Raw genomic sequence first — 72089 nt, 5'->3', positions numbered from 1 at the left:
TGCGATATGGCCGAGAAATGTAATTTTGATGTTAACTCCCAAACCGCTGCGCAGAAGTCAACCATACTTCACCCAATAGTGTATTGTATCACAATCTAGTAGTTACATTTGAAAATTTTGTTCTAGGACATTTTGTTTGAACGCAATCATCAAACTTAATTAAAAAAGTCATTTAAGCCTTTTCACAGTGAGATCTATGCGATATGGCCGAGAAATGTAATTTTGATGTTAACTCCCAAACCGCTGCGCAGAAGTCAACCAAACTTCACCCATTAGTGTATTGTATCACAATCTAGTAGTTACATGTGAAAATTTGGTTATAGGACATTTGATTTGAGCGCAATCCTCAAACTTAGGTCAAAAAAGCCATTTAAGCCTTTTCACAGTGAGATCTATGCGATATGGCCGAGAAATGTAATTTTGATGTTAACTCCCAAACCGCTGCGCAGAAGTCAACCAAACTTCACCCAATAGTGTATTTTATCACAATCTAGTAGTTACATATGGAAATTTAGTTCTAGGACATTTGATTTGAGCGCAATCTTCAAACTTAATTAAAAAAAGTCATTTAAGCCTTTTCACAGTGAGATCTATGCGATATGGCCGAGAAATGTAATTTTGATGTTAACTCCCAAACCGCTGCGCAGAAGTCAACCAAACTTCAACCATTAGTGTATTGTATCACAATCTAGTAGTTACATGTGGAAATTTGGTTCTAGGACATTTGATTTGAGCGCAATCCTCAAACTTAGGTCAAAAAAGCCATTTAAGCCTTTTCACAGATAGATCTATGCGATATGGCCGAGAAATGTAATTTTGATGTTAACTCCCAAACCGCTGCGCAGAAGTCAACCAAACTTCACCCAATAGTGTATTGTATCACAATCTAGTAGTTACATTTGAAAATTTTGTTCTAGGACATTTTGTTTGAGCGCAATCATCAAACTTAATTAAAAAAGTCATTTAAGCCTTTTCACAGTGAGATCTATGCGATATGGCCGAGAAATGTAATTTTGATGTTAACTCCCAAACCGCTGCGCAGAAGTCAACCAAACTTCACCCATTAGTGTATTGTATCACAATCTAGTAGTTACATGTGGAAATTTGGTTCTAGGACATTTGATTTGAGCGCAATCCTTAAACTTACTTAAAAAAGTCATTTAAGCCTTTTCACAGTGAGATCTATGCGATATGGCCGAGAAATGTAATTTTGATGTTAACTCCCAAACCGCTGCGCAGAAGTCAACCAAACTTCACCCAATAGTGTATTGTATCACAATCTAGTAGTTACATTTGAAAATTTTGTTCTAGGACATTTTGTTTGAACGCAATCATCAAACTTACTTAAAAAAGTCATTTAAGCCTTTTCACAGTGAGATCTATGCGATATGGCCGAGAAATGTAATTTTGATGTTAACTCCCAAACCGCTGCGCAGAAGTCAACCAAACTTCACCCAATAGTGTATTGTATTACAATCTAGTAGTTACATTTAAAAATTTTGTTCTAGGACATTTTGTTTGAGCGCAATCCTCAAACTTAGGTCAAAAAAGCCATTTAAGCCTTTTCACAGTGAGATCTATGCGATATGGCCGAGAAATGTAATTTTGATGTTAACTCCCAAACCGCTGCGCAGAAGTCAACCACACTTCACCCAATAGTGTATTTTATCACAATCTAGTAGTTACATTTGGAAATTTAGTTCTAGGACATTTGATTTGAGCGCAATCTTCAAACTTAATTAAAAAAAGTCATTTAAGCCTTTTCACAGTGAGATCTATGCGATATGGCCGAGAAATGTAATTTTGATGTTCACTCCCAAACCGCTGCGCAGAAGTCAACCAAACTTCACCCATTAGTTTATTGTATCACAATCTAGTAGTTACATGTGAAAATTTGGTTCTAGGACATTTGATTTGAGCGCAATCCTCAAACTTAGGTCAAAAAAGCCATTTAAGCCTTTTCACAGTGAGATCTATGCGATATGGCCGAGAAATGTAATTTTGATGTTAACTCCCAAACCGCTGCGCAGAAGTCAAACAAACTTCACCCAATAGTGTATTGTATCACAATCTAGTAGTTACATTTGAAAATTTTGTTCTAGGACATTTTGTTTGAGCGCAATCATCAAACTTAATTAAAAAAGTCATTTAAGCCTTTTCACAGTGAGATCTATGCGATATGGCCGAGAAATGTAATTTTGATGTTAACTCCCAAACCGCTGCGCAGAAGTCAACCAAACTTCACCCATTAGTGTATTGTATCACAATCTAGTAGTTACATGTGAAAATTTGGTTATAGGACATTTGATTTGAGCGCAATCCTCAAACTTAGGTCAAAAAAGCCATTTAAGCCTTTTCACAGTGAGATCTATGCGATATGGCCGAGAAATGTAATTTTGATGTTAACTCCCAAACCGCTGCGCAGAAGTCAACCAAACTTCACGCAATAGTGTATTTTATCACAATCTAGTAGTTACATATGGAAATTTAGTTCTAGGACATTTGATTTGAGCGCAATCTTCAAACTTAATTAAAAAAAGTCATTTAAGCCTTTTCACAGTGAGATCTATGCGATATGGCCGAGAAATGTAATTTTGATGTTAACTCCCAAACCGCTGCGCAGAAGTCAACCAAACTTCAACCATTAGTGTATTGTATCACAATCTAGTAGTTACATGTGGAAATTTGGTTCTAGGACATTTGATTTGAGCGCAATCCTCAAACTTAGGTCAAAAAAGCCATTTAAGCCTTTTCACAGATAGATCTATGCGATATGGCCGAGAAATGTAATTTTGATGTTAACTCCCAAACCGCTGCGCAGAAGTCAACCAAACTTCACCCAATAGTGTATTGTATCACAATCTAGTAGTTACATTTGAAAATTTTGTTCTAGGACATTTTGTTTGAGCGCAATCATCAAACTTAATTAAAAAAGTCATTTAAGCCTTTTCACAGTGAGATCTATGCGATATGGCCGAGAAATGTAATTTTGATGTTAACTCCCAAACCGCTGCGCAGAAGTCAACCAAACTTCACCCATTAGTGTATTGTATCACAATCTAGTAGTTACATGTGGAAATTTGGTTCTAGGACATTTGATTTGAGCGCAATCCTCAAACTTAGGTCAAAAAAGCCATTTAAGCCTTTTCACAGTGAGATCTATGCGATATGGCCGAGAAATGTAATTTTGATGTTAACTCCCAAACCGCTGCGCAGAAGTCAACCAAACTTCACCCAATAGTGTATTGTATCACATTCTAGTAGTTACATTTGAAAATTTCGTTCTAGGACATTTGGTTTGAGCGCAATCATTAAACTTAGGTCAAAAAAGCCATTTAAGCCTTTTCACAGTGAGATCTATGCGATATGGCCGAGAAATGTAATTTTGATGTTAACTCCCAAACCGCTGCGCAGAAGTCAACTAAACTTCACCCAATAGTGTATTGTATCACATTCTAGTAGTTACATTTGAAAATTTCGTTCTAGGACATTTGGTTTGAGCGTAATCATTAAACTTAATTAAAAAAGTCATTTAAGCCTTTTCACAGTGAGATCTATGCGATATGGCCGAGAAATGTAATTTTGATGTTAACTCCCAAACCGCTGCGCAGAAGTCAACCAAACTTCACCCATTAGTGTATTGTATCACAATCTAGTAATTACATGTGGAAATTTGCTTCTAGGACATTTGATTTGAGCGCAATCCTCAAACTTAGGTCAAAAAAGCCATTTAAGCCTTTTCACAGTGAGATCTATGCGATATGGCCGAGAAATGTAATTTTGATGTTAACTCCCAAACCGCTGCGCAGAAGTAAACCAAACTTCACCCATTAGTGTATTGTATCACAATCTAGTAGTTACATGTGGAAATTTGGTTCTAGGACATTTGATTTGAGCGCAATCCTCAAACTTAGGTCAAAAAAGTCATTTAAGCCTTTTCACAGTGAGATCTATGCGATATATCCGAGAAATGTAATTTTGATGTTAACTCCCAAACCGCTGCGCAGAAGTCAACCAAACTTCACCCAATAGTGTATTGTATCACAATCTAGTAGTTACATTTGAAAATTTTGTTCTAGGACATTTTGTTTGAGCGCAATCCTCAAACTTAGGTCAAAAAAGCCATTTAAGCCTTTTCACAGTGAGATCTATGCGATATGGCCGAGAAATGTAATTTTGATGTTAACTCCCAAACCGCTGCGCAGAAGTCAACCAAACTTCACCCAATAGTGTATTGTATCACATTCTAGTAGTTACATTTGAAAATTTCGTTCTAGGACATTTGGTTTGAGCGCAATCCTCAAACTTAGGTCAAAAAAGCCATTTAAGCCTTTTCACAGTGAGATCTATGCGATATGGCCGAGAAATGTAATTTTGATGTTAACTCCCAAACCGCTGCGCAGAAGTCAACCAAACTTCACCCAATAGTGTATTGTATCACAATCTAGTAGTTACATTTGAAAATTTTGTTCTAGGACATTTTGTTTGAACGCAATCATCAAACTTAATTAAAAAAGTCATTTAAGCCTTTTCACAGTGAGATCTATGCGATATGGCCGAGAAATGTAATTTTGATGTTAACTCCCAAACCGCTGCGCAGAAGTCAACCAAACTTCACCCAATAGTGTATTGTATTACAATCTAGTAGTTACATTTAAAAATTTTGTTCTAGGACATTTTGTTTGAGCGCAATCCTCAAACTTAGGTCAAAAAAGCCATTTAAGCCTTTTCACAGTGAGATCTATGCGATATGGCCGAGAAATGTAATTTTGATGTTCACTCCCAAACCGCTGCGCAGAAGTCAACCAAACTTCACCCATTAGTTTATTGTATCACAATCTAGTAGTTACATGTGAAAATTTGGTTCTAGGACATTTGATTTGAGCGCAATCCTCAAACTTAGGTCAAAAAAGCCATTTAAGCCTTTTCACAGTGAGATCTATGCGATATGGCCGAGAAATGTAATTTTGATGTTAACTCCCAAACCGCTGCGCAGAAGTCAACCAAACTTCACCCAATAGTGTATTGTATCACAATCTAGTAGTTACATTTGAAAATTTTGTTCTAGGACATTTTGTTTGAGCGCAATCATCAAACTTAATTAAAAAAGTCATTTAAGCCTTTTCACAGTGAGATCTATGCGATATGGCCGAGAAATGTAATTTTGATGTTAACTCCCAAACCGCTGCGCAGAAGTCAACCAAACTTCACCCATTAGTGTATTGTATCACAATCTAGTAGTTACATGTGGAAATCTGGTTCTAGGACATTTGATTTGAGCGCAATCCTCAAACTTAGGTCAAAAAAGCCATTTAAGCCTTTTCACAGTGAGATCTATGCGATATGGCCGAGAAATGTAATTTTGATGTTAACTCCCAAACCGCTGCGCAGAAGTCAACCAAACTTCACCCAATAGTGTATTGTATCACAATCTAGTAGTTACATTTGAAAATTTTGTTCTAGGACATTTTGTTTGAGCGCAATCATCAAACTTAATTAAAAAAGTCATTTAAGCCTTTTCACAGTGAGATCTATGCGATATGGCCGAGAAATGTAATTTTGATGTTAACTCCCAAACCGCTGCGCAGAAGTCAACCAAACTTCACCCATTAGTGTATTGTATCACAATCTAGTAGTTACATGTGGAAATTTGGTTCTAGGACATTTGATTTGAGTGCAATCCTCAAACTTACTTAAAAAAGTCATTTAAGCCTTTTCACAGTGAGATCTATGCGATATGGCCGAGAAATGTAATTTTGATGTTAACTCCCAAACCGCTGCGCAGAAGTCAACCAAACTTCACCCATTAGTGTATTGTATCACAATCTAGTAGTTACATGTGGAAATTTGGTTCTAGGACATTTGATTTGAGCGCAATCCTCAAACTTAGGTCAAAAAAGCCATTTAAGCCTTTTCACAGTGAGATCTATGCGATATGGCCGAGAAATGTAATTTTGATGTTAACTCCCAAACCGCTGCGCAGAAGTCAACCATACTTCACCCAATAGTGTATTGTATCACAATCTAGTAGTTACATTTGAAAATTTTGTTCTAGGACATTTTGTTTGAACGCAATCATCAAACTTAATTAAAAAAGTCATTTAAGCCTTTTCACAGTGAGATCTATGCGATATGGCCGAGAAATGTAATTTTGATGTTAACTCCCAAACCGCTGCGCAGAAGTCAACCAAACTTCACCCATTAGTGTATTGTATCACAATCTAGTAGTTACATGTGAAAATTTGGTTATAGGACATTTGATTTGAGCGCAATCCTCAAACTTAGGTCAAAAAAGCCATTTAAGCCTTTTCACAGTGAGATCTATGCGATATGGCCGAGAAATGTAATTTTGATGTTAACTCCCAAACCGCTGCGCAGAAGTCAACCAAACTTCACGCAATAGTGTATTTTATCACAATCTAGTAGTTACATATGGAAATTTAGTTCTAGGACATTTGATTTGAGCGCAATCTTCAAACTTAATTAAAAAAAGTCATTTAAGCCTTTTCACAGTGAGATCTATGCGATATGGCCGAGAAATGTAATTTTGATGTTAACTCCCAAACCGCTGCGCAGAAGTCAACCAAACTTCAACCATTAGTGTATTGTATCACAATCTAGTAGTTACATGTGGAAATTTGGTTCTAGGACATTTGATTTGAGCGCAATCCTCAAACTTAGGTCAAAAAAGCCATTTAAGCCTTTTCACAGATAGATCTATGCGATATGGCCGAGAAATGTAATTTTGATGTTAACTCCCAAACCGCTGCGCAGAAGTCAACCAAACTTCACCCAATAGTGTATTGTATCACAATCTAGTAGTTACATTTGAAAATTTTGTTCTAGGACATTTTGTTTGAGCGCAATCATCAAACTTAATTAAAAAAGTCATTTAAGCCTTTTCACAGTGAGATCTATGCGATATGGCCGAGAAATGTAATTTTGATGTTAACTCCCAAACCGCTGCGCAGAAGTCAACCAAACTTCACCCATTAGTGTATTGTATCACAATCTAGTAGTTACATGTGGAAATTTGGTTCTAGGACATTTGATTTGAGCGCAATCCTCAAACTTAGGTCAAAAAAGCCATTTAAGCCTTTTCACAGTGAGATCTATGCGATATGGCCGAGAAATGTAATTTTGATGTTAACTCCCAAACCGCTGCGCAGAAGTCAACCAAACTTCACCCAATAGTGTATTGTATCACATTCTAGTAGTTACATTTGAAAATTTCGTTCTAGGACATTTGGTTTGAGCGCAATCATTAAACTTAGGTCAAAAAAGCCATTTAAGCCTTTTCACAGTGAGATCTATGCGATATGGCCGAGAAATGTAATTTTGATGTTAACTCCCAAACCGCTGCGCAGAAGTCAACTAAACTTCACCCAATAGTGTATTGTATCACATTCTAGTAGTTACATTTGAAAATTTCGTTCTAGGACATTTGGTTTGAGCGTAATCATTAAACTTAATTAAAAAAGTCATTTAAGCCTTTTCACAGTGAGATCTATGCGATATGGCCGAGAAATGTAATTTTGATGTTAACTCCCAAACCGCTGCGCAGAAGTCAACCAAACTTCACCCATTAGTGTATTGTATCACAATCTAGTAATTACATGTGGAAATTTGCTTCTAGGACATTTGATTTGAGCGCAATCCTCAAACTTAGGTCAAAAAAGCCATTTAAGCCTTTTCACAGTGAGATCTATGCGATATGGCCGAGAAATGTAATTTTGATGTTAACTCCCAAACCGCTGCGCAGAAGTAAACCAAACTTCACCCATTAGTGTATTGTATCACAATCTAGTAGTTACATGTGGAAATTTGGTTCTAGGACATTTGATTTGAGCGCAATCCTCAAACTTAGGTCAAAAAAGTCATTTAAGCCTTTTCACAGTGAGATCTATGCGATATATCCGAGAAATGTAATTTTGATGTTAACTCCCAAACCGCTGCGCAGAAGTCAACCAAACTTCACCCAATAGTGTATTGTATCACAATCTAGTAGTTACATTTGAAAATTTTGTTCTAGGACATTTTGTTTGAGCGCAATCCTCAAACTTAGGTCAAAAAAGCCATTTAAGCCTTTTCACAGTGAGATCTATGCGATATGGCCGAGAAATGTAATTTTGATGTTAACTCCCAAACCGCTGCGCAGAAGTCAACCAAACTTCACCCAATAGTGTATTGTATCACATTCTAGTAGTTACATTTGAAAATTTCGTTCTAGGACATTTGGTTTGAGCGCAATCCTCAAACTTAGGTCAAAAAAGCCATTTAAGCCTTTTCACAGTGAGATCTATGCGATATGGCCGAGAAATGTAATTTTGATGTTAACTCCCAAACCGCTGCGCAGAAGTCAACCAAACTTCACCCAATAGTGTATTGTATCACAATCTAGTAGTTACATTTGAAAATTTTGTTCTAGGACATTTTGTTTGAACGCAATCATCAAACTTAATTAAAAAAGTCATTTAAGCCTTTTCACAGTGAGATCTATGCGATATGGCCGAGAAATGTAATTTTGATGTTAACTCCCAAACCGCTGCGCAGAAGTCAACCAAACTTCACCCAATAGTGTATTGTATTACAATCTAGTAGTTACATTTAAAAATTTTGTTCTAGGACATTTTGTTTGAGCGCAATCCTCAAACTTAGGTCAAAAAAGCCATTTAAGCCTTTTCACAGTGAGATCTATGCGATATGGCCGAGAAATGTAATTTTGATGTTCACTCCCAAACCGCTGCGCAGAAGTCAACCAAACTTCACCCATTAGTTTATTGTATCACAATCTAGTAGTTACATGTGAAAATTTGGTTCTAGGACATTTGATTTGAGCGCAATCCTCAAACTTAGGTCAAAAAAGCCATTTAAGCCTTTTCACAGTGAGATCTATGCGATATGGCCGAGAAATGTAATTTTGATGTTAACTCCCAAACCGCTGCGCAGAAGTCAACCAAACTTCACCCAATAGTGTATTGTATCACAATCTAGTAGTTACATTTGAAAATTTTGTTCTAGGACATTTTGTTTGAGCGCAATCATCAAACTTAATTAAAAAAGTCATTTAAGCCTTTTCACAGTGAGATCTATGCGATATGGCCGAGAAATGTAATTTTGATGTTAACTCCCAAACCGCTGCGCAGAAGTCAACCAAACTTCACCCATTAGTGTATTGTATCACAATCTAGTAGTTACATGTGGAAATCTGGTTCTAGGACATTTGATTTGAGCGCAATCCTCAAACTTAGGTCAAAAAAGCCATTTAAGCCTTTTCACAGTGAGATCTATGCGATATGGCCGAGAAATGTAATTTTGATGTTAACTCCCAAACCGCTGCGCAGAAGTCAACCAAACTTCACCCAATAGTGTATTGTATCACAATCTAGTAGTTACATTTGAAAATTTTGTTCTAGGACATTTTGTTTGAGCGCAATCATCAAACTTAATTAAAAAAGTCATTTAAGCCTTTTCACAGTGAGATCTATGCGATATGGCCGAGAAATGTAATTTTGATGTTAACTCCCAAACCGCTGCGCAGAAGTCAACCAAACTTCACCCATTAGTGTATTGTATCACAATCTAGTAGTTACATGTGGAAATTTGGTTCTAGGACATTTGATTTGAGTGCAATCCTCAAACTTACTTAAAAAAGTCATTTAAGCCTTTTCACAGTGAGATCTATGCGATATGGCCGAGAAATGTAATTTTGATGTTAACTCCCAAACCGCTGCGCAGAAGTCAACCAAACTTCACCCAATAGTGTATTGTATCACAATCTAGTAGTTACATTTGAAAATTTTGTTCTAGGACATTTTGTTTGAACGCAATCATCAAACTTACTTAAAAAAGTCATTTAAGCCTTTTCACAGTGAGATCTATGCGATATGGCCGAGAAATGTAATTTTGATGTTAACTCCCAAACCGCTGCGCAGAAGTCAACCAAACTTCACCCAATAGTGTATTGTATTACAATCTAGTAGTTACATTTAAAAATTTTGTTCTAGGACATTTTGTTTGAGCGCAATCCTCAAACTTAGGTCAAAAAAGCCATTTAAGCCTTTTCACAGTGAGATCTATGCGATATGGCCGAGAAATGTAATTTTGATGTTAACTCCCAAACCGCTGCGCAGAAGTCAACCAAACTTCACCCATTAGTGTATTGTATCACAATCTAGTAATTACATGTGGAAATTTGCTTCTAGGACATTTGATTTGAGCGCAATCCTCAAACTTAGGTCAAAAAAGCCATTTAAGCCTTTTCACAGTGAGATCTATGCGATATGGCCGAGAAATGTAATTTTGATGTTAACTCCCAAACCGCTGCGCAGAAGTCAACCAAACTTCACCCAATAGTGTATTGTATCACAATCTAGTAGTTACATTTGAAAATTTTGTTCTAGGACATTTTGTTTGAACGCAATCATCAAACTTAATTAAAAAAGTCATTTAAGCCTTTTCACAGTGAGATCTATGCGATATGGCCGAGAAATGTAATTTTGATGTTAACTCCCAAACCGCTGCGCAGAAGTCAACCAAACTTAACCCAATAGTGTATTGTATTACAATCTAGTAGTTACATTTAAAAATTTTGTTCTAGGACATTTTGTTTGAGCGCAATCCTCAAACTTAGGTCAAAAAAGCCATTTAAGCCTTTTCACAGTGAGATCTATGCGATATGGCCGAGAAATGTAATTTTGATGTTAACTCCCAAACCGCTGCGCAGAAGTCAACCAAACTTCACCCAATAGTGTATTTTATCACAATCTAGTAGTTACATTTGGAAATTTAGTTCTAGGACATTTGATTTGAGCGCAATCTTCAAACTTAATTAAAAAAAGTCATTTAAGCCTTTTCACAGTGAGATCTATGCGATATGGCCGAGAAATGTAATTTTGATGTTCACTCCCAAACCGCTGCGCAGAAGTCAACCAAACTTCACCCATTAGTTTATTGTATCACAATCTAGTAGTTACATGTGAAAATTTGGTTCTAGGACATTTGATTTGAGCGCAATCCTCAAACTTAGGTCAAAAAAGCCATTTAAGCCTTTTCACAGTGAGATCTATGCGATATGGCCGAGAAATGTAATTTTGATGTTAACTCCCAAACCGCTGCGCAGAAGTCAACCAAACTTCACCCAATAGTGTATTGTATCACAATCTAGTAGTTACATTTGAAAATTTTGTTCTAGGACATTTTGTTTGAGCGCAATCATCAAACTTAATTAAAAAAGTCATTTAAGCCTTTTCACAGTGAGATCTATGCGATATGGCCGAGAAATGTAATTTTGATGTTAACTCCCAAACCGCTGCGCAGAAGTCAACCAAACTTCACCCATTAGTGTATTGTATCACAATCTAGTAGTTACATGTGGAAATTTGGTTCTAAGACATTTGATTTGAGCGCAATCCTCAAACTTAGGTCAAAAAAGCCATTTAAGCCTTTTCACAGTGAGATCTATGCGATATGGCCGAGAAATGTAATTTTGATGTTAACTCCCAAACCGCTGCGCAGAAGTCAACCATACTTCACCCAATAGTGTATTGTATCACAATCTAGTAGTTACATTTGAAAATTTTGTTCTAGGACATTTTGTTTGAACGCAATCATCAAACTTAATTAAAAAAGTCATTTAAGCCTTTTCACAGTGAGATCTATGCGATATGGCCGAGAAATGTAATTTTGATGTTAACTCCCAAACCGCTGCGCAGAAGTCAACCAAACTTCACCCATTAGTGTATTGTATCACAATCTAGTAGTTACATGTGAAAATTTGGTTATAGGACATTTGATTTGAGCGCAATCCTCAAACTTAGGTCAAAAAAGCCATTTAAGCCTTTTCACAGTGAGATCTATGCGATATGGCCGAGAAATGTAATTTTGATGTTAACTCCCAAACCGCTGCGCAGAAGTCAACCAAACTTCACCCAATAGTGTATTTTATCACAATCTAGTAGTTACATATGGAAATTTAGTTCTAGGACATTTGATTTGAGCGCAATCTTCAAACTTAATTAAAAAAAGTCATTTAAGCCTTTTCACAGTGAGATCTATGCGATATGGCCGAGAAATGTAATTTTGATGTTAACTCCCAAACCGCTGCGCAGAAGTCAACCAAACTTCAACCATTAGTGTATTGTATCACAATCTAGTAGTTACATGTGGAAATTTGGTTCTAGGACATTTGATTTGAGCGCAATCCTCAAACTTAGGTCAAAAAAGCCATTTAAGCCTTTTCACAGATAGATCTATGCGATATGGCCGAGAAATGTAATTTTGATGTTAACTCCCAAACCGCTGCGCAGAAGTCAACCAAACTTCACCCAATAGTGTATTGTATCACAATCTAGTAGTTACATTTGAAAATTTTGTTCTAGGACATTTTGTTTGAGCGCAATCATCAAACTTAATTAAAAAAGACATTTAAGCCTTTTCACAGTGAGATCTATGCGATATGGCCGAGAAATGTAATTTTGATGTTAACTCCCAAACCGCTGCGCAGACGTCAACCAAACTTCACCCATTAGTGTATTGTATCACAATCTAGTAGTTACATGTGGAAATTTGGTTCTAGGACATTTGATTTGAGCGCAATCCTCAAACTTAGGTCAAAAAAGCCATTTAAGCCTTTTCACAGTGAGATCTATGCGATATGGCCGAGAAATGTAATTTTGATGTTAACTCCCAAACCGCTGCGCAGAAGTCAACCAAACTTCACCCAATAGTGTATTGTATCACATTCTAGTAGTTACATTTGAAAATTTCGTTCTAGGACATTTGGTTTGAGCGCAATCATTAAACTTAGGTCAAAAAAGCCATTTAAGCCTTTTCACAGTGAGATCTATGCGATATGGCCGAGAAATGTAATTTTGATGTTAACTCCCAAACCGCTGCGCAGAAGTCAACTAAACTTAACCCAATAGTGTATTGTATCACATTCTAGTAGTTACATTTGAAAATTTCGTTCTAGGACATTTGGTTTGAGCGCAATCATTAAACTTAATTAAAAAAGTCATTTAAGCCTTTTCACAGTGAGATCTATGCGATATGGCCGAGAAATGTAATTTTGATGTTAACTCCCAAACCGCTGCGCAGAAGTCAACCAAACTTCACCCATTAGTGTATTGTATCACAATCTAGTAATTACATGTGGAAATTTGCTTCTAGGACATTTGATTTGAGCGCAATCCTCAAACTTAGGTCAAAAAAGCCATTTAAGCCTTTTCACAGTGAGATCTATGCGATATGGCCGAGAAATGTAATTTTGATGTTAACTCCCAAACCGCTGCGCAGAAGTAAACCAAACTTCACCCATTAGTGTATTGTATCACAATCTAGTAGTTACATGTGGAAATTTGGTTCTAGGACATTTGATTTGAGCGCAATCCTCAAACTTAGGTCAAAAAAGTCATTTAAGCCTTTTCACAGTGAGATCTATGCGATATATCCGAGAAATGTAATTTTGATGTTAACTCCCAAACCGCTGCGCAGAAGTCAACCAAACTTCACCCAATAGTGTATTGTATCACAATCTAGTAGTTACATTTGAAAATTTTGTTCTAGGACATTTTGTTTGAGCGCAATCCTCAAACTTAGGTCAAAAAAGCCATTTAAGCCTTTTCACAGTGAGATCTATGCGATATGGCCGAGAAATGTAATTTTGATGTTAACTCCCAAACCGCTGCGCAGAAGTCAACCAAACTTCACCCAATAGTGTATTGTATCACATTCTAGTAGTTACATTTGAAAATTTCGTTCTAGGACATTTGGTTTGAGCGCAATCCTCAAACTTAATTAAAAAAGTCATTTAAGCCTTTTCACAGTGAGATCTATGCGATATGGCCGAGAAATGTAATTTTGATGTTAACTCCCAAACCGCTGCGCAGACGTCAACCAAACTTCACCCATTAGTGTATTGTATCACAATCTAGTAGTTACATGTGGAAATTTGGTTCTAGGACATTTGATTTGAGCGCAATCCTCAAACTTAGGTCAAAAAAGCCATTTAAGCCTTTTCACAGTGAGATCTATGCGATATGGCCGAGAAATGTAATTTTGATGTTAACTCCCAAACCGCTGCGCAGAAGTCAACCAAACTTCACCCAATAGTGTATTGTATCACATTCTAGTAGTTACATTTGAAAATTTCGTTCTAGGACATTTGGTTTGAGCGCAATCATTAAACTTAGGTCAAAAAAGCCATTTAAGCCTTTTCACAGTGAGATCTATGCGATATGGCCGAGAAATGTAATTTTGATGTTAACTCCCAAACCGCTGCGCAGAAGTCAACTAAACTTCACCCAATAGTGTATTGTATCACATTCTAGTAGTTACATTTGAAAATTTCGTTCTAGGACATTTGGTTTGAGCGCAATCATTAAACTTAATTAAAAAAGTCATTTAAGCCTTTTCACAGTGAGATCTATGCGATATGGCCGAGAAATGTAATTTTGATGTTAACTCCCAAACCGCTGCGCAGAAGTCAACCAAACTTCACCCATTAGTGTATTGTATCACAATCTAGTAATTACATGTGGAAATTTGCTTCTAGGACATTTGATTTGAGCGCAATCCTCAAACTTAGGTCAAAAAAGCCATTTAAGCCTTTTCACAGTGAGATCTATGCGATATGGCCGAGAAATGTAATTTTGATGTTAACTCCCAAACCGCTGCGCAGAAGTAAACCAAACTTCACCCATTAGTGTATTGTATCACAATCTAGTAGTTACATGTGGAAATTTGGTTCTAGGACATTTGATTTGAGCGCAATCCTCAAACTTAGGTCAAAAAAGTCATTTAAGCCTTTTCACAGTGAGATCTATGCGATATATCCGAGAAATGTAATTTTGATGTTAACTCCCAAACCGCTGCGCAGAAGTCAACCAAACTTCACCCAATAGTGTATTGTATCACAATCTAGTAGTTACATTTGAAAATTTTGTTCTAGGACATTTTGTTTGAGCGCAATCCTCAAACTTAGGTCAAAAAAGCCATTTAAGCCTTTTCACAGTGAGATCTATGCGATATGGCCGAGAAATGTAATTTTGATGTTAACTCCCAAACCGCTGCGCAGAAGTCAACCAAACTTCACCCAATAGTGTATTGTATCACATTCTAGTAGTTACATTTGAAAATTTCGTTCTAGGACATTTGGTTTGAGCGCAATCCTCAAACTTAGGTCAAAAAAGCCATTTAAGCCTTTTCACAGTGAGATCTATGCGATATGGCCGAGAAATGTAATTTTGATGTTAACTCCCAAACCGCTGCGCAGAAGTCAACCAAACTTCACCCAATAGTGTATTGTATCACAATCTAGTAGTTACATTTGAAAATTTTGTTCTAGGACATTTTGTTTGAACGCAATCATCAAACTTAATTAAAAAAGTCATTTAAGCCTTTTCACAGTGAGATCTATGCGATATGGCCGAGAAATGTAATTTTGATGTTAACTCCCAAACCGCTGCGCAGAAGTCAACCAAACTTCACCCAATAGTGTATTGTATTACAATCTAGTAGTTACATTTAAAAATTTTGTTCTAGGACATTTTGTTTGAGCGCAATCCTCAAACTTAGGTCAAAAAAGCCATTTAAGCCTTTTCACAGTGAGATCTATGCGATATGGCCGAGAAATGTAATTTTGATGTTCACTCCCAAACCGCTGCGCAGAAGTCAACCAAACTTCACCCATTAGTTTATTGTATCACAATCTAGTAGTTACATGTGAAAATTTGGTTCTAGGACATTTGATTTGAGCGCAATCCTCAAACTTAGGTCAAAAAAGCCATTTAAGCCTTTTCACAGTGAGATCTATGCGATATGGCCGAGAAATGTAATTTTGATGTTAACTCCCAAACCGCTGCGCAGAAGTCAACCAAACTTCACCCAATAGTGTATTGTATCACAATCTAGTAGTTACATTTGAAAATTTTGTTCTAGGACATTTTGTTTGAGCGCAATCATCAAACTTAATTAAAAAAGTCATTTAAGCCTTTTCACAGTGAGATCTATGCGATATGGCCGAGAAATGTAATTTTGATGTTAACTCCCAAACCGCTGCGCAGAAGTCAACCAAACTTCACCCATTAGTGTATTGTATCACAATCTAGTAGTTACATGTGGAAATCTGGTTCTAGGACATTTGATTTGAGCGCAATCCTCAAACTTAGGTCAAAAAAGCCATTTAAGCCTTTTCACAGTGAGATCTATGCGATATGGCCGAGAAATGTAATTTTGATGTTAACTCCCAAACCGCTGCGCAGAAGTCAACCAAACTTCACCCAATAGTGTATTGTATCACAATCTAGTAGTTACATTTGAAAATTTTGTTCTAGGACATTTTGTTTGAACGCCATCATCAAACTTAATTAAAAAAGTCATTTAAGCCTTTTCACAGTGAGATCTATGCGATATGGCCGAGAAATGTAATTTTGATGTTAACTCCCAAACCGCTGCGCAGAAGTCAACCAAACTTCACCCATTAGTGTATTGTATCACAATCTAGTAGTTACATGTGAAAATTTGGTTATAGGACATTTGATTTGAGCGCAATCCTCAAACTTAGGTCAAAAAAGCCATTTAAGCCTTTTCACAGTGAGATCTATGCGATATGGCCGAGAAATGTAATTTTGATGTTAACTCCCAAACCGCTGCGCAGAAGTCAACCAAACTTCACCCAATAGTGTATTTTATCACAATCTAGTAGTTACATATGGAAATTTAGTTCTAGGACATTTGATTTGAGCGCAATCTTCAAACTTAATTAAAAAAAGTCATTTAAGCCTTTTCACAGTGAGATCTATGCGATATGGCCGAGAAATGTAATTTTGATGTTAACTCCCAAACCGCTGCGCAGAAGTCAACCAAACTTCAACCATTAGTGTATTGTATCACAATCTAGTAGTTACATGTGGAAATTTGGTTCTAGGACATTTGATTTGAGCGCAATCCTCAAACTTAGGTCAAAAAAGCCATTTAAGCCTTTTCACAGTGAGATCTATGCGAAATGGCCGAGAAATGTAATTTTGATGTTAACTCCCAAACCGCTGCGCAGAAGTCAACCAAACTTCACCCAATAGTGTATTGTATCACAATCTAGTAGTTACATTTGAAAATTTTGTTCTAGGACATTTTGTTTGAGCGCAATCATCAAACTTAATTAAAAAAGTCATTTAAGCCTTTTCACAGTGAGATCTATGCGATATGGCCGAGAAATGTAATTTTGATGTTAACTCCCAAACCGCTGCGCAGAAGTCAACCAAACTTCACCCATTAGTGTATTGTATCACAATCTAGTAGTTACATGTGGAAATTTGGTTCTAGGACATTTGATTTGAGCGCAATCCTCAAACTTAGGTCAAAAAAGCCATTTAAGCCTTTTCACAGTGAGATCTATGCGATATGGCCGAGAAATGTAATTTTGATGTTAACTCCCAAACCGCTGCGCAGAAGTCAACCAAACTTCACCCAATAGTGTATTGTATCACATTCTAGTAGTTACATTTGAAAATTTCGTTCTAGGACATTTGGTTTGAGCGCAATCATTAAACTTAGGTCAAAAAAGCCATTTAAGCCTTTTCACAGTGAGATCTATGCGATATGGCCGAGAAATGTAATTTTGATGTTAACTCCCAAACCGCTGCGCAGAAGTCAACCAAACTTCACCCAATAGTGTATTGTATCACATTCTAGTAGTTACATTTGAAAATTTCGTTCTAGGACATTTGGTTTGAGCGCAATCATTAAACTTAGGTCAAAAAAGCCATTTAAGCCTTTTCACAGTGAGATCTATGCGATATGGCCGAGAAATGTAATTTTGATTTTAACTCCCAAACCGCTGCGCAGAAGTCAACTAAACTTCACCCAATAGTGTATTGTATCACATTCTAGTAGTTACATTTGAAAATTTCGTTCTAGGACATTTGGTTTGAGCGCAATCATTAAACTTAATTAAAAAAGTCATTTAAGCCTTTTCACAGTGAGATCTATGCGATATGGCCGAGAAATGTAATTTTGATGTTAACTCCCAAACCGCTGCGCAGAAGTCAACCAAACTTCACCCATTAGTGTATTGTATCACAATCTAGTAATTACATGTGGAAATTTGCTTCTAGGACATTTGATTTGAGCGCAATCCTCAAACTTAGGTCAAAAAAGCCATTTAAGCCTTTTCACAGTGAGATCTATGCGATATGGCCGAGAAATGTAATTTTGATGTTAACTCCCAAACCGCTGCGCAGAAGTCAACCAAACTTCACCCAATAGTGTATTTTATCATAATCTAGTAGTTACATTTGGAAATTTTGTTCTAGGACATTTTGTTTGAGCGCAATCATCAAACTTAATTAAAAAAGTCATTTAAGCCTTTTCACAGTGAGATCTATGCGATATGGCCGAGAAATGTAATTTTGATGTTAACTCCCAAACCGCTGCGCAGAAGTCAACCAAACTTCACCCATTAGTGTATTGTATTACAATCTAGTAGTTACATGTGGAAATTTGGTTCTAGGACATTTGATTTGAGCGCAATCCTCAAACTTAGGTCAAAAAAGCCATTTAAGCCTTTTCACAGTGAGATCTATGCGATATGGCCGAGAAATGTAATTTTGATGTTAACTCCCAAACCGCTGCGCAGAAGTCAACCAAACTTCACCCAATAGTGTATTGTATCACATTCTAGTAGTTACATTTGAAAATTTCGTTCTAGGACATTTGGTTTGAGCGCAATCCTCAAACTTAGGTCAAAAAAGCCATTTAAGCCTTTTCACAGTGAGATCTATGCGATATGGCCGAGAAATGTAATTTTGATGTTAACTCCCAAACCGCTGCGCAGAAGTCAATGAAACTTCACCCAATAGTGTATTGTATCACAATCTAGTAGTTACATTTGAAAATTTTGTTCTAGGACATTTTGTTTGAACGCAATCATCAAACTTAATTAAAAAAGTCATTTAAGCCTTTTCACAGTGAGATCTATGCGATATGGACGAGAAATGTAATTTTGATGTTAACTCCCAAACCGCTGCGCAGAAGTCAACCAAACTTCACCCAATAGTGTATTGTATCACAATCTAGTAGTTACATTTGAAAATTTTGTTCTAGGACATTTTGTTTAAGCGCAATCCTCAAACTTAGGTCAAAAAAGCCATTTAAGCCTTTTCACAGTGAGATCTATGCGATATGGCCGAGAAATGTAATTTTGATGTTAACTCCCAAACCGCTGCGCAGAAGTCAACCAAACTTCACCCAATAGTGTATTGTATCACATTCTAATATTTACATTTGAAAATTTCGTTCTAGGACATTTGGTTTGAGCGCAATCCTCAAACTTAGGTCAAAAAAGCCATTTAAGCCTTTTCACAGTGAGATCTATGCAATATGGCCGAGAAATGTAATTTTGATGTTAACTCCCAAACCGCTGCGCAGAAGTAAACCAAACTTCACCCATTAGTGTATTGTATCACAATCTAGTAGTTACATGTGGAAATTTGGTTCTAGGACATTTGATTTGAGCGCAATCCTCAAACTTAGGTCAAAAAAGCCATTTAAGCCTTTTCACAGTGAGATCTATGCGATATGGCCGAGAAATGTAATTTTGATGTTAACTCCCAAACCGCTGCGCAGAAGTCAACCAAACTTCACCCAATAGTGTATTGTATCACAATCTAGTAGTTACATTTGAAAATTTTGTTCTAGGACATTTTGTTTGAACGCAATCATCAAACTTAATTAAAAAAGTCATTTAAGCCTTTTCACAGTGAGATCTATGCGATATGGCCGAGAAATGTAATTTTGATGTTAACTCCCAAACCGCTGCGCAGAAGTCAACCAAACTTCACCCAATAGTGTATTGTATCACAATCTAGTAGTTACATTTGAAAATTTTGTTCTAGGACATTTTGTTTGAGCGCAATCATCAAACTTAATTAAAAAAGTCATTTAAGCCTTTTCACAGTGAGATCTATGCGATATGGCCGAGAAATGTAATTTTGATGTTAACTCCCAAACCGCTGCGCAGAAGTCAACCAAACTTCACCCATTAGTGTATTGTATCACAATCTAGTAGTTACATGTGGAAATTTGGTTCTAGGACATTTGATTTGAGCGCAATCCTCAAACTTAGGTCAAAAAAGCCATTTAAGCCTTTTCACAGTGAGATCTATGCGATATGGCCGAGAAATGTAATTTTGATGTTAACTCCCAAACCGCTGCGCAGAAGTCAACCAAACTTCACCCAATAGTGTATTGTATCACATTCTAGTAGTTACATTTGAAAATTTCGTTCTAGGACATTTGGTTTGAGCGCAATCATTAAACTTAGGTCAAAAAAGCCATTTAAGCCTTTTCACAGTGAGATCTATGCGATATGGCCGAGAAATGTAATTTTGATGTTAACTCCCAAACCGCTGCGCAGAAGTCAACCAAACTTCACCCAATAGTGTATTGTATCACATTCTAGTAGTTACATTTGAAAATTTCGTTCTAGGACATTTGGTTTGAGCGCAATCATTAAACTTAGGTCAAAAAAGCCATTTAAGCCTTTTCACAGTGAGATCTATGCGATATGGCCGAGAAATGTAATTTTGATTTTAACTCCCAAACCGCTGCGCAGAAGTCAACTAAACTTCACCCAATAGTGTATTGTATCACATTCTAGTAGTTACATTTGAAAATTTCGTTCTAGGACATTTGGTTTGAGCGCAATCATTAAACTTAATTAAAAAAGTCATTTAAGCCTTTTCACAGTGAGATCTATGCGATATGGCCGAGAAATGTAATTTTGATGTTAACTCCCAAACCGCTGCGCAGAAGTCAACCAAACTTCACCCATTAGTGTATTGTATCACAATCTAGTAATTACATGTGGAAATTTGCTTCTAGGACATTTGATTTGAGCGCAATCCTCAAACTTAGGTCAAAAAAGCCATTTAAGCCTTTTCACAGTGAGATCTATGCGATATGGCCGAGAAATGTAATTTTGATGTTAACTCCCAAACCGCTGCGCAGAAGTCAACCAAACTTCACCCAATAGTGTATTTTATCATAATCTAGTAGTTACATTTGGAAATTTTGTTCTAGGACATTTTGTTTGAGCGCAATCATCAAACTTAATTAAAAAAGTCATTTAAGCCTTTTCACAGTGAGATCTATGCGATATGGCCGAGAAATGTAATTTTGATGTTAACTCCCAAACCGCTGCGCAGAAGTCAACCAAACTTCACCCATTAGTGTATTGTATTACAATCTAGTAGTTACATGTGGAAATTTGGTTCTAGGACATTTGATTTGAGCGCAATCCTCAAACTTAGGTCAAAAAAGCCATTTAAGCCTTTTCACAGTGAGATCTATGCGATATGGCCGAGAAATGTAATTTTGATGTTAACTCCCAAACCGCTGCGCAGAAGTCAACCAAACTTCACCCAATAGTGTATTTTATCATAATCTAGTAGTTACATTTGGAAATTTTGTTCTAGGACATTTTGTTTGAGCGCAATCATCAAACTTAATTAAAAAAGTCATTTAAGCCTTTTCACAGTGAGATCTATGCGATATGGCCGAGAAATGTAATTTTGATGTTAACTCCCAAACCGCTGCGCAGAAGTCAACCAAACTTCACCCATTAGTGTATTGTATTACAATCTAGTAGTTACATGTGGAAATTTGGTTCTAGGACATTTGATTTGAGCGCAATCCTCAAACTTAGGTCAAAAAAGCCATTTAAGCCTTTTCACAGTGAGATCTATGCGATATGGCCGAGAAATGTAATTTTGATGTTAACTCCCAAACCGCTGCGCAGAAGTCAACCAAACTTCACCCAATAGTGTATTGTATCACATTCTAGTAGTTACATTTGAAAATTTCGTTCTAGGACATTTGGTTTGAGCGCAATCCTCAAACTTAGGTCAAAAAAGCCATTTAAGCCTTTTCACAGTGAGATCTATGCGATATGGCCGAGAAATGTAATTTTGATGTTAACTCCCAAACCGCTGCGCAGAAGTCAATGAAACTTCACCCAATAGTGTATTGTATCACAATCTAGTAGTTACATTTGAAAATTTTGTTCTAGGACATTTTGTTTGAACGCAATCATCAAACTTAATTAAAAAAGTCATTTAAGCCTTTTCACAGTGAGATCTATGCGATATGGACGAGAAATGTAATTTTGATGTTAACTCCCAAACCGCTGCGCAGAAGTCAACCAAACTTCACCCAATAGTGTATTGTATCACAATCTAGTAGTTACATTTGAAAATTTTGTTCTAGGACATTTTGTTTAAGCGCAATCCTCAAACTTAGGTCAAAAAAGCCATTTAAGCCTTTTCACAGTGAGATCTATGCGATATGGCCGAGAAATGTAATTTTGATGTTAACTCCCAAACCGCTGCGCAGAAGTCAACCAAACTTCACCCAATAGTGTATTGTATCACATTCTAATAGTTACATTTGAAAATTTCGTTCTAGGACATTTGGTTTGAGCGCAATCCTCAAACTTAGGTCAAAAAAGCCATTTAAGCCTTTTCACAGTGAGATCTATGCAATATGGCCGAGAAATGTAATTTTGATGTTAACTCCCAAACCGCTGCGCAGAAGTAAACCAAACTTCACCCATTAGTGTATTGTATCACAATCTAGTAGTTACATGTGGAAATTTGGTTCTAGGACATTTGATTTGAGCGCAATCCTCAAACTTAGGTCAAAAAAGCCATTTAAGCCTTTTCACAGTGAGATCTATGCGATATGGCCGAGAAATGTAATTTTGATGTTAACTCCCAAACCGCTGCGCAGAAGTCAACCAAACTTCACCCAATAGTGTATTGTATCACAATCTAGTAGTTACATTTGAAAATTTTGTTCTAGGACATTTTGTTTGAACGCAATCATCAAACTTAATTAAAAAAGTCATTTAAGCCTTTTCACAGTGAGATCTATGCGATATGGCCGAGAAATGTAATTTTGATGTTAACTCCCAAACCGCTGCGCAGAAGTCAACCAAACTTCACCCAATAGTGTATTGTATTACAATCTAGTAGTTACATTTAAAAATTTTGTTCTAGGACATTTTGTTTGAGCGCAATCCTCAAACTTAGGTCAAAAAAGCCATTTAAGCCTTTTCACAGTGAGATCTATGCGATATGGCCGAGAAATGTAATTTTGATGTTAACTCCCAAACCGCTGCGCAGAAGTCAACCAAACTTCACCCAATAGTGTATTGTATCACATTCTAGTAGTTACATTTGAAAATTTCGTTCTATGACTTTTGGTTTGAGCGCAATCCTCAAACTTAGGTCAAAAAAGCCATTTAAGCCTTTTCACAGTGAGATCTATGCGATATGGCCGAGAAATGTAATTTTGATCTTAACTCCCAAACCGCTGCGCAGAAGTAAACCAAACTTCACCCATTAGTGTATTGTATCACAATCTAGTAGTTACATGTGGAAATTTGGTTCTAGGACATTTGATTTGAGCGCAATCCTCAAACTTAGGTCAAAAAAGCCATTTAAGCCTTTTCACAGTGAGATCTATGCGATATGGCCGAGAAATGTAATTTTGATGTTAACTCCCAAACCGCTGCGCAGAAGTCAACCAAACTTCACCCAATAGTGTATTGTATCACATTCTAGTAGTTACATTTGAAAATTTCGTTCTAGGACATTTGGTTTGAGCGCAATCATTAAACTTAGGTCAAAAAAGCCATTTAAGCCTTTTCACAGTGAGATCTATGCGATATGGCCGAGAAATGTAATTTTGATGTTAACTCCCAAACCGCTGCGCAGAAGTCAACCAAACTTCACCCAATAGTGTATTTTATCATAATCTAGTAGTTACATTTGGAAATTTTGTTCTAGGACATTTTGTTTGAGCGCAATCATCAAACTTAATTAAAAAAGTCATTTAAGCCTTTTCACAGTGAGATCTATGCGATATGGCCGAGAAATGTAATTTTGATGTTAACTCCCAAACCGCTGCGCAGAAGTCAACCAAACTTCACCCATTAGTGTATTGTATTACAATCTAGTAGTTACATGTGGAAATTTGGTTCTAGGACATTTGATTTGAGCGCAATCCTCAAACTTAGGTCAAAAAAGCCATTTAAGCCTTTTCACAGTGAGATCTATGCGATATGGCCGAGAAATGTAATTTTGATGTTAACTCCCAAACCGCTGCGCAGAAGTCAACCAAACTTCACCCAATAGTGTATTGTATCACATTCTAGTAGTTACATTTGAAAATTTCGTTCTAGGACATTTGGTTTGAGCGCAATCCTCAAACTTAGGTCAAAAAAGCCATTTAAGCCTTTTCACAGTGAGATCTATGCGATATGGCCGAGAAATGTAATTTTGATGTTAACTCCCAAACCGCTGCGCAGAAGTCAATGAAACTTCACCCAATAGTGTATTGTATCACAATCTAGTAGTTACATTTGAAAATTTTGTTCTAGGACATTTTGTTTGAACGCAATCATCAAACTTAATTAAAAAAGTCATTTAAGCCTTTTCACAGTGAGATCTATGCGATATGGCCGAGAAATGTAATTTTGATGTTAACTCCCAAACCGCTGCGCAGAAGTCAACCAAACTTCACCCAATAGTGTATTGTATCACAATCTAGTAGTTACATTTGAAAATTTTGTTCTAGGACATTTTGTTTAAGCGCAATCCTCAAACTTAGGTCAAAAAAGCCATTTAAGCCTTTTCACAGTGAGATCTATGCGATATGGCCGAGAAATGTAATTTTGATGTTAACTCCCAAACCGCTGCGCAGAAGTCAACCAAACTTCACCCAATAGTGTATTGTATCACATTCTAATAGTTACATTTGAAAATTTCGTTCTAGGACATTTGGTTTGAGCGCAATCCTCAAACTTAGGTCAAAAAAGCCATTTAAGCCTTTTCACAGTGAGATCTATGCAATATGGCCGAGAAATGTAATTTTGATGTTAACTCCCAAACCGCTGCGCAGAAGTAAACCAAACTTCACCCATTAGTGTATTGTATCACAATCTAGTAGTTACATGTGGAAATTTGGTTCTAGGACATTTGATTTGAGCGCAATCCTCAAACTTAGGTCAAAAAAGCCATTTAAGCCTTTTCACAGTGAGATCTATGCGATATGGCCGAGAAATGTAATTTTGATGTTAACTCCCAAACCGCTGCGCAGAAGTCAACCAAACTTCACCCAATAGTGTATTGTATCACATTCTAGTAGTTACATTTGAAAATTTCGTTCTAGGACATTTGGTTTGAGCGCAATCATTAAACTTAGGTCAAAAAAGCCATTTAAGCCTTTTCACAGTGAGATCTATGCGATATGGCCGAGAAATGTAATTTTGATGTTAACTCCCAAACCGCTGCGCAGAAGTCAACCAAACTTCACCCAATAGTGTATTGTATCACATTCTAGTAGTTACATTTGAAAATTTCGTTCTAGGACATTTGGTTTGAGCGCAATCATTAAACTTAGGTCAAAAAAGCCATTTAAGCCTTTTCACAGTGAGATCTATGCGATATGGCCGAGAAATGTAATTTTGATTTTAACTCCCAAACCGCTGCGCAGAAGTCAACTAAACTTCACCCAATAGTGTATTGTATCACATTCTAGTAGTTACATTTGAAAATTTCGTTCTAGGACATTTGGTTTGAGCGCAATCATTAAACTTAATTAAAAAAGTCATTTAAGCCTTTTCACAGTGAGATCTATGCGATATGGCCGAGAAATGTAATTTTGATGTTAACTCCCAAACCGCTGCGCAGAAGTCAACCAAACTTCACCCATTAGTGTATTGTATCACAATCTAGTAATTACATGTGGAAATTTGCTTCTAGGACATTTGATTTGAGCGCAATCCTCAAACTTAGGTCAAAAAAGCCATTTAAGCCTTTTCACAGTGAGATCTATGCGATATGGCCGAGAAATGTAATTTTGATGTTAACTCCCAAACCGCTGCGCAGAAGTCAACCAAACTTCACCCAATAGTGTATTTTATCATAATCTAGTAGTTACATTTGGAAATTTTGTTCTAGGACATTTTGTTTGAGCGCAATCATCAAACTTAATTAAAAAAGTCATTTAAGCCTTTTCACAGTGAGATCTATGCGATATGGCCGAGAAATGTAATTTTGATGTTAACTCCCAAACCGCTGCGCAGAAGTCAACCAAACTTCACCCATTAGTGTATTGTATTACAATCTAGTAGTTACATGTGGAAAGTTGGTTCTAGGACATTTGATTTGAGCGCAATCCTCAAACTTAGGTCAAAAAAGCCATTTAAGCCTTTTCACAGTGAGATCTATGCGATATGGCCGAGAAATGTAATTTTGATGTTAACTCCCAAACCGCTGCGCAGAAGTCAACCAAACTTCACCCAATAGTGTATTGTATCACATTCTAGTAGTTACATTTGAAAATTTCGTTCTAGGACATTTGGTTTGAGCGCAATCCTCAAACTTAGGTCAAAAAAGCCATTTAAGCCTTTTCACAGTGAGATCTATGCGATATGGCCGAGAAATGTAATTTTGATGTTAACTCCCAAACCGCTGCGCAGAAGTCAATGAAACTTCACCCAATAGTGTATTGTATCACAATCTAGTAGTTACATTTGAAAATTTTGTTCTAGGACATTTTGTTTGAACGCAATCATCAAACTTAATTAAAAAAGTCATTTAAGCCTTTTCACAGTGAGATCTATGCGATATGGACGAGAAATGTAATTTTGATGTTAACTCCCAAACCGCTGCGCAGAAGTCAACCAAACTTCACCCAATAGTGTATTGTATCACAATCTAGTAGTTACATTTGAAAATTTTGTTCTAGGACATTTTGTTTAAGCGCAATCCTCAAACTTAGGTCAAAAAAGCCATTTAAGCCTTTTCACAGTGAGATCTATGCGATATGGCCGAGAAATGTAATTTTGATGTTAACTCCCAAACCGCTGCGCAGAAGTCAACCAAACTTCACCCAATAGTGTATTGTATCACATTCTAATATTTACATTTGAAAATTTCGTTCTAGGACATTTGGTTTGAGCGCAATCCTCAAACTTAGGTCAAAAAAGCCATTTAAGCCTTTTCACAGTGAGATCTATGCAATATGGCCGAGAAATGTAATTTTGATGTTAACTCCCAAACCGCTGCGCAGAAGTAAACCAAACTTCACCCATTAGTGTATTGTATCACAATCTAGTAGTTACATGTGGAAATTTGGTTCTAGGACATTTGATTTGAGCGCAATCCTCAAACTTAGGTCAAAAAAGCCATTTAAGCCTTTTCACAGTGAGATCTATGCGATATGGCCGAGAAATGTAATTTTGATGTTAACTCCCAAACCGCTGCGCAGAAGTCAACCAAACTTCACCCAATAGTGTATTGTATCACAATCTAGTAGTTACATTTGAAAATTTTGTTCTAGGACATTTTGTTTGAACGCAATCATCAAACTTAATTAAAAAAGTCATTTAAGCCTTTTCACAGTGAGATCTATGCGATATGGCCGAGAAATGTAATTTTGATGTTAACTCCCAAACCGCTGCGCAGAAGTCAACCAAACTTCACCCAATAGTGTATTGTATCACAATCTAGTAGTTACATTTGAAAATTTTGTTCTAGGACATTTTGTTTGAGCGCAATCATCAAACTTAATTAAAAAAGTCATTTAAGCCTTTTCACAGTGAGATCTATGCGATATGGCCGAGAAATGTAATTTTGATGTTAACTCCCAAACCGCTGCGCAGAAGTCAACCAAACTTCACCCATTAGTGTATTGTATCACAATCTAGTAGTTACATGTGGAAATTTGGTTCTAGGACATTTGATTTGAGCGCAATCCTCAAACTTAGGTCAAAAAAGCCATTTAAGCCTTTTCACAGTGAGATCTATGCGATATGGCCGAGAAATGTAATTTTGATGTTAACTCCCAAACCGCTGCGCAGAAGTCAACCAAACTTCACCCAATAGTGTATTGTATCACATTCTAGTAGTTACATTTGAAAATTTCGTTCTAGGACATTTGGTTTGAGCGCAATCATTAAACTTAGGTCAAAAAAGCCATTTAAGCCTTTTCACAGTGAGATCTATGCGATATGGCCGAGAAATGTAATTTTGATGTTAACTCCCAAACCGCTGCGCAGAAGTCAACCAAACTTCACCCAATAGTGTATTGTATCACATTCTAGTAGTTACATTTGAAAATTTCGTTCTAGGACATTTGGTTTGAGCGCAATCATTAAACTTAGGTCAAAAAAGCCATTTAAGCCTTTTCACAGTGAGATCTATGCGATATGGCCGAGAAATGTAATTTTGATTTTAACTCCCAAACCGCTGCGCAGAAGTCAACTAAACTTCACCCAATAGTGTATTGTATCACATTCTAGTAGTTACATTTGAAAATTTCGTTCTAGGACATTTGGTTTGAGCGCAATCATTAAACTTAATTAAAAAAGTCATTTAAGCCTTTTCACAGTGAGATCTATGCGATATGGCCGAGAAATGTAATTTTGATGTTAACTCCCAAACCGCTGCGCAGAAGTCAACCAAACTTCACCCATTAGTGTATTGTATCACAATCTAGTAATTACATGTGGAAATTTGCTTCTAGGACATTTGATTTGAGCGCAATCCTCAAACTTAGGTCAAAAAAGCCATTTAAGCCTTTTCACAGTGAGATCTATGCGATATGGCCGAGAAATGTAATTTTGATGTTAACTCCCAAACCGCTGCGCAGAACTCAACCAAACTTCACCCAATAGTGTATTTTATCATAATCTAGTAGTTACATTTGGAAATTTTGTTCTAGGACATTTTGTTTGAGCGCAATCATCAAACTTAATTAAAAAAGTCATTTAAGCCTTTTCACAGTGAGATCTATGCGATATGGCCGAGAAATGTAATTTTGATGTTAACTCCCAAACCGCTGCGCAGAAGTCAACCAAACTTCACCCATTAGTGTATTGTATTACAATCTAGTAGTTACATGTGGAAATTTGGTTCTAGGACATTTGATTTGAGCGCAATCCTCAAACTTAGGTCAAAAAAGCCATTTAAGCCTTTTCACAGTGAGATCTATGCGATATGGCCGAGAAATGTAATTTTGATGTTAACTCCCAAACCGCTGCGCAGAAGTCAACCAAACTTCACCCAATAGTGTATTGTATCACATTCTAGTAGTTACATTTGAAAATTTCGTTCTAGGACATTTGGTTTGAGCGCAATCCTCAAACTTAGGTCAAAAAAGCCATTTAAGCCTTTTCACAGTGAGATCTATGCGATATGGCCGAGAAATGTAATTTTGATGTTAACTCCCAAACCGCTGCGCAGAAGTCAATGAAACTTCACCCAATAGTGTATTGTATCACAATCTAGTAGTTACATTTGAAAATTTTGTTCTAGGACATTTTGTTTGAACGCAATCATCAAACTTAATTAAAAAAGTCATTTAAGCCTTTTCACAGTGAGATCTATGCGATATGGACGAGAAATGTAATTTTGATGTTAACTCCCAAACCGCTGCGCAGAAGTCAACCAAACTTCACCCAATAGTGTATTGTATCACAATCTAGTAGTTACATTTGAAAATTTTGTTCTAGGACATTTTGTTTAAGCGCAATCCTCAAACTTAGGTCAAAAAAGCCATTTAAGCCTTTTCACAGTGAGATCTATGCGATATGGCCGAGAAATGTAATTTTGATGTTAACTCCCAAACCGCTGCGCAGAAGTCAACCAAACTTCACCCAATAGTGTATTGTATCACATTCTAATAGTTACATTTGAAAATTTCGTTCTAGGACATTTGGTTTGAGCGCAATCCTCAAACTTAGGTCAAAAAAGCCATTTAAGCCTTTTCACAGTGAGATCTATGCAATATGGCCGAGAAATGTAATTTTGATGTTAACTCCCAAACCGCTGCGCAGAAGTAAACCAAACTTCACCCATTAGTGTATTGTATCACAATCTAGTAGTTACATGTGGAAATTTGGTTCTAGGACATTTGATTTGAGCGCAATCCTCAAACTTAGGTCAAAAAAGCCATTTAAGCCTTTTCACAGTGAGATCTATGCGATATGGCCGAGAAATGTAATTTTGATGTTAACTCCCAAACCGCTGCGCAGAAGTCAACCAAACTTCACCCAATAGTGTATTGTATCACAATCTAGTAGTTACATTTGAAAATTTTGTTCTAGGACATTTTGTTTGAACGCAATCATCAAACTTAATTAAAAAAGTCATTTAAGCCTTTTCACAGTGAGATCTATGCGATATGGCCGAGAAATGTAATTTTGATGTTAACTCCCAAACCGCTGCGCAGAAGTCAACCAAACTTCACCCAATAGTGTATTGTATTACAATCTAGTAGTTACATTTAAAAATTTTGTTCTAGGACATTTTGTTTGAGCGCAATCCTCAAACTTAGGTCAAAAAAGCCATTTAAGCCTTTTCACAGTGAGATCTATGCGATATGGCCGAGAAATGTAATTTTGATGTTAACTCCCAAACCGCTGCGCAGAAGTCAACCAAACTTCACCCAATAGTGTATTGTATCACATTCTAGTAGTTACATTTGAAAATTTCGTTCTATGACTTTTGGTTTGAGCGCAATCCTCAAACTTAGGTCAAAAAAGCCATTTAAGCCTTTTCACAGTGAGATCTATGCGATATGGCCGAGAAATGTAATTTTGATCTTAACTCCCAAACCGCTGCGCAGAAGTAAACCAAACTTCACCCATTAGTGTATTGTATCACAATCTAGTAGTTACATGTGGAAATTTGGTTCTAGGACATTTGATTTGAGCGCAATCCTCAAACTTAGGTCAAAAAAGCCATTTAAGCCTTTTCACAGTGAGATCTATGCGATATGGCCGAGAAATGTAATTTTGATGTTAACTCCCAAACCGCTGCGCAGAAGTCAACCAAACTTCACCCAATAGTGTATTGTATCACATTCTAGTAGTTACATTTGAAAATTTCGTTCTAGGACATTTGGTTTGAGCGCAATCATTAAACTTAGGTCAAAAAAGCCATTTAAGCCTTTTCACAGTGAGATCTATGCGATATGGCCGAGAAATGTAATTTTGATGTTAACTCCCAAACCGCTGCGCAGAAGTCAACCAAACTTCACCCAATAGTGTATTTTATCATAATCTAGTAGTTACATTTGGAAATTTTGTTCTAGGACATTTTGTTTGAGCGCAATCATCAAACTTAATTAAAAAAGTCATTTAAGCCTTTTCACAGTGAGATCTATGCGATATGGCCGAGAAATGTAATTTTGATGTTAACTCCCAAACCGCTGCGCAGAAGTCAACCAAACTTCACCCATTAGTGTATTGTATTACAATCTAGTAGTTACATGTGGAAATTTGGTTCTAGGACATTTGATTTGAGCGCAATCCTCAAACTTAGGTCAAAAAAGCCATTTAAGCCTTTTCACAGTGAGATCTATGCGATATGGCCGAGAAATGTAATTTTGATGTTAACTCCCAAACCGCTGCGCAGAAGTCAACCAAACTTCACCCAATAGTGTATTGTATCACATTCTAGTAGTTACATTTGAAAATTTCGTTCTAGGACATTTGGTTTGAGCGCAATCCTCAAACTTAGGTCAAAAAAGCCATTTAAGCCTTTTCACAGTGAGATCTATGCGATATGGCCGAGAAATGTAATTTTGATGTTAACTCCCAAACCGCTGCGCAGAAGTCAATGAAACTTCACCCAATAGTGTATTGTATCACAATCTAGTAGTTACATTTGAAAATTTTGTTCTAGGACATTTTGTTTGAACGCAATCATCAAACTTAATTAAAAAAGTCATTTAAGCCTTTTCACAGTGAGATCTATGCGATATGGCCGAGAAATGTAATTTTGATGTTAACTCCCAAACCGCTGCGCAGAAGTCAACCAAACTTCACCCAATAGTGTATTGTATCACAATCTAGTAGTTACATTTGAAAATTTTGTTCTAGGACATTTTGTTTAAGCGCAATCCTCAAACTTAGGTCAAAAAAGCCATTTAAGCCTTTTCACAGTGAGATCTATGCGATATGGCCGAGAAATGTAATTTTGATGTTAACTCCCAAACCGCTGCGCAGAAGTCAACCAAACTTCACCCAATAGTGTATTGTATCACATTCTAATAGTTACATTTGAAAATTTCGTTCTAGGACATTTGGTTTGAGCGCAATCCTCAAACTTAGGTCAAAAAAGCCATTTAAGCCTTTTCACAGTGAGATCTATGCAATATGGCCGAGAAATGTAATTTTGATGTTAACTCCCAAACCGCTGCGCAGAAGTAAACCAAACTTCACCCATTAGTGTATTGTATCACAATCTAGTAGTTACATGTGGAAATTTGGTTCTAGGACATTTGATTTGAGCGCAATCCTCAAACTTAGGTCAAAAAAGCCATTTAAGCCTTTTCACAGTGAGATCTATGCGATATGGCCGAGAAATGTAATTTTGATGTTAACTCCCAAACCGCTGCGCAGAAGTCAACCAAACTTCACCCAATAGTGTATTGTATCACAATCTAGTAGTTACATTTGAAAATTTTGTTCTAGGACATTTTGTTTGAACGCAATCATCAAACTTAATTAAAAAAGTCATTTAAGCCTTTTCACAGTGAGATCTATGCGATATGGCCGAGAAATGTAATTTTGATGTTAACTCCCAAACCGCTGCGCAGAAGTCAACCAAACTTCACCCAATAGTGTATTGTATTACAATCTAGTAGTTACATTTAAAAATTTTGTTCTAGGACATTTTGTTTGAGCGCAATCCTCAAACTTAGGTCAAAAAAGCCATTTAAGCCTTTTCACAGTGAGATCTATGCGATATGGCCGAGAAATGTAATTTTGATGTTAACTCCCAAACGGCTGCGCAGAAGTCAACCAAACTTCACCCAATAGTGTATTGTATCACATTCTAGTAGTTACATTTGAAAATTTCGTTCTAGGACTTTTGGTTTGAGCGCAATCCTCAAACTTAGGTCAAAAAAGCCATTTAAGCCTTTTCACAGTGAGATCTATGCGATATGGCCGAGAAATGTAATTTTGATCTTAACTCCCAAACCGCTGCGCAGAAGTAAACCAAACTTCACCCATTAGTGTATTGTATCACAATCTAGTAGTTACATGTGGAAATTTGGTTCTAGGACATTTGATTTGAGCGCAATCCTCAAACTTAGGTCAAAAAAGCCATTTAAGCCTTTTCACAGTGAGATCTATGCGATATGGCCGAGAAATGTAATTTTGATGTTAACTCCCAAACCGCTGCGCAGAAGTCAACCAAACTTCACCCAATAGTGTATTGTATCACAATCTAGTAGTTACATTTGAAAATTTTGTTCTAGGACATTTTGTTTGAGCGCAATCCTCAAACTTAGGTCAAAAAAGCCATTTTAGCCTTTTCACAGTGAGATCTATGCGATATGGCCGAGAAATGTAATTTTGATGTTAACTCCCAAACCGCTGCGCAGAAGTAAACCAAACTTCACCCATTAGTGTATTGTATCACAATCTAGTAGTTACATGTGAAAATTTGGTTCTAGGACATTTGATTTGAGCGCAATCCTCAAACTTAGGTCAAAAAAGCCATTTAAGCCTTTTCACAGTGAGATCTATGCGATATGGCCGAGAAATGTAATTTTGATGTTAACTCCCAAACCGCTGCGCAGAAGTCAACCAAACTTCACCCAATAGTGTATTGTATCACAATCTAGTAATTACATTTGAACATTTTGTTCTAGGACATTTTGTTTGAGCGCAATCATCAAACTTAATTAAAAAAGTCATTTAAGCCTTTTCACAGTGAGATCATTGCGATATGGCCGAGAAATGTAATTTTGATGTTAACTCCCAAACCGCTGCTCAGAAGTCAACCAAACTTCACCCAATAGTGTATTGTATCACAATCTAGTAGTTACATTTGAAAATTTTGTTCTAGGACATTTTGTTTGAACGCAATCATCAAACTTAATTAAAAAAGTCATTTAAGCCTTTTCACAGTGAGATCTATGCGATATGGCCGAGAAATGTAATTTTGATGTTAACTCCCAAACCGCTGCGCAGAAGTCAACCAAACTTCACCCATTAGTGTATTGTATTACAATCTAGTAGTTACATGTGGAAATTTGGTTCTAGGACATTTGATTTGAGCGCAATCCTCAAACTTAGGTCAAAAAAGCCATTTAAGCCTTTTCACAGTGAGATCTATGCGATATGGCCGAGAAATGTAATTTTGATGTTAACTCCCAAACCGCTGCGCAGAAGTCAACCAAACTTCACCCAATAGTGTATTGTATCACATTCTAGTAGTTACATTTGAAAATTTCGTTCTAGGACATTTGGTTTGAGCGCAATCCTCAAACTTAGGTCAAAAAAGCCATTTAAGCCTTTTCACAGTGAGATCTATGCGATATGGCCGAGAAATGTAATTTTGATGTTAACTCCCAAACCGCTGCGCAGAAGTCAATGAAACTTCACCCAATAGTGTATTGTATCACAATCTAGTAGTTACATTTGAAAATTTTGTTCTAGGACATTTTGTTTGAACGCAATCATCAAACTTAATTAAAAAAGTCATTTAAGCCTTTTCACAGTGAGATCTATGCGATATGGCCGAGAAATGTAATTTTGATGTTAACTCCCAAACCGCTGCGCAGAAGTCAACCAAACTTCACCCAATAGTGTATTGTATCACAATCTAGTAGTTACATTTGAAAATTTTGTTCTAGGACATTTTGTTTAAGCGCAATCCTCAAACTTAGGTCAAAAAAGCCATTTAAGCCTTTTCACAGTGAGATCTATGCGATATGGCCGAGAAATGTAATTTTGATGTTAACTCCCAAACCGCTGCGCAGAAGTCAACCAAACTTCACCCAATAGTGTATTGTATCACATTCTAATAGTTACATTTGAAAATTTCGTTCTAGGACATTTGGTTTGAGCGCAATCCTCAAACTTAGGTCAAAAAAGCCATTTAAGCCTTTTCACAGTGAGATCTATGCAATATGGCCGAGAAATGTAATTTTGATGTTAACTCCCAAACCGCTGCGCAGAAGTAAACCAAACTTCACCCATTAGTGTATTGTATCACAATCTAGTAGTTACATGTGGAAATTTGGTTCTAGAACATTTAATTTGAGCGCATTCCTCAAACTTAGGTCAAAAAAGCCATTTAAGCCTTTTCACAGTGAGATCTATGCGATATGGCCGAGAAATGTAATTTTGATGTTAACTCCCAAACCGCTGCGCAGAAGTCAACCAAACTTCACCCAATAGTGTATTGTATCACAATCTAGTAGTTACATTTGAAAATTTTGTTCTAGGACATTTTGTTTGAACGCAATCATCAAACTTAATTAAAAAAGTCATTTAAGCCTTTTCACAGTGAGATCTATGCGATATGGCCGAGAAATGTAATTTTGATGTTAACTCCCAAACCGCTGCGCAGAAGTCAACCAAACTTCACCCAATAGTGTATTGTATTACAATCTAGTAGTTACATTTAAAAATTTTGTTCTAGGACATTTTGTTTGAGCGCAATCCTCAAACTTAGGTCAAAAAAGCCATTTAAGCCTTTTCACAGTGAGATCTATGCGATATGGCCGAGAAATGTAATTTTGATGTTAACTCCCAAACCGCTGCGCAGAAGTCAACCAAACTTCACCCAATAGTGTATTGTATCACATTCTAGTAGTTACATTTGAAAATTTCGTTCTAGGACTTTTGGTTTGAGCGCAATCCTCAAACTTAGGTCAAAAAAGCCATTTAAGCCTTTTCACAGTGAGATCTATGCGATATGGCCGAGAAATGTAATTTTGATGTTAACTCCCAAACCGCTGCGCAGAAGTAAACCAAACTTCACCCATTAGTGTATTGTATCACAATCTAGTAGTTACATGTGGAAATTTGGTTCTAGGACATTTGATTTGAGCGCAATCCTCAAACTTAGGTCAAAAAAGCCATTTAAGCCTTTTCACAGTGAGATCTATGCGATATGGCCGAGAAATGTAATTTTGATGTTAACTCCCAAACCGCTGCGCAGAAGTCAACCAAACTTCACCCAATAGTGTATTGTATCACAATCTAGTAGTTACATTTGAAAATTTTGTTCTAGGACATTTTGTTTGAACGCAATCATCAAACTTAATTAAAAAAGTCATTTAAGCCTTTTCACAGTGAGATCTATGCGATATGGCCGAGAAATGTAATTTTGATGTTAACTCCCAAACCGCTGCGCAGAAGTCAACCAAACTTCACCCAATAGTGTATTGTATTACAATCTAGTAGTTACATTTAAAAATTTTGTTCTAGGACATTTTGTTTGAGCGCAATCCTCAAACTTAGGTCAAAAAAGCCATTTAAGCCTTTTCACAGTGAGATCTATGCGATATGGCCGAGAAATGTAATTTTGATGTTAACTCCCAAACGGCTGCGCAGAAGTCAACCAAACTTCACCCAATAGTGTATTGTATCACATTCTAGTAGTTACATTTGAAAATTTCGTTCTAGGACTTTTGGTTTGAGCGCAATCCTCAAACTTAGGTCAAAAAAGCCATTTAAGCCTTTTCACAGTGAGATCTATGCGATATGGCCGAGAAATGTAATTTTGATCTTAACTCCCAAACCGCTGCGCAGAAGTAAACCAAACTTCACCCATTAGTGTATTGTATCACAATCTAGTAGTTACATGTGGAAATTTGGTTCTAGGACATTTGATTTGAGCGCAATCCTCAAACTTAGGTCAAAAAAGCCATTTAAGCCTTTTCACAGTGAGATCTATGCGATATGGCCGAGAAATGTAATTTTGATGTTAACTCCCAAACCGCTGCGCAGAAGTCAACCAAACTTCACCCAATAGTGTATTGTATCACAATCTAGTAGTTACATTTGAAAATTTTGTTCTAGGACATTTTGTTTGAGCGCAATCCTCAAACTTAGGTCAAAAAAGCCATTTTAGCCTTTTCACAGTGAGATCTATGCGATATGGCCGAGAAATGTAATTTTGATGTTAACTCCCAAACCGCTGCGCAGAAGTAAACCAAACTTCACCCATTAGTGTATTGTATCACAATCTAGTAGTTACATGTGAAAATTTGGTTCTAGGACATTTGATTTGAGCGCAATCCTCAAACTTAGGTCAAAAAAGCCATTTAAGCCTTTTCACAGTGAGATCTATGCGATATGGCCGAGAAATGTAATTTTGATGTTAACTCCCAAACCGCTGCGCAGAAGTCAACCAAACTTCACCCAATAGTGTATTGTATCACAATCTAGTAATTACATTTGAACATTTTGTTCTAGGACATTTTGTTTGAGCGCAATCATCAAACTTAATTAAAAAAGTCATTTAAGCCTTTTCACAGTGAGATCATTGCGATATGGCCGAGAAATGTAATTTTGATGTTAACTCCCAAACCGCTGCTCAGAAGTCAACCAAACTTCACCCAATAGTGTATTGTATCACAATCTAGTAGTTACATTTGAAAATTTTGTTCTAGGACATTTTGTTTGAACGCAATCATCAAACTTAATTAAAAAAGTCATTTAAGCCTTTTCACAGTGAGATCTATGCGATATGGCCGAGAAATGTAATTTTGATGTTAACTCCCAAACCGCTGCGCAGAAGTCAACCAAACTTCACCCATTAGTGTATTGTATTACAATCTAGTAGTTACATGTGGAAATTTGGTTCTAGGACATTTGATTTGAGCGCAATCCTCAAACTTAGGTCAAAAAAGCCATTTAAGCCTTTTCACAGTGAGATCTATGCGATATGGCCGAGAAATGTAATTTTGATGTTAACTCCCAAACCGCTGCGCAGAAGTCAACCAAACTTCACCCAATAGTGTATTGTATCACATTCTAGTAGTTACATTTGAAAATTTCGTTCTAGGACATTTGGTTTGAGCGCAATCCTCAAACTTAGGTCAAAAAAGCCATTTAAGCCTTTTCACAGTGAGATCTATGCGATATGGCCGAGAAATGTAATTTTGATGTTAACTCCCAAACCGCTGCGCAGAAGTCAATGAAACTTCACCCAATAGTGTATTGTATCACAATCTAGTAGTTACATTTGAAAATTTTGTTCTAGGACATTTTGTTTGAACGCAATCATCAAACTTAATTAAAAAAGTCATTTAAGCCTTTTCACAGTGAGATCTATGCGATATGGCCGAGAAATGTAATTTTGATGTTAACTCCCAAACCGCTGCGCAGAAGTCAACCAAACTTCACCCAATAGTGTATTGTATCACAATCTAGTAGTTACATTTGAAAATTTTGTTCTAGGACATTTTGTTTAAGCGCAATCCTCAAACTTAGGTCAAAAAAGCCATTTAAGCCTTTTCACAGTGAGATCTATGCGATATGGCCGAGAAATGTAATTTTGATGTTAACTCCCAAACCGCTGCGCAGAAGTCAACCAAACTTCACCCAATAGTGTATTGTATCACATTCTAATAGTTACATTTGAAAATTTCGTTCTAGGACATTTGGTTTGAGCGCAATCCTCAAACTTAGGTCAAAAAAGCCATTTAAGCCTTTTCACAGTGAGATCTATGCAAATTTGCCGAGAAATGTAATTTTGATGTTAACTCCCAAACCGCTGCGCAGAAGTAAACCAAACTTCACCCATTAGTGTATTGTATCACAATCTAGTAGTTACATGTGGAAATTTGGTTCTAGAACATTTGATTTGAGCGCATTCCTCAAACTTAGGTCAAAAAAGCCATTTAAGCCTTTTCACAGTGAGATCTATGCGATATGGCCGAGAAATGTAATTTTGATGTTAACTCCCAAACCGCTGCGCAGAAGTCAACCAAACTTCACCCAATAGTGTATTGTATCACAATCTAGTAGTTACATTTGAAAATTTTGTTCTAGGACATTTTGTTTGAACGCAATCATCAAACTTAATTAAAAAAGTCATTTAAGCCTTTTCACAGTGAGATCTATGCGATATGGCCGAGAAATGTAATTTTGATGTTAACTCCCAAACCGCTGCGCAGAAGTCAACCAAACTTCACCCAATAGTGTATTGTATTACAATCTAGTAGTTACATTTAAAAATTTTGTTCTAGGACATTTTGTTTGAGCGCAATCCTCAAACTTAGGTCAAAAAAGCCATTTAAGCCTTTTCACAGTGAGATCTATGCGATATGGCCGAGAAATGTAATTTTGATGTTAACTCCCAAACCGCTGCGCAGAAGTCAACCAAACTTCACCCAATAGTGTATTGTATCACATTCTAGTAGTTACATTTGAAAATTTCGTTCTAGGACTTTTGGTTTGAGCGCAATCCTCAAACTTAGGTCAAAAAAGCCATTTAAGCCTTTTCACAGTGAGATCTATGCGATATGGCCGAGAAATGTAATTTTGATGTTAACTCCCAAACCGCTGCGCAGAAGTAAACCAAACTTCACCCATTAGTGTATTGTATCACAATCTAGTAGTTACATGTGGAAATTTGGTTCTAGGACATTTGATTTGAGCGCAATCCTCAAACTTAGGTCAAAAAAGCCATTTAAGCCTTTTCACAGTGAGATCTATGCGATATGGCCGAGAAATGTAATTTTGATGTTAACTCCCAAACCGCTGCGCAGAAGTCAACCAAACTTCACCCAATAGTGTATTGTATCACAATCTAGTAGTTACATTTGAAAATTTTGTTCTAGGACATTTTGTTTGAACGCAATCATCAAACTTAATTAAAAAAGTCATTTAAGCCTTTTCACAGTGAGATCTATGCGATATGGCCGAGAAATGTAATTTTGATGTTAACTCCCAAACCGCTGCGCAGAAGTCAACCAAACTTCACCCAATAGTGTATTGTATCACAATCTAGTAGTTACATTTGAAAATTTTGTTCTAGGACATTTTGTTTGAGCGCAATCCTCAAACTTAGGTCAAAAAAGCCATTTTAGCCTTTTCACAGTGAGATCTATGCGATATGGCCGAGAAATGTAATTTTGATGTCAATTCCCAAACCGCTGCGCAAAAGTCAACCAAACTTCACCCAATAGTGTATTGTATCACATTCTAGTAGTTACATTTGAAAATTTTGTTCTAGGACATTTGGTTTGAGCCCAATCCTCAAACTTAGGTCAAAAAAGCCATTTAAGCCTTTTCACAGTGAGATCTATGCGATATGGCCGAGAAATGTAATTTTGATGTTAACTCCCAAACCGCTGCGCAGAAGTAAACCAAACTTCACCCATTAGTGTATTGTATCACAATCTAGTAGTTACATGTGGAAATTTGGTTCTAGGACATTTGATTTGAGCGCAATCCTCAAACTTAGGTCAAAAAAGCCATTTAAGCCTTTTCACAGTGAGATCTATGCGATATGGCCGAGAAATGTAATTTTGATGTTAACTCCCAAACCGCTGCGCAGAAGTCAACCAAACTTCACCCAATAGTGTATTGTATCACAATCTAGTAGTTACATTTGAAAATTTTGTTCTAGGGCATTTTGTTTGAACGCAATCATCAAACTTAATTAAAAAAGTCATTTAAGCCTTTTCACAGTGAGATCTATGCGATATGGCCGAGAAATGTAATTTTGATGTTAACTCCCAAACCGCTGCGCAGAAGTCAACCAAACTTCACCCATTAGTGTATTGTATTACAATCTAGTAGTTACATGTGGAAATTTGGTTATAGGACATTTGATTTGAGCGCAATCCTCAAACTTAGGTCAAAAAAGCCATTTAAGCCTTTTCACAGTGAGATCTATGCGATATGGCCGAGAAATGTAATTTTGATGTTAACTCCCAAACCGCTGCGCAGAAGTCAACCAAACTTCACCCAATAGTGTATTTTATCACAATCTAGTAGTTACATTTGGAAATTTAGTTCTAGGACATTTGATTTGAGCGCAATCTTCAAACTTAATTAAAAAAAGTCATTTAAGCCTTTTCACAGTGAGATCTATGCGATATGGCCGAGAAATGTAATTTTGATGTTCACTCCCAAACCGCTGCGCAGAAGTCAACCAAACTTCACCCATTAGTGTATTGTATCACAATCTAGTAGTTACATGTGAAAATTTGGTTCTAGGACATTTGATTTGAGCGCAATCCTCAAACTTAGGTCAAAAAAGCCATTTAAGCCTTTTCACAGTGAGATCTATGCGATATGGCCGAGAAATGTAATTTTGATGTTAACTCCCAAACCGCTGCTCAGAAGTCAACCAAACTTCACCCAATAGTGTATTGTATCACAATCTAGTAGTTACATTTGAAAATTTTGTTCTAGGACATTTTGTTTGAACGCAATCATCAAACTTAATTAAAAAAGTCATTTAAGCCTTTTCACAGTGAGATCTATGCGATATGGCCGAGAAATGTAATTTTGATGTTAACTCCCAAACCGCTGCGCAGAAGTCAACCAAACTTCACCCAATAGTGTATTGTATCACAATCTAGTAGTTACATTTGAAAATTTTGTTCTAGGACATTTTGTTTGAGCGCAATCCTCAAACGTAGTTCAAAAAAGCCATTTAAGCCTTTTCACAGTGAGATCTATGCGATATGGCCGAGAAATGTAATTTTGATGTTAACTCCCAAACCGCTGCGCAGAAGTCAACCAAACTTCACCCAATAGTGTATTGTATCACATTCTAATAGCTACATTTGAAAATTTCGTTCTAGGACATTTGGTTTGAGCGCAATCCTCAAACTTAGGTCAAAAAAGCCATTTAAGCCTTTTCACAGTGAGATCTATGCGATATGGCCGAGAAATGTAATTTTGATGTTAACTCCCAAACCGCTGCGCAGAAGTAAACCAAACTTCACCCATTAGTGTATTGTATCACAATCTAGTAGTTACATGTGGAAATTTGGTTCTAGGACATTTGATTTGAGCGCAATCCTCAAACTTAGGTCAAAAAAGCCATTTAAGCCTTTTCACAGTGAGATCTATGCGATATGGCCGAGAAATGTAATTTTGATGTTAACTCCCAAACCGCTGCGCAGAAGTCAACCAAACTTCACCCAATAGTGTATTGTATCACAATCTAGTAGTTACATTTGAAAATTTTGTTCTAGGAAATTTTGTTTGAGCGCAATCATCAAACTTAATTAAAAAAGTCATTTAAGCCTTTTCACAGTGAGATCTATGCGATATGGCCGAGAAATGTAATTTTGATGTTAACCCCCAAACCGCTGCGCAGAAGTCAACCAAACTTCACCCAATAGTGTATTGTATTACAATCTAGTAGTTACATTTAAAAATTTTGTTCTAGGACATTTTGTTTGAGCGCAATCCTCAAACTTAGGTCAAAAAAGCCATTTAAGCCTTTTCACAGTGAGATCTATGCGATATGGCCAAGAAATGTAATTTTGATGTTAACTCCCAAACCGCTGCGCAGAAGTCAACCAAACTTCACCCAATAGTGTATTGTATCACATTCTAGTAGTTACATTTGAAAATTTCGTTCTAGGACATTTGGTTTGAGCGCAATCCTCAAACTTAGGTCAAAAAAGCCATTTAAGCCTTTTCACAGTGAGATCTATGCGATATGGCCGAGAAATGTAATTTTGATGTTAACTCCCAAACCGCTGCGCAGAAGTAAACCAAACTTCACCCATTAGTGTATTGTATCACAATCTAGTAGTTACATGTGGAAATTTGGTTCTAGGACATTTGATTTGAGCGCAATCCTCAAACTTAGGTCAAAAAAGCCATTTAAGCCTTTTCACAGTGAGATCTATGCGATATGGCCGAGAAATGTAATTTTGATGTTAACTCCCAAACCGCTGCGCAGAAGTCAACCAAACTTCACCCAATAGTGTATTGTATCACATTCTAGTAGTTACATTTGAAAATTTCGTTCTAGGACATTTGGTTTGAGCGCAATCATTAAACTTAGGTCAAAAAAGCCATTTAAGCCTTTTCACAGTGAGATCTATGCGATATGGCCGAGAAATGTAATTTTGATGTTAACTCCCAAACCGCTGCGCAGAAGTCAACTAAACTTCACCCAATAGTGTATTGTATCACATTCTAGTAGTTACATTTGAAAATTTCGTTCTAGGACATTTGGTTTGAGCGCAATCATTAAACTTAATTAAAAAAGTCATTTAAGCCTTTTCACAGTGAGATCTATGCGATATGGCCGAGAAATGTAATTTTGATGTTAACTCCCAAACCGCTGCGCAGAAGTCAACCAAACTTCACCCAATAGTGTATTGTATCACAATCTAGTAGTTACATTTGAAAATTTTGTTCTAGGACATTTTGTTTGAGCCCAATCCTCAAACTTAGGTCAAAAAAGCCATTTAAGCCTTTTCACAGTGAGATCTATGCGATATGGCCGAGAAATGTAATTTTGATGTTAACTCCCAAACCGCTGCGCAGAAGTAAACCAAACTTCACCCATTAGTGTATTGTATCACAATCTAGTAGTTACATGTGGAAATTTGGTTCTAGGACATTTGATTTGAGCGCAATCCTCAAACTTAGGTCAAAAAAGCCATTTAAGCCTTTTCACAGTGAGATCTATGCGATATGGCCGAGAAATGTAATTTTGATGTTAACTCCCAAACCGCTGCGCAGAAGTCAACCAAACTTCACCCAATAGTGTATTGTATCACAATCTAGTAGTTACATTTGAAAATTTTGTTCTAGGGCATTTTGTTTGAACGCAATCATCAAACTTAATTAAAAAAGTCATTTAAGCCTTTTCACAGTGAGATCTATGCGATATGGCCGAGAAATGTAATTTTGATATTAACTCCCAAACCGCTGCGCAGAAGTCAACCAAACTTCACCCATTAGTGTATTGTATTACAATCTAGTAGTTACATGTGGAAATTTGGTTATAGGACATTTGATTTGAGCGCAATCCTCAAACTTAGGTCAAAAAAGCCATTTAAGCCTTTTCACAGTGAGATCTATGCGATATGGCCGAGAAATGTAATTTTGATGTTAACTCCCAAACCGCTGCGCAGAAGTCAACCAAACTTCACCCAATAGTGTATTTTATCACAATCTAGTAGTTACATTTGGAAATTTAGTTCTAGGACATTTGATTTGAGCGCAATCTTCAAACTTAATTAAAAAAAGTCATTTAAGCCTTTTCACAGTGAGATCTATGCGATATGGCCGAGAAATGTAATTTTGATGTTCACTCCCAAACCGCTGCGCAGAAGTCAACCAAACTTCACCCATTAGTGTATTGTATCACAATCTAGTAGTTACATGTGAAAATTTGGTTCTAGGACATTTGATTTGAGCGCAATCCTCAAACTTAGGTCAAAAAAGCCATTTAAGCCTTTTCACAGTGAGATCTATGCGATATGGCCGAGAAATGTAATTTTGATGTTAACTCCCAAACCGCTGCTCAGAAGTCAACCAAACTTCACCCAATAGTGTATTGTATCACAATCTAGTAGTTACATTTGAAAATTTTGTTCTAGGACATTTTGTTTGAACGCAATCATCAAACTTAATTAAAAAAGTCATTTAAGCCTTTTCACAGTGAGATCTATGCGATATGGCCGAGAAATGTAATTTTGATGTTAACTCCCAAACCGCTGCGCAGAAGTCAACCAAACTTCACCCAATAGTGTATTGTATCACAATCTAGTAGTTACATTTGAAAATTTTGTTCTAGGACATTTTGTTTGAGCGCAATCCTCAAACGTAGTTCAAAAAAGCCATTTAAGCCTTTTCACAGTGAGATCTATGCGATATGGCCGAGAAATGTAATTTTGATGTTAACTCCCAAACCGCTGCGCAGAAGTCAACCAAACTTCACCCAATAGTGTATTGTATCACATTCTAATAGCTACATTTGAAAATTTCGTTCTAGGACATTTGGTTTGAGCGCAATCCTCAAACTTAGGTCAAAAAAGCCATTTAAGCCTTTTCACAGTGAGATCTATGCGATATGGCCGAGAAATGTAATTTTGATGTTAACTCCCAAACCGCTGCGCAGAAGTAAACCAAACTTCACCCATTAGTGTATTGTATCACAATCTAGTAGTTACATGTGGAAATTTGGTTCTAGGACATTTGATTTGAGCGCAATCCTCCAACTTAGGTCAAAAAAGCCATTTAAGCCTTTTCACAGTGAGATCTATGCGATATGGCCGAGAAATGTAATTTTGATGTTAACTCCCAAACCGCTGCGCAGAAGTCAACCAAACTTCACCCAATAGTGTATTGTATCACAATCTAGTAGTTACATTTGAAAATTTTGTTCTAGGAAATTTTGTTTGAGCGCAATCATCAAACTTAATTAAAAAAGTCATTTAAGCCTTTTCACAGTGAGATCTATGCGATATGGCCGAGAAATGTAATTTTGATGTTAACCCCCAAACCGCTGCGCAGAAGTCAACCAAACTTCACCCAATAGTGTATTGTATTACAATCTAGTAGTTACATTTAAAAATTTTGTTCTAGGACATTTTGTTTGAGCGCAATCCTCAAACTTAGGTCAAAAAAGCCATTTAAGCCTTTTCACAGTGAGATCTATGCGATATGGCCAAGAAATGTAATTTTGATGTTAACTCCCAAACCGCTGCGCAGAAGTCAACCAAACTTCACCCAATAGTGTATTGTATCACATTCTAGTAGTTACATTTGAAAATTTCGTTCTAGGACATTTGGTTTGAGCGCAATCCTCAAACTTAGGTCAAAAAAGCCATTTAAGCCTTTTCACAGTGAGATCTATGCGATATGGCCGAGAAATGTAATTTTGATGTTAACTCCCAAACCGCTGCGCAGAAGTAAACCAAACTTCACCCATTAGTGTATTGTATCACAATCTAGTAGTTACATGTGGAAATTTGGTTCTAGGACATTTGATTTGAGCGCAATCCTCAAACTTAGGTCAAAAAAGCCATTTAAGCCTTTTCACAGTGAGATCTATGCGATATGGCCGAGAAATGTAATTTTGATGTTAACTCCCAAACCGCTGCGCAGAAGTCAACCAAACTTCACCCAATAGTGTATTGTATCACATTCTAGTAGTTACATTTGAAAATTTCGTTCTAGGACATTTGGTTTGAGCGCAATCATTAAACTTAGGTCAAAAAAGCCATTTAAGCCTTTTCACAGTGAGATCTATGCGATATGGCCGAGAAATGTAATTTTGATGTTAACTCCCAAACCGCTGCGCAGAAGTCAACTAAACTTCACCCAATAGTGTATTGTATCACATTCTAGTAGTTACATTTGAAAATTTCGTTCTAGGACATTTGGTTTGAGCGCAATCATTAAACTTAATTAAAAAAGTCATTTAAGCCTTTTCACAGTGAGATCTATGCGATATGGCCGAGAAATGTAATTTTGATGTTAACTCCCAAACCGCTGCGCAGAAGTCAACCAAACTTCACCCAATAGTGTATTGTATCACAATCTAGTAGTTACATTTGAAAATTTTGTTCTAGGACATTTTGTTTGAGCGCAATCATCAATCTTAATTAAAAAAGTCATTTAAGCCTTTTCACAGTGAGATCTATGCGATATGGCCGAGAAATGTAATTTTGATGTTAACTCCCAAACCGCTGCGCAGAAGTAAACCAAACTTCACCCATTAGTGTATTGTATCACAATCTAGTAGTTACATGTGGAAATTTGGTTCTAGGACATTTGATTTGAGCGCAATCCTCAAACTTAGGTCAAAAAAGCCATTTAAGCCTTTTCACAGTGAGATCTATGCGATATGGCCGAGAAATGTAATTTTGATGTTAACTCCCAAACCGCTGCGCAGAAGTCAACCAAACTTCACCCAATAGTGTATTGTATCACAATCTAGTAGTTACATTTGAAGATTTCGTTCTAGGACATTTGGTTTGAGCGCAATCATTAAACTTAATTAAAAAAGTCATTTAAGCCTTTTCACAGTGAGATCTATGCGATATGGCCGAGAAATGTAATTTTGATGTTAACTCCCAAACCGCTGCGCAGAAGTCAACCAAACTTCACCCATTAGTGTATTGTATCACAATCTAGTAATTACATGTGGAAATTTGCTTCTAGGACATTTGATTTGAGCGCAATCCTCAAACTTAGGTCAAAAAAGCCATTTAAGCCTTTTCACAGTGAGATCTATGCGATATGGCCGAGAAATGTAATTTTGATGTTAACTCCCAAACCGCTGCGCAGAAGTAAACCAAACTTCACCCATTAGTGTATTGTATCACAATCTAGTAGTTACATGTGGAAATTTGGTTCTAGGACATTTGATTTGAGCGCAATCCTCAAACTTAGGTCAAAAAAGCCATTTAAGCCTTTTCACAGTGAGATCTATGCGATATGGCCGAGAAATGTAATTTTGATGTTAACTCCCAAACCGCTGCGCAGAAGTCAATGAAACTTCACCCAATAGTGTATTGTATCACAATCTAGTAGTTACATTTGAAAATTTTGTTCTAGGACATTTTGTTTGAACGCAATCATCAAACTTAATTAAAAAAGTCATTTAAGCCTTTTCACAGTGAGAGCTATGCGATATGGCCGAGAAATGTAATTTTGATGTTAACTCCCAAACCGCTGCGCAGAAGTCAACCAAACTTCACCCAATAGTGTATTGTATCACAATCTAGTAGTTACATTTGAAAATTTTGTTCTAGGACATTTTGTTTGAGCGCAATCCTCAAACTTAGGTCAAAAAAGCCATTTAAGCCTTTTCACAGTGAGATCTATGCGATATGGCCGAGAAATGTAATTTTGATGTTAACTCCCAAACCGCTGCGCAGAAGTCAACCAAACTTCACCCAATAGTGTATTGTATAACATTCTAATAGTTACATTTGAAAATTTCGTTCTAGGACATTTGGTTTGAGCGCAATCCTCAAACTTAGGTCAAAAAAGCCATTTAAGCCTTTTCACAGTGAGATCTATGCAATATGGCCGAGAAATGTAATTTTGATGTTAACTCCCAAACCGCTGCGCAGAAGTAAACCAAACTTCACCCATTAGTGTATTGTATCACAATCTAGTAGTTACATGTGGAAATTTGGTTCTAGGACATTTGATTTGAGCGCAATCCTCAAACTTAGGTCAAAAAAGCCATTTAAGCCTTTTCACAGTGAGATCTATGCGATATGGCCGAGAAATGTAATTTTGATGTTAACTCCCAAACCGCTGCGCAGAAGTCAACCAAACTTCACCCAATAGTGTATTGTATCACAATCTAGTAGTTACATTTGAAAATTTTGTTCTAGGACATTTTGTTTGAACGCAATCATCAAACTTAATTAAAAAAGTCATTTAAGCCTTTTCACAGTGAGATCTATGCGATATGGCCGAGAAATGTAATTTTGATGTTAACTCCCAAACCGCTGCGCAGAAGTCAACCAAACTTCACCCAATAGTGTATTGTATTACAATCTAGTAGTTACATTTAAAAATTTTGTTCTAGGACATTTTGTTTGAGCGCAATCCTCAAACTTAGGTCAAAAAAGCCATTTAAGCCTTTTCACAGTGAGATCTATGCGATATGGCCGAGAAATGTAATTTTGATGTTAACTCCCAAACCGCTGCGCAGAAGTCAACCAAACTTCACCCAATAGTTTATTGTATCACATTCTAGTAGTTACATTTGAAAATTTCGTTCTAGGACATTTGGTTTGAGCGCAATCCTCAAACTTAGGTCAAAAAAGCCATTTAAGCCTTTTCACAGTGAGATCTATGCGATATGGCCGAGAAATGTAATTTTGATGTTAACTCCCAAACCGCTGCGCAGAAGTCAACCAAACTTCACCCAATAGTGTATTGTATCACAATCTAGTAGTTACATTTGAAAATTTAGTTCTAGGACATTTGATTTGAGCGCAATCTTCAAACTTAATTAAAAAAAGTCATTTAAGCCTTTTCACAGTGAGATCTATGCGATATGGCCGAGAAATGTAATTTTGATGTTCACTCCCAAACCGCTGCGCAGAAGTCAACCAAACTTCACCCATTAGTTTATTGTATCACAATCTAGTAGTTACATGTGAAAATTTGGTTCTAGGACATTTGATTTGAGCGCAATCCTCAAACTTAATTAAAAAAGTCATTTAAGCCTTTTCATAGTGAGATCTATGCGATATGGCCGAGAAATGTAATTTTGATGTTAACTTCCAAACCGCTGCGCAGAAGTCAACCAAACTTCACCCATTAGTGTATTGTATCACAATCTAGTAGTTACATGTGGAAATTTGGTTCTAGGACATTTGATTTGAGCGCAATCCTCAAACTTAGGTCAAAAAAGCCATTTAAGCCTTTTCACAGTGAGATCTATGCGATATGGCCGAGAAATGTAATTTTGATGTTAACTCCCAAACCGCTGCGCAGAAGTCAACCAAACTTCACCCAATAGTGTATTGTACCACATTCTAGTAGTTACATTTGAAAATTTCGTTCTAGGACATTTGGTTTGAGCGCAATCATTAAACTTAGGTCAAAAAAGCCATTTAAGCCTTTTCACAGTGAGATCTATGCGATATGGCCAAGAAATGTAATTTTGATGTTAACTCCCAAACCGCTGCGCAGAAGTCAACTAAACTTCACCCAATAGTGTATTGTATCACATTCTAGTAGTTACATTTGAAAATTTCGTTCTAGGACATTTGGTTTGAGCGCAATCATTAAACTTAATTAAAAAAGTCATTTAAGCCTTTTCACAGTGAGATCTATGCGATATGGCCGAGAAATGTAATTTTGATGTTAACTCCCAAACCGCTGCGCAGAAGTCAACCAAACTTCACCCATTAGTGTATTGTATCACAATCTAGTAATTACATGTGGAAATTTGCTTCTAGGACATTTGATTTGAGCGCAATCCTCAAACTTAGGTCAAAAAAGCCATTTAAGCCTTTTCACAGTGAGATCTATGCGATATGGCCGAGAAATGTAATTTTGATCTTAACTCCCAAACCGCTGCGCAGAAGTAAACCAAACTTCACCCATTAGTGTATTGTATCACAATCTAGTAGTTACATGTGGAAATTTGGTTCTAGGACATTTGATTTGAGCGCAATCCTCAAACTTAGGTCAAAAAAGCCATTTAAGCCTTTTCACAGTGAGATCTATGCGATATGGCCGAGAAATGTAATTTTGATGTTAACTCCCAAACCGCTGCGCAGAAGTCAATGAAACTTCACCCAATAGTGTATTGTATCACAATCTAGTAGTTACATTTGAAAATTTTGTTCTAGGACATTTTGTTTGAACGCAATCATCAAACTTAATTAAAAAAGTCATTTAAGCCTTTTCACAGTGAGATCTATGCGATATGGCCGAGAAATGTAATTTTGATGTTAACTCCCAAAACGCTGCGCAGAAGTCAACCAAACTTCACCCAATAGTGTATTGTATCACAATCTAGTAGTTACATTTGAAAATTTTGTTCTAGGACATTTTGTTTGAGCGCAATCCTCAAACTTAGGTCAAAAAAGCAATTTAAGCCTTTTCACAGTGAGATCTATGCGATATGGCCGAGAAATGTAATTTTGATGTTAACTCCCAAACCGCTGCGCAGAAGTCAACCAAACTTCACCCAATAGTGTATTGTATAACATTCTAATAGTTACATTTGAAAATTTTGTTCTAGGACATTTGGTTTGAGCGCAATCCTCAAACTTAGGTCAAAAAAGCCATTTAAGCCTTTTCACAGTGAGATCTATGCAATATGGCCGAGAAATGTAATTTTGATGTTAACTCCCAAACCGCTGCGCAGAAGTAAACCAAACTTCACCCATTAGTGTATTGTATCACAATCTAGTAGTTACATGTGGAAATTTGGTTCTAGGACATTTGATTTGAGCGCAATCCTCAAACTTAGGTCAAAAAAGCCATTTAAGCCTTTTCACAGTGAGATCTATGCGATATGGCCGAGAAATGTAATTTTGATGTTAACTCCCAAACCGCTGCGCAGAAGTCAACCAAACTTCACCCAATAGTGTATTGTATCACAATCTAGTAGTTACATTTGAAAATTTTGTTCTAGGACATTTTGTTTGAACGCAATCATCAAACTTAATTAAAAAAGTCATTTAAGCCTTTTCACAGTGAGATCTATGCGATATGGCCGAGAAATGTAATTTTGATGTTAACTCCCAAACCGCTGCGCAGAAGTCAACCAAACTTCACCCAATAGTGTATTGTATTACAATCTAGTAGTTACATTTAAAAATTTTGTTCTAGGACATTTTGTTTGAGCGCAATCCTCAAACTTAGGTCAAAAAAGCCATTTAAGCCTTTTCACAGTGAGATCTATGCGATATGGCCGAGAAATGTAATTTTGATGTTAACTCCCAAACCGCTGCGCAGAAGTCAACCAAACTTCACCCAATAGTTTATTGTATCACATTCTAGTAGTTACATTTGAAAATTTCGTTCTAGGACATTTGGTTTGAGCGCAATCCTCAAACTTAGGTCAAAAAAGCCATTTAAGCCTTTTCACAGTGAGATCTATGCGATATGGCCGAGAAATGTAATTTTGATGTTAACTCCCAAACCGCTGCGCAGAAGTCAACCAAACTTCACCCAATAGTGTATTGTATCACAATCTAGTAGTTACATTTGAAAATTTTGTTCTAGGACATTTTGTTTGAACGCAATCATCAAACTTAATTAAAAAAGTCATTTAAGCCTTTTCACAGTGAGATCTATGCGATATGGCCGAGAAATGTAATTTTGATGTTAACTCCCAAACCGCTGCGCAGAAGTCAACCAAACTTCACCCAATAGTGTATTGTATTACAATCTAGTAGTTACATTTAAAAATTTTGTTCTAGGACATTTTGTTTGAGCGCAATCCTCAAACTTAGGTCAAAAAAGCCATTTAAGCCTTTTCACAGTGAGATCTATGCGATATGGCCGAGAAATGTAATTTTGATGTTAACTCCCAAACCGCTGCGCAGAAGTCAACCAAACTTCACCCAATAGTGTATTTTATCACAATCTAGTAGTTACATTTGGAAATTTAGTTCTAGGACATTTGATTTGAGCGCAATCTTCAAACTTAATTAAAAAAAGTCATTTAAGCCTTTTCACAGTGAGATCTATGCGATATGGCCGAGAAATGTAATTTTGATGTTCACTCCCAAACCGCTGCGCAGAAGTCAACCAAACTTCACCCATTAGTGTATTGTATTACAATCTAGTAGTTACATGTGGAAATTTGGTTCTAGGACATTTGATTTGAGCGCAATCCTCAAACTTAGGTCAAAAAAGCCATTTAAGCCTTTTCACAGTGAGATCTATGCGATATGGCCGAGAAATGTAATTTTGATGTTAACTCCCAAACCGCTGCGCAGAAGTCAACCAAACTTCACCCAATAGTGTATTGTATCACATTCTAGTAGTTACATTTGAAAATTTCGTTCTAGGACATTTGGTTTGAGCGCAATCCTCAAACTTAGGTCAAAAAAGCCATTTAAGCCTTTTCACAGTGAGATCTATGCGATATGGCCGAGAAATGTAATTTTGATGTTAACTCCCAAACCGCTGCGCAGAAGTCAATGAAACTTCACCCAATAGTGTATTGTATCACAATCTAGTAGTTACATTTGAAAATTTTGTTCTAGGACATTTTGTTTGAACGCAATCATCAAACTTAATTAAAAAAGTCATTTAAGCCTTTTCACAGTGAGATCTATGCGATATGGCCGAGAAATGTAATTTTGATGTTAACTCCCAAACCGCTGCGCAGAAGTCAACCAAACTTCACCCAATAGTGTATTGTATCACAATCTAGTAGTTACATTTGAAAATTTTGTTCTAGGACATTTTGTTTAAGCGCAATCCTCAAACTTAGGTCAAAAAAGCCATTTAAGCCTTTTCACAGTGAGATCTATGCGATATGGCCGAGAAATGTAATTTTGATGTTAACTCCCAAACCGCTGCGCAGAAGTCAACCAAACTTCACCCAATAGTGTATTGTATCACATTCTAATAGTTACATTTGAAAATTTCGTTCTAGGACATTTGGTTTGAGCGCAATCCTCAAACTTAGGTCAAAAAAGCCATTTAAGCCTTTTCACAGTGAGATCTATGCAATATGGCCGAGAAATGTAATTTTGATGTTAACTCCCAAACCGCTGCGCAGAAGTAAACCAAACTTCACCCATTAGTGTATTGTATCACAATCTAGTAGTTACATGTGGAAATTTGGTTCTAGGACATTTGATTTGAGCGCAATCCTCAAACTTAGGTCAAAAAAGCCATTTAAGCCTTTTCACAGTGAGATCTATGCGGTATGGCCGAGAAATGTAATTTTGATGTTAACTCCCAAACCGCTGCGCAGAAGTCAACCAAACTTCACCCAATAGTGTATTGTATCACAATCTAGTAGTTACATTTGAAAATTTTGTTCTAGGACATTTTGTTTGAACGCAATCATCAAACTTAATTAAAAAAGTCATTTAAGCCTTTTCACAGTGAGATCTATGCGATATGGCCGAGAAATGTAATTTTGATGTTAACTCCCAAACCGCTGCGCAGAAGTCAACCAAACTTCACCCAATAGTGTATTGTATTACAATCTAGTAGTTACATTTAAAAATTTTGTTCTAGGACATTTTGTTTGAGCGCAATCCTCAAACTTAGGTCAAAAAAGCCATTTAAGCCTTTTCACAGTGAGATCTATGCGATATGGCCGAGAAATGTAATTTTGATGTTAACTCCCAAACCGCTGCGCAGAAGTCAACCAAACTTCACCCAATAGTGTATTGTATCACATTCTAGTAGTTACATTTGAAAATTTCGTTCTAGGACTTTTGGTTTGAGCGCAATCCTCAAACTTAGGTCAAAAAAGCCATTTAAGCCTTTTCACAGTGAGATCTATGCGATATGGCCGAGAAATGTAATTTTGATGTTAACTCCCAAACCGCTGCGCAGAAGTAAACCAAACTTCACCCATTAGTGTATTGTATCACAATCTAGTAGTTACATGTGGAAATTTGGTTCTAGGACATTTGATTTGAGCGCAATCCTCAAACTTAGGTCAAAAAAGCCATTTAAGCCTTTTCACAGTGAGATCTATGCGATATGGCCGAGAAATGTAATTTTGATGTTAACTCCCAAACCGCTGCGCAGAAGTCAACCAAACTTCACCCAATAGTGTATTGTATCACAATCTAGTAGTTACATTTGAAAATTTTGTTCTAGGACATTTTGTTTGAACGCAATCATCAAACTTAATTAAAAAAGTCATTTAAGCCTTTTCACAGTGAGATCTATGCGATATGGCCGAGAAATGTAATTTTGATGTTAACTCCCAAACCGCTGCGCAGAAGTCAACCAAACTTCACCCAATAGTGTATTGTATCACAATCTAGTAGTTACATTTGAAAATTTTGTTCTAGGACATTTTGTTTGAGCGCAATCCTCAAACTTAGGTCAAAAAAGCCATTTTAGCCTTTTCACAGTGAGATCTATGCGATATGGCCGAGAAATGTAATTTTGATGTCAACTCCCAAACCGCTGCGCAAAAGTCAACCAAACTTCACCCAATAGTGTATTGTATCACATTCTAGTAGTTACATTTGAAAATTTTGTTCTAGGACATTTGGTTTGAGCGCAATCCTCAAACTTAGGTCAAAAAAGCCATTTAAGCCTTTTCACAGTGAGATCTATGCGATATGGCCGAGAAATGTAATTTTGATGTTAACTCCCAAACCGCTGCGCAGAAGTAAACCAAACTTCACCCATTAGTGTATTGTATCACAATCTAGTAGTTACATGTGGAAATTTGGTTCTAGGACATTTGATTTGAGCGCAATCCTCAAACTTAGGTCAAAAAAGCCATTTAAGCCTTTTCACAGTGAGATCTATGCGATATGGCCGAGAAATGTAATTTTGATGTTAACTCCCAAACCGCTGCGCAGAAGTCAACCAAACTTCACCCAATAGTGTATTGTATCACAATCTAGTAGTTACATTTGAAAATTTTGTTCTAGGGCATTTTGTTTGAACGCAATCATCAAACTTAATTAAAAAAGTCATTTAAGCCTTTTCACAGTGAGATCTATGCGATATGGCCGAGAAATGTAATTTTGATGTTAACTCCCAAACCGCTGCGCAGAAGTCAACCAAACTTCACCCATTAGTGTATTGTATCACAATCTAGTAGTTACATGTGGAAATTTGGTTATAGGACATTTGATTTGAGCGCAATCCTCAAACTTAGGTCAAAAAAGCCATTTAAGCCTTTTCACAGTGAGATCTATGCGATATGGCCGAGAAATGTAATTTTGATGTTAACTCCCAAACCGCTGCGCAGAAGTCAACCAAACTTCACCCAATAGTGTATTTTATCACAATCTAGTAGTTACATTTGGAAATTTAGTTCTAGGACATTTGATTTGAGCGCAATCTTCAAACTTAATTAAAAAAAGTCATTTAAGCCTTTTCACAGTGAGATCTATGCGATATGGCCGAGAAATGTAATTTTGATGTTCACTCCCAAACCGCTGCGCAGAAGTCAACCAAACTTCACCCATTAGTGTATTGTATCACAATCTAGTAGTTACATGTGGAAATTTGGTTATAGGACATTTGATTTGAGCGCAATCCTCAAACTTAGGTCAAAAAAGCCATTTAAGCCTTTTCACAGTGAGATCTATGCGATATGGCCGAGAAATGTAATTTTGATGTTAACTCCCAAACCGCTGCGCAGAAGTCAACCAAACTTCACCCAATAGTGTATTGTATCACAATCTAGTAATTACATTTGAAAATTTTGTTCTAGGACATTTTGTTTGAGCGCAATCATCAAACTTAATTAAAAAAGTCATTTAAGCCTTTTCACAGTGAGATCTATGCGATATGGCCGAGAAATGTAATTTTGATGTTAACTCCCAAACCGCTGCTCAGAAGTCAACCAAACTTCACCCAATAGTGTATTGTATCACAATCTAGTAGTTACATTTGAAAATTTTGTTCTAGGACATTTTGTTTGAACGCAATCATCAAACTTAATTAAAAAAGTCATTTAAGCCTTTTCACAGTGAGATCTATGCGATATTGCCGAGAAATGTAATTTTGATGTTAACTCCCAAACCGCTGCGCAGAAGTCAACCAAACTTCACCCAATAGTGTATTGTATCACAATCTAGTAGTTACATTTGAAAATTTTGTTCTAGGACATTTTGTTTGAACGCAATCATCAAACTTAATTAAAAAAGTCATTTAAGCCTTTTCACAGTGAGATCTACACTGTAAAATATTATAAGTTGACTTTACTAAAAAAAAATATGCAAACTTGCTGCCTTAAAAAATTTAATTTATGTTGACTTAGATGAATTAGATTTGATTAACTTAATTATTTTGAGTTGGCAGTACTCAAATTAACTTAAAAATTTTGGATTATAGTCACTTGTTTATTGTGAGTTGGCAGTACTCAAATTAACTTAAAAAAATTGGATTATAGTCACTTGTTTATTTTGAGTTGGCAGTACTCAAACTAACTTAAATAACTGGATTACAGTAACTTGCTTATTTTGAGTGTACAATACTCAAATTAACTCAAATAATTGGATTGTAGTAACTTTTTTTTTTTTTTGAGTGCAGTATTCAAGTGATAATTGTGTATTAATTATCTTTAGTTTTCCATTTCATCCATCATATTCAGGTCAACTTAATTTTCTTGACCTAAAAGAATTCCACAATAGAAATTACAACTGCACATACTAATTTTATTAAAAACACATTATCTAATAGTAATGACCCCCAGAACACAATAAATGGAGAACACTCATTGGATTAACTCAGTGGAATTAAAGTTTACTTTAAAATGCTCAAAAGTGCATTTAATGGGAGACACTGGCTCCTGGCAGGCTGAACAGTGTTTGGTTAATTCTCAGTATCAATGAACAATCAGTGGATTAATTATAAACCCACTTTTGCCAACATTTTGCACTTCATACAAAGTACAGTATAAGTACCTAAGATAACCTTTTGCGACAGAAATTACTGAATAATACCTGAACTGCATCAATGTTCACTCCTATCCTGTGATTTCCAAAGACTAACAGGAGAGATCCTATTTTCATAATTTCAGGACATTAACTTAGCATTGAAGACATGGCAACAAACTAGTTGCCCATTATTTTTATTTATTTATTTAATAGGGACAGTGCACATTGATGAACATCTAAAAAGATGTAAATATGCCAGATTGTAGCAAGTATATGCAAATTTACATCTGTAGTCCCTAAACAGGTGACACAAAGATACAAAAAGGAAAGAAATAACAAAAGATTACAATAAAACAACAATACAATACGTTACTAAGAACTTAAAAGTCAGTGATTGCAAGACTGATTTGCTTTCAACCACTGCTTGAGCTGAGTTTGAAAGTTCGTATTGTGGGACATTGCCTGATGGCCCATTACAACATGAGCTTGAGCTCTGGTAAAGCTAACAGTTCTGATTTCTTCAACAATATTAGTGATCACAACGAACTACAATCAACATTGCCCCATGGTTTAAACTGTGCAGCAGTGATAAAATAAATATAAAAATACAGAACTCTTTTTAAAACACACAACTCAGTTCAAATTCAAATTTCACTTTAACACCTGAAACAGTGAACAAGATACCTTGTTTTTTTCACATCACCAGAAGAGTACATGCAAAACGTGTACTGGAGTTATACACCTCAGAAACCTAAAATCTTACCAAGAATATGTGTCTTATTTTTATTCAAATTCTAATTTCATATTAAGCTCTATCGTCTAAAAAAAAAAGTCTAATTTCTAGTCAAAAGTATGTCATTAGTAGATATATATTTTTTTTCAATCGAAGAAAAAGTAACTTTAAAAAAATCAATTGTAGAAAAAAAGGTTTGAATGTGAAAAAATATTTGAGACTCAGAAATTCACATTTCAACACTTTATTTTTCATTGAAACTGTTTTCTTTGAGCGAAGCAATCCTTTTTGTGTTTGAGCCATATTATGGGTAGAGGACAATTGTGTCCAAATCATTCAATCCCAATAAAAGTTGCTTCAATCAAAAAAACTATTTTTAATCAAAGAGAAAAAAATCTTTTGCAAATTTTTTTTTAATTTAAATATATATTTTTTTATTGACGTGTCACTTTTTTTGAAAAGCAAAACGTTTTAAACGCCTTTTTTTTTTTTTTCTGAAGTGGAAAAAGTTTTGAAGGCACTTTTTTTCGGTTGAATCATTTTGACACGAAGATACAACTTCAACGCTACTTCCGACATGTTTGAGTGGCAGGTGATTACGCCAATGGCATAAAAGCAGGCAGCAAGAATAATGGCCACCAGGGCTCCATCCAGCCATCGGACTCTGCTCGAGTCCAAGCCAAAAATAGGGCACCGGTAGGAGGGTGTGACATCGGCATCTCACCGGAGTGTCCGCGATGGTACGGTGCCCTGTCTCGGCACACTGGCGGACCCCGATATCACCCCCCCTCCCCGGCGCGGAGGCCGGCTGTTGAGTGGACGGCCCACGAGTGACACAACACTCATTCAAAGCTGAAGCGACAGGGCTCCCGAAGGGGGCTCCCGGCGCGGATGCCGGCGACTCGCCGGTAGTCCACTCGCTTACTGGGCAGGCTAGTGTCGGGCCACTCGTCAGCCACTCACGTACCGGCGCGTCGCGACACTGCGGTTGGACCACGATTGCCAACTATCACGTCAGGGCAGCGGGTGAAGTTCCCTTTGTTGAATGACATTAAGCAGCAGCGCACCATACCATCGCAGGCACTCCGGTGAGATGCCGATTTCACACCCACGTACCGGTGCCCTATTTTCGGCTTGGACTCAAGCAGAGTCCGATGGCTCGATGGAGCTCTGGTGGCCATTATTCTTGCTGCATGCTTTTATGCCATTGGCGTAGTCACCTGCCACTCAAACATGTCGGAAGTAGCGTTGAAATCGTATCTTTGTGTCAAAATGATTCAATCGAAAAAAAGTGCCTTCAAAAACTTTTTCCACTTTAAAAAAAAAAAAGTTTAAAACTTCATGCTTTGCAAAAAAAGTGACACGTCAATAAAAAAATATATATATTTCAAAATATATATATTTTCAAAAAAACATTTTAGCAAGAGGTTCTTTTTCTTTCATTAAAAATATTTTTTTTGATTGAAGCAACTTTTATTGGGATTGAATGATTTAGACACAAATGTCCTACCCATACTATGGTTCAAACTCATTTCACATTTCTGCTTTTGTGTGCAGTGAAGGTAGAATAAACAGTGCTCTGAAAGTTACAGTCTTGATATATGCAAGTAACCATTTGCCTCAGCTTAAGATGTCTTCGCAAATGGGTAAAGAAGTCTGCTTCTTAACAAGGCTCCACAAAGTTGCACAACTGACAGTCAAATGCAGTTTCTCCACTTTTGTCTGCATCTTTTTGAGAGTGGCATGTCGATAGGTGTACTTTGAGTGCATTAAAAGATTTAAATGTGCAGAGGCAGTCCTTATGAAGACATGGGGAGTAGGGATGTCCGAGTGTGGTATCCATGTTTTAAGCGGTAATGCTTAAGCAAGTAGCCTCTCTTTCCAGCAGAAAATGTGCAGTACTTACAAGTCCACTGCATTAGAGAATACTGCTCTGGTTGACCTGAAAAGACATAATAATTTCAGCATTGAGAACTTGTTAGAAAAAAAAGTTACATTTTTTCTTAACAGTTACAAATTAAAATGTCCAATTATTTTTAATCACAAATTAAAATCTGCAATGAATTAGTTTAATATTCACAAACTGTGTAATAATGAGTTATTTTTGAATTAATGTAATTGATTATTTTTTTAACATTCAAATTGAGATGTACAATTAATTTCTTAATCCATCTGTAAAAACATTAATGCATGTTTGTTATCCCAACCCAACAAATACAAATATTAAATAATTCATTGATCAGTGTATGAGACATACCTGTAATTGCAGAGACTGAGGTATGTGTGGACTTCTGACCATTTGCTTCAGCCTGATTGGGGGACGGTGAAAAAGAACACAAAATTAAGGCAACAATTTCAAAATATAGGCACATAAATGACCAACCTTCAACACACCAGGTTGTTATAGCATCGACTGTGATCTCTGCACTCTGAAATGTGATCTAGTCCTCCGTTTTTGCGATTAATGCATTTTAAAACAATTTCAAATTATCAGTGCAGTTTGATCAAACATGGAGGGGGAGCACTGCACATGAAGAAAAGCAAATGGAAGTGCAGATGACAAACACTCTAAAGCAGGGGTCCCCAAACTTTTTCCTGTGAGGGCCACATGACTTTCCCTTCTCTGATGAGGGGCCGGGTCAGTTTGTAACAGAAACAGTGTGACGATTGCAGCAGTGCCTAAATGTAAAAATGTATTGTTTTTCAGAAAGCCACAATTAAATGACCCTTTCTGGATTCTTCACGCAACAAAATAAAATAAAAATAATAACATAATATAATATGATATAATATCATATAATAATAACACTATTAATTAAAGAGATAATAACCAAATAACCCTGTTTGGGTTCTTCACAGAAAAAAAGCCAGGAAATAGATAACACTATTTGGGGGGGGGGGTTCAGGAGGCCGGACCAAATGTGGAGGCGGGCCGGATACGGCCCGCGGGCCGTAGTTTGGGGACCACTGCTCTAACGCAAGAACCGATTACGTTGGCGTACATAAAGTCTGAGTGTGCATTTAGCTCTTACCTGAGCCGAAATAGACAGGCTGAAGCTGACTTAATTCTAGCACTAACTCTGTAAATAAATCACTTTATCGACATTTCTAACATTTTTACGTGAGAAAGTAGCCGTTTAGATCCACAACGTGGAAATTCGGCGCTACTCAAGCTGGCCGTAGTGACTAAGGCACTTCCTGTTATTTTCACAAAATAAAACACCCACTAACGATAGAATTACTGTTTTTATTTTGAAAACAGGAAGCGAACCTCCTCTGGGTCTAGCTAACTTAACTGCTCGGTAACACAGGAAGCGAACCTCCCCTCGGTCCAGCTAACTTAAAACCGCTCGGTAACTGTTTTAAATCGGTTTTAAAAACCTCTCCCATCGCCTAAAAAACGTTACGAGCCCCGTCTGTCAACTTAATCACCAAGAATTCAAAACGCCGGCATAAATGGTAGTCTACCATAAACTGTAGTCTACATTTGTTTCTGAAAATTATGAGGTTACTGTCACGGTCATATAGCATGCTTGCTAGCGGTGATATTTGATGTAATTGACACTTTTCCTCCCTGGCAGCACACAGGCTACTACACTACAACAAGACAAATAGACGGTTTACAAAAGAGTAAAATATTTACTTACCAAATCAGTGTGCTGAGGACAAATAAACCCACAATGGCTAAAATAAATGAGAAAGGTGATGGAAAGAGCGCGAAAGTAGGCAGGGCAGATCTGCGCATGTCTGATAGAACGCGCAAAGGACACTGGGTACAATAAATTATTTTTTCTAATTTGACTTAACTGGGATATATCAAGTTAAGCAAGTTCTCCAACCCCAAATTACTACTTACTTATTTAAAAGTAGTGTTCACAACAGGTTGATGAAAACTGAGTTTAGTTCACTTATCAAATTTAATTAATTTGAATGTTAGCATTTACAGTGTATGCGATATGGCCGAGAAATGTAATTTTGATGTTAACTCCCAAACCGCTGCGCAGAAGTCAACCAAACTTCACCCAATAGTGTATTTTATCACAATCTAGTAGTTACATATGGAAATTTAGTTCTAGGACATTTGATTTGAGCGCAATCTTCAAACTTAATTAAAAAAAGTCATTTAAGCCTTTTCACAGTGAGATCTATGCGATATGGCCGAGAAATGTAATTTTGATGTTCACTCCCAAACCGCTGCGCAGAAGTCAACCAAACTTCAACCATTAGTGTATTGTATCACAATCTAGTAGTTACATGTGGAAATTTGGTTCTAGGACATTTGATTTGAGCGCAATCCTCAAACTTAGGTCAAAAAAGCCATTTAAGCCTTTTCACAGTGAGATCTATGCGATATGGCCGAGAAATGTAATTTTGATGTTAACTCCCAAACCGCTGCGCAGAAGTCAACCAAACTTCACCCAATAGTGTATTGTATCACAATCTAGTAGTTACATTTGAAAATTTTGTTCTAGGACATTTTGTTTGAACGCAATCATCAAACTTAATTAAAAAAGTCATTTAAGCCTTTTCACAGTGAGATCTATGCGATATGGCCGAGAAATGTAATTTTGATGTTAACTCCCAAACCGCTGCGCAGAAGTCAACCAAACTTCACCCAATAGTGTATTGTATTACAATCTAGTAGTTACATTTAAAAATTTTGTTCTAGGACATTTTGTTTGAGCGCAATCATTAAACTTAATTAAAAAAGTCATTTAAGCCTTTTCACAGTGAGATCTATGCGATATGGCCGAGAAATGTAATTTTGATGTTAACTCCCAAACCGCTGCGCAGAAGTCAACCAAACTTCACCCATTAGTGTATTGTATCACAATCTAGTAATTACATGTGGAAATTTGCTTCTAGGACATTTGATTTGAGCGCAATCCTCAAACTTAGGTCAAAAAAGCCATTTAAGCCTTTTCACAGTGAGATCTATGCGATATGGCCGAGAAATGTAATTTTGATGTTAACTCCCAAACCGCTGCGCAGAAGTAAACCAAACTTCACCCATTAGTGTATTGTATCACAATCTAGTAGTTACATGTGGAAATTTGGTTCTAAGACATTTGATTTGAGCGCAATCCTCAAACTTAGGTCAAAAAAGCCATTTAAGCCTTTTCACAGTGAGATCTATGCGATATGGCCGAGAAATGTAATTTTGATGTTAACTCCCAAACCGCTGCGCAGAAGTCAATGAAACTTCACCCAATAGTGTAATGTATCACAATCTAGTAGTTACATTTGAAAATTTTGTTCTAGGACATTTTGTTTGAACGCAATCATCAAACTTAATTAAAAAAGTCATTTAAGCCTTTTCACAGTGAGATCTATGCGATATGGCCGAGAAATGTAATTTTGATGTTAACTCCCAAACCGCTGCGCAGAAGTAAACCAAACTTCACCCATTAGTGTATTGTATCACAATCTAGTAGTTACATGTGGAAATTTGGTTCTACGACATTTGATTTGAGCGCAATCCTCAAACTTAGGTCAAAAAAGCCATTTAAGCCTTTTCACAGTGAGATCTATGCGATATGGCCGAGAAATGTAATTTTGATGTTAACTCCCAAACCGCTGCGCAGAAGTCAACCAAACTTCACCCAATAGTGTATTGTACCACATTCTAGTAGTTACATTTGAAAATTTCGTTCTAGGACATTTGGTTTGAGCGCAATCATTAAACTTAGGTCAAAAAAGCCATTTAAGCCTTTTCACAGTGAGATCTATGCGATATGGCCGAGAAATGTAATTTTGATGTTAACTCCCAAACCGCTGCGCAGAAGTCAACTAAACTTCACCCAATAGTGTATTGTATCACATTCTAGTAGTTACATTTGAAAATTTCGTTCTAGGACATTTGGTTTGAGCGCAATCATTAAACTTAATTAAAAAAGTCATTTAAGCCTTTTCACAGTGAGATCTATGCGATATGGCCGAGAAATGTAATTTTGATGTTAACTCCCAAACCGCTGCGCAGAAGTCAACCAAACTTCACCCATTAGTGTATTGTATCACAATCTAGTAATTACATGTGGAAATTTGCTTCTAGGACATTTGATTTGAGCGCAATCCTCAAACTTAGGTCAAAAAAGCCATTTAAGCCTTTTCACAGTGAGATCTATGCGATATGGCCGAGAAATGTAATTTTGATGTTAACTCCCAAACCGCTGCGCAGAAGTAAACCAAACTTCACCCATTAGTGTATTGTATCACAATCTAGTAGTTACATTTGAAAATTTGGTTCTAGGACATTTGATTTGAGCGCAATCCTCAAACTTAGGTCAAAAAAGCCATTTAAGCCTTTTCACAGTGAGATCTATGCGATATGGCCGAGAAATGTAATTTTGATGTTAACTCCCAAACCGCTGCGCAGAAGTCAATGAAACTTCACCCAATAGTGTATTGTATCACAATCTAGTAGTTACATTTGAAAATTTTGTTCTAGGACATTTTGTTTGAACGCAATCATCAAACTTAATTAAAAAAGTCATTTAAGCCTTTTCACAGTTAGATCTATGCGATATGGCCGAGAAATGTAATTTTGATGTTAACTCCCAAACCGCTGCGCAGAAGTCAACCAAACTTCACCCAATAGTGTATTGTATCACAATCTAGTAGTTACATTTGAAAATTTTGTTCTAGGACATTTTGTTTGAGCGCAATCCTCAAACTTAGGTCAAAAAAGCCATTTAAGCCTTTTCACAGTGAGATCTATGCGATATGGCCGAGAAATGTAATTTTGATGTTAACTCCCAAACCGCTGCGCAGAAGTCAACCAAACTTCACCCAATAGTGTATTGTATAACATTCTAATAGTTACATTTGAAAATTTCGTTCTAGGACATTTGGTTTGAGCGCAATCCTCAAACTTAGGTCAAAAAAGCCATTTAAGCCTTTTCACAGTGAGATCTATGCAATATGGCCGAGAAATGTAATTTTGATGTTAACTCCCAAACCGCTGCGCAGAAGTAAACCAAACTTCACCCATTAGTGTATTGTATCACAATCTAGTAGTTACATGTGGAAATTTGGTTCTAGGACATTTGATTTGAGCGCAATCCTCAAACTTAGGTCAAAAAAGCCATTTAAGCCTTTTCACAGTGAGATCTATGCGATATGGCCGAGAAATGTAATTTTGATGTTAACTCCCAAACCGCTGCGCAGAAGTCAACCAAACTTCACCCAATAGTGTATTGTATCACAATCTAGTAGTTACATTTGAAAATTTTGTTCTAGGACATTTTGTTTGAACGCAATCATCAAACTTAATTAAAAAAGTCATTTAAGCCTTTTCACAGTGAGATCTATGCGATATGGCCGAGAAATGTAATTTTGATGTTAACTCCCAAACCGCTGCGCAGAAGTCAACCAAACTTCACCCAATAGTGTATTGTATTACAATCTAGTAGTTACATTTAAAAATTTTGTTCTAGGACATTTTGTTTGAGCGCAATCCTCAAACTTAGGTCAAAAAAGCCATTTAAGCCTTTTCACAGTGAGATCTATGCGATATGGCCGAGAAATGTAATTTTGATGTTAACTCCCAAACCGCTGCGCAGAAGTCAACCAAACTTCACCCAATAGTTTATTGTATCACATTCTAGTAGTTACATTTGAAAATTTCGTTCTAGGACATTTGGTTTGAGCGCAATCCTCAAACTTAGGTCAAAAAAGCCATTTAAGCCTTTTCACAGTGAGATCTATGCGATATGGCCGAGAAATGTAATTTTGATGTTAACTCCCAAACCGCTGCGCAGAAGTCAACCAAACTTCACCCAATAGTGTATTGTATCACAATCTAGTAGTTACATTTGGAAATTTAGTTATAGGACATTTGATTTGAGCGCAATCTTCAAACTTAATTAAAAAAAGTCATTTAAGCCTTTTCACAGTGAGATCTATGCGATATGGCCGAGAAATGTAATTTTGATGTTCACTCCCAAACCGCTGCGCAGAAGTCAACCAAACTTCACCCATTAGTTTATTGTATCACAATCTAGTAGTTACATGTGAAAATTTGGTTCTAGGACATTTGATTTGAGCGCAATCCTCAAACTTAATTAAAAAAGTCATTTAAGCCTTTTCATAGTGAGATCTATGCGATATGGCCGAGAAATGTAATTTTGATGTTAACTCCCAAACCGCTGCGCAGAAGTCAACCAAACTTCACCCATTAGTGTATTGTATCACAATCTAGTAGTTACATGTGGAAATTTGGTTCTAGGACATTTGATTTGAGCGCAATCCTCAAACTTAGGTCAAAAAAGCCATTTAAGCCTTTTCACAGTGAGATCTATGCGATATGGCCGAGAAATGTAATTTTGATGTTAACTCCCAAACCGCTGCGCAGAAGTCAACCAAACTTCACCCATTAGTGTATTGTATCACAATCTAGTAGTTACATGTGAAAATTTGGTTATAGGACATTTGATTTGAGCGCAATCCTCAAACTTAGGTCAAAAAAGCCATTTAAGCCTTTTCACAGTGAGATCTATGCGATATGGCCGAGAAATGTAATTTTGATGTTAACTCCCAAACCGCTGCGCAAAAGTCAACAAAACTTCACCCAATAGTGTATTTTATCACAATCTAGTAGTTACATATGGAAATTTAGTTCTAGGACATTTGATTTGAGCGCAATCTTCAAACTTAATTAAAAAAAGTCATTTAAGCCTTTTCACAGTGAGATCTATGCGATATGGCCGAGAAATGTAATTTTGATGTTAACTCCCAAACCGCTGCGCAGAAGTCAACCAAACTTCAACCATTAGTGTATTGTATCACAATCTAGTAGTTACATGTGGAAATTTGGTTCTAGGACATTTGATTTGAGCGCAATCCTCAAACTTAGGTCAAAAAAGCCATTTAAGCCTTTTCACAGTGAGATCTATGCGATATGGCCGAGAAATGTAATTTTGATGTTAACTCCCAAACCGCTGCGCAGAAGTCAACCAAACTTCACCCAATAGTGTATTGTATCACATTCTAGTAGTTACATTTGAAAATTTCGTTCTAGGACATTTGGTTTGAGCGCAATCATTAAACTTAGGTCAAAAAAGCCATTTAAGCCTTTTCACAGTGAGATCTATGCGATATGGCCGAGAAATGTAATTTTGATGTTAACTCCCAAACCGCTGCGTAGAAGTCAACCAAACTTCACCCAATAGTGTATTGTATCACAATCTAGTAGTTACATTTGAAAATTTTGTTCTAGGACATTTTGTTTGAACGCAATCATCAAACTTAATTAAAAAAGTCATTTAAGCTTTTTCACAGTGAGATCTATGCGATATGGCCGAGAAATGTAATTTTGATGTTAACTCCCAAACCGCTGCGCAGAAGTCAACCAAACTTCACCCAATAGTGTATTGTATTACAATCTAGTAGTTACATTTAAAAATTTTGTTCTAGGACATTTTGTTTGAGCGCAATCCTCAAACTTAGGTCAAAAAAGCCATTTAAGCCTTTTCACAGTGAGATCTATGCGATATGGCCGAGAAATGTAATTTTGATGTTAACTCCCAAACCGCTGCGCAGAAGTCAACCAAACTTCACCCAATAGTGTATTGTATCACATTCTAGTAGTTACATTTGAAAACTTCGTTCTAGGACATTTGGTTTGAGCGCAATCCTCAAACTTAGGTCAAAAAAGCCATTTAAGCCTTTTCACAGTGAGATCTATGCGATATGGCCGAGAAATGTAATTTTGATGTTAACTCCCAAACCGCTGCGCAGAAGTCAACCAAACTTCACCCAATAGTGTATTGTATCACAATCTAGTAGTTACATTTGAAAATTTTGTTCTAGGACATTTTGTTTGAACGCAATCATCAAACTTAATTAAAAAAGTCATTTAAGCCTTTTCACAGTGAGATCTATGCGATATGGCCGAGAAATGTAATTTTGATGTTAACTCCCAAACCGCTGCGCAGAAGTCAACCAAACTTCACCCAATAGTGTATTGTATTACAATCTAGTAGTTACATTTAAAAATTTTGTTCTAGGACATTTTGTTTGAGCGCAATCCTCAAACTTAGGTCAAAAAAGCCATTTAAGCCTTTTCACAGTGAGATCTATGCGATATGGCCGAGAAATGTAATTTTGATGTTAACTCCCAAACCGCTGCGCAGAAGTCAACCAAACTTCACCCAATAGTGTATTTTATCACAATCTAGTAGTTAAATTTGGAAATTTAGTTCTAGGACATTTGATTTGAGCGCAATCTTCAAACTTAATTAAAAAAAGTCATTTAAGCCTTTTCACAGTGAGATCTATGCGATATGGCCGAGAAATGTAATTTTGATGTTCACTCCCAAACCGCTGCGCAGAAGTCAACCAAACTTCACCCATTAGTTTATTGTATCACAATCTAGTAGTTACATGTGAAAATTTGGTTCTAGGACATTTGATTTGAGCGCAATCCTCAAACTTAGGTCAAAAAAGCCATTTAAGCCTTTTCACAGTGAGATCTATGCGATATGGCCGAGAAATGTAATTTTGATGTTAACTCCCAAACCGCTGCGCAGAAGTCAACCAAACTTCACCCAATAGTGTATTGTATGACAATCTAGTAGTTACATTTGAAAATTTTGTTCTAGGACATTTTGTTTGAGCGCAGTCATCAAACTTAATTAAAAAAGTCATTTAAGCCTTTTCACAGTGAGATCTATGCGATATGGCCGAGAAATGTAATTTTGATGTTAACTCCCAAACCGCTGCGCAGAAGTCAACCAAACTTCACCCATTAGTGTATTGTATCACAATCTAGTCGTTACATGTGGAAATTTGGTTCTAGGACATTTGATTTGAGCGCAATCCTCAAACTTAGGTCAAAAAAGCCATTTAAGCCTTTTCACAGTGAGATCTATGCGATATGGCCGAGAAATGTAATTTTGATGTTAACTCCCAAACCGCTGCGCAGAAGTCAACCAAACTTCACCCAATAGTGTATTGTATCACAATCTAGTAGTTACATGTGGAAATTTGGTTCTAGGACATTTGATTTGAGCGCAATCCTCAAACTTAGGTCAAAAAAGCCATTTAAGCCTTTTCACAGTGAGATCTATGCGATATGGCCGAGAAATGTAATTTTGATGTTAACTCCCAAACCGCTGCGCAGAAGTCAACCAAACTTCACCCAATAGTGTATTGTATCACATTCTAGTAGTTACATTTGAAAATTTCGTTCTAGGACATTTGGTTTGAGCGCAATCATTAAACTTAGGTCAAAAAAGCCATTTAAGCCTTTTCACAGTGAGATCTATGCGATATGGCCGAGAAATGTAATTTTGATGTTAACTCCCAAACCGCTGCGCAGAAGTCAACCAAACTTCACCCAATAGTGTATTGTATCACAATCTAGTAGTTACATTTGAAAATTTTGTTCTAGGACATTTTGTTTGAACGCAATCATCAAACTTAATTAAAAAAGTCATTTAAGCTTTTTCACAGTGAGATCTATGCGATATGGCCGAGAAATGTAATTTTGATGTTAACTCCCAAACCGCTGCGCAGAAGTCAACCAAACTTCACCCAATAGTGTATTGTATTACAATCTAGTAGTTACATTTAAAAATTTTGTTCTAGGACATTTTGTTTGAGCGCAATCCTCAAACTTAGGTCAAAAAAGCCATTTAAGCCTTTTCACAGTGAGATCTATGCGATATGGCCGAGAAATGTAATTTTGATGTTAACTCCCAAACCGCTGCGCAGAAGTCAACCAAACTTCACCCAATAGTGTATTGTATCACATTCTAGTAGTTACATTTGAAAACTTCGTTCTAGGACATTTGGTTTGAGCGCAATCCTCAAACTTAGGTCAAAAAAGCCATTTAAGCCTTTTCACAGTGAGATCTATGCGATATGGCCGAGAAATGTAATTTTGATGTTAACTCCCAAACCGCTGCGCAGAAGTCAACCAAACTTCACCCAATAGTGTATTGTATCACAATCTAGTAGTTACATTTGAAAATTTTGTTCTAGGACATTTTGTTTGAACGCAATCATCAAACTTAATTAAAAAAGTCATTTAAGCCTTTTCACAGTGAGATCTATGCGATATGGCCGAGAAATGTAATTTTGATGTTAACTCCCAAACCGCTGCGCAGAAGTCAACCAAACTTCACCCAATAGTGTATTGTATTACAATCTAGTAGTTACATTTAAAAATTTTGTTCTAGGACATTTTGTTTGAGCGCAATCCTCAAACTTAGGTCAAAAAAGCCATTTAAGCCTTTTCACAGTGAGATCTATGCGATATGGCCGAGAAATGTAATTTTGATGTTAACTCCCAAACCGCTGCGCAGAAGTCAACCAAACTTCACCCAATAGTGTATTTTATCACAATCTAGTAGTTACATTTGGAAATTTAGTTCTAGGACATTTGATTTGAGCGCAATCTTCAAACTTAATTAAAAAAAGTCATTTAAGCCTTTTCACAGTGAGATCTATGCGATATGGCCGAGAAATGTAATTTTGATGTTCACTCCCAAACCGCTGCGCAGAAGTCAACCAAACTTCACCCATTAGTTTATTGTATCACAATCTAGTAGTTACATGTGAAAATTTGGTTCTAGGACATTTGATTTGAGCGCAATCCTCAAACTTAGGTCAAAAAAGCCATTTAAGCCTTTTCACAGTGAGATCTATGCGATATGGCCGAGAAATGTAATTTTGATGTTAACTCCCAAACCGCTGCGCAGAAGTCAACCAAACTTCACCCAATAGTGTATTGTATGACAATCTAGTAGTTACATTTGAAAATTTTGTTCTAGGACATTTTGTTTGAGCGCAGTCATCAAACTTAATTAAAAAAGTCATTTAAGCCTTTTCACAGTGAGATCTATGCGATATGGCCGAGAAATGTAATTTTGATGTTAACTCCCAAACCGCTGCGCAGAAGTCAACCAAACTTCACCCATTAGTGTATTGTATCACAATCTAGTAGTTACATGTGGAAATTTGGTTCTAGGACATTTGATTTGAGCGCAATCCTCAAACTTAGGTCAAAAAAGCCATTTAAGCCTTTTCACAGTGAGATCTATGCGATATGGCCGAGAAATGTAATTTTGATGTTAACTCCCAAACCGCTGCGCAGAAGTCAACCAAACTTCACCCAATAGTGTATTGTATCACAATCTAGTAGTTACATTTGAAAATTTTGTTCTAGGACATTTTGTTTGAACGCAATCATCAAACTTAATTAAAAAAGTCATTTAAGCCTTTTCACAGTGAGATCTATGCGATATGGCCGAGAAATGTAATTTTGATGTTAACTCCCAAACCGCTGCGCAGAAGTCAACCAAACTTCACCCATTAGTGTATTGTATCACAATCTAGTAGTTACATGTGAAAATTTGGTTATAGGACATTTGATTTGAGCGCAATCCTCAAACTTAGGTCAAAAAAGCCATTTAAGCCTTTTCACAGTGAGATCTATGCGATATGGCCGAGAAATGTAATTTTGATGTTAACTCCCAAACCGCTGCGCAGAAGTCAACCAAACTTCACCCAATAGTGTATTTTATCACAATCTAGTAGTTACATATGGAAATTTAGTTCTAGGACATTTGATTTGAGCGCAATCTTCAAACTTAATTAAAAAAAGTCATTTAAGCCTTTTCACAGTGAGATCTATGCGATATGGCCGAGAAATGTAATTTTGATGTTAACTCCCAAACCGCTGCGCAGAAGTCAACCAAACTTCAACCATTAGTGTATTGTATCACAATCTAGTAGTTACATGTGGAAATTTGGTTCTAGGACATTTGATTTGAGCGCAATCATTAAACTTAATTAAAAAAGTCATTTAAGCCTTTTCACAGTGAGATCTATGCGATATGGCCGAGAAATGTAATTTTGATGTTAACTCCCAAACCGCTGCGCAGAAGTCAACCAAACTTCACCCAATAGTGTATTGTATCACAATCTAGTAGTTACATTTGAAAATTTTGTTCTAGGACATTTTGTTTGAGCGCAATCATCAAACTTAATTAAAAAAGTCATTTAAGCCTTTTCACAGTGAGATCTATGCGATATGGCCGAGAAATGTAATTTTGATGTTAACTCCCAAACCGCTGCGCAGAAGTAAACCAAACTTCACCCATTAGTGTATTGTATCACAATCTAGTAGTTACATGTGGAAATTTGGTTCTAGGACATTTGATTTGAGCGCAATCCTCAAACTTAGGTCAAAAAAGCCATTTAAGCCTTTTCACAGTGAGATCTATGCGATATGGCCGAGAAATGTAATTTTGATGTTAACTCCCAAACCGCTGCGCAGAAGTCAACCAAACTTCACCCAATAGTGTATTGTATTACAATCTAGTAGTTACATTTAAAAATTTTGTTCTAGGACATTTTGTTTGAGCGCAATCCTAAAACTTAGGTCAAAAAAGCCATTTAAGCCTTTTCACAGTGAGATCTATGCGATATGGCCGAGAAATGTAATTTTGATGTTAACTCCCAAACCGCTGCGCAGAAGTCAACCAAACTTCACCCAATAGTG

At 36.7% G+C, this 72089-nt stretch overlaps 1 long non-coding RNA gene across 1 annotated transcript; it reads right to left on the bottom strand.

Moving 5' to 3' along the window:
* Positions 1–59005: 59005 nt before the first annotated feature.
* On the bottom strand, positions 59006–61273 carry LOC130922544 (uncharacterized). The gene is made up of 3 exons (XR_009064526.1): positions 61228–61273; positions 59838–59889; positions 59006–59522 (listed from the first exon to the last, which is right to left on the bottom strand). It is a non-coding gene; the product is annotated as an uncharacterized LOC130922544 (long non-coding RNA).
* Between the last annotated feature and the right edge of the window lie 10816 nt (positions 61274–72089).

This window comes from Corythoichthys intestinalis, chromosome 1 (assembly GCF_030265065.1).
Source record: "Corythoichthys intestinalis isolate RoL2023-P3 chromosome 1, ASM3026506v1, whole genome shotgun sequence".
Taxonomy (NCBI): Eukaryota; Metazoa; Chordata; class Actinopteri; order Syngnathiformes; family Syngnathidae; genus Corythoichthys; species Corythoichthys intestinalis.
This window is presented reverse-complemented; position numbering and strand designations above follow the sequence as displayed.